The 56325-nt window shown below is 34.5% G+C and overlaps 3 protein-coding genes across 4 annotated transcripts; all 3 read right to left on the bottom strand.

The window, feature by feature from the left end:
* Positions 1-9361: 9361 nt before the first annotated feature.
* On the bottom strand, positions 9362-17505 carry LOC150102293 (uncharacterized). 2 transcript variants are annotated; one of them, XM_090399385.1, is made up of 9 exons: positions 17372-17505; positions 17076-17217; positions 16626-16829; positions 15428-15647; positions 15014-15248; positions 14738-14864; positions 10771-10956; positions 10087-10102; positions 9362-9984 (listed from the first exon to the last, which is right to left on the bottom strand). In XM_090399385.1, the coding sequence occupies exons 2-9, from the start codon at positions 17193-17195 to the stop codon at positions 9434-9436; spliced, it is 1659 nt and encodes a 552-aa protein (XP_090255511.1). In that variant the 5' UTR covers positions 17196-17217; positions 17372-17505; the 3' UTR covers positions 9362-9433. The 2 variants fall into 2 exon arrangements, with proteins under 2 accessions (XP_090255511.1, XP_090255512.1); XM_090399386.1 differs by having other exon boundaries at positions 17369-17454.
* A 15442-nt stretch (positions 17506-32947) lies between these two features.
* LOC150102292 (stonustoxin subunit alpha-like) lies at positions 32948-38518 on the bottom strand. Its single transcript, XM_090399421.1, has 9 exons — positions 38439-38518; positions 38112-38301; positions 37029-37232; positions 36719-36941; positions 36399-36633; positions 36188-36311; positions 35411-35596; positions 33699-33714; positions 32948-33571 (listed from the first exon to the last, which is right to left on the bottom strand). The coding sequence occupies exons 2-9, from the start codon at positions 38223-38225 to the stop codon at positions 32991-32993; spliced, it is 1683 nt and encodes a 560-aa protein (XP_090255547.1). The 5' UTR covers positions 38226-38301; positions 38439-38518; the 3' UTR covers positions 32948-32990.
* A 5751-nt stretch (positions 38519-44269) lies between these two features.
* Positions 44270-48957, bottom strand: LOC150102291 (uncharacterized). Its single transcript, XM_090399551.1, has 9 exons — positions 48913-48957; positions 48111-48243; positions 47817-48020; positions 47227-47443; positions 46869-47103; positions 46476-46599; positions 46144-46326; positions 45360-45369; positions 44270-44835 (listed from the first exon to the last, which is right to left on the bottom strand). Exons 2-9 carry the CDS (start codon positions 48225-48227, stop codon positions 44270-44272), a joined length of 1656 nt encoding a protein of 551 aa, XP_090255677.1. The 5' UTR covers positions 48228-48243; positions 48913-48957.
* Between the last annotated feature and the right edge of the window lie 7368 nt (positions 48958-56325).

Here is a 56325-nt window from a genome sequence, read left to right as displayed (position 1 = left end):
TTAGAGCCTGTCTTCTAAAGCTCTTGATGTGAGCGAATTCAGGCTTAGTTGTAGAGGCGCGTAGCGTTCGGATTTTACCTGTCACTGCGCCGTATTTTGATAGTAATCGGCGAAGCATTTGATGGCTTATTTCCGGTGGGACATTTGACACTGTTACTTTTGTGGGAGCAAGTGCGATTGGTGAGACATTCACGTGGCATGCTCCGATGTCTATTCCCTTTTCAATTAATGTCTCAGACCAAGATGCGTTGTTAAAGTACATTTGTATGGTTCCGGCAACTCTTGAAATGGGAGTTATATTTTTGGGGGGAACATGTTGAACTACTGCGCGGAGGTATTAGCTACAATGTTGGCATAAGAGACAGAGAGTACTGACCTTTGTCCGGGGGGGGGGGACTGAGACTGATGTCTTTTCCTTCTCTGGAGCTGTGGCTGGCGTCTTTTCCTTGATCGGAATCCTGCGACCTTGGACCGATTCCTGCTGAGCTCGAGCGTGGACCGGCTGTTGGTAGTGATAGGATGCGGTTTTTACTGGCCATTGCTTCGGGCGAATAAGGGGAAACGCAAGCTATCACAATTTCCCGGCACTCGAAGGCATGCCGTTGTATCAATAAGCACACGAACAATGAAGATTTTAAATTTTAAACTAACTTTTCCTGGCTTCGCAAATTTAGAAAACTAATTTTATAACGCGATAGATTAGGTGCTTACGATTATGTAGGTATATATCTTGAAGTTGATTGACTTATTCGACCGCACAACTTTATATACATACAGTATAGAAAGTGGACTATATATATATATATATATATACAGGGTGTTCGGGATAAATTTGACATATTTATAATTAATTATATTTTTCCGTAAGTTACATGTATTAACACACACTTCTCTTCATTTAAAAGTTTGGACCCTTCTTCATTCATATACAAGATGTCAGAAAGGATGGATAGCTGGAACCCACCTGAATCATGGAAGAGAATAACTTGTATCATGATGATTCGTGCCCGCCATCAAAATAAGGATATTACGACTGCTGCCCAATGCTCCCTGAATACAGTAAAAACAATCAGGCATGAACTAGAGACTTGCAATGGTGACTACGAGGATGTAGCAAGAAGAAAGATCCCTAGCAGACGATCTGATTGCGTTCGTACAGCAGAATTCCTCGCAAATCTGCAGGAACAGGTGTTGAAGAACCCTGGCATTGGAATTCGGGCTTTGTTCGTGGAGTTGCTAACTGTAGTCAAGCCCTGTAGTCAAGGGTAGCCAATGGTAGGCCGTATGTATGGCAGCAGGATTCGGCCCCTTGCCACACCTCTGGGAAAAGTCAAAAATGGTTGTCTGAAAATTTCTACGACTTCACCAGTCCAAATGTTTGGCCTCCAAACTCCCCAGACCTTAACCCCATGGATTATTTTGTATGGGGCGCAGTTGAAAAAGACACCAATCGCACTTCCAGTAATACAAAAGCCCAGTTAATGGATAAAATTAAAACAGTTTTTGCGGCCCTTCCCAGGGAGACTGTAGCATCAGCTTGTTCGAGGTTCCGAAGCAGAATTGAAGCTGTGATCGATGCTAATGGTGGTTATTTTGAGTAAATCTTGTTGATAGTATTGTAATTAACTCTGCCTGTAATGTTTTTTTGTCAATTCATTAAATTTAATAGATACAAAGAAGATTTTCTTTTTCCTTACGAAACTGTCAAATTTATCCCGAACACCCTGTATATATATATATATATATATATATATATATATATATATATATATATATATATATATATATATATATATATATATATATATATATAAAGACAGGCAGAATTATCGGCAAAAGGTGCCCTACTTAGATCGCGGCATACACAAATAAATCTTTCAGACGCCCCCACAAAATATTTTTTCTCTTTGGAAAAAAAATGCCAGGCTGTAAATTCCATCTCTCCTATCAGACTTCAAGATGACAGCATCACAGAAGATCCTAGCAAAATCACCTCTGAAATCCTACAATACTAGAAGAATGCATACAGCTCTGCAGGAACATCCCATCATGCCATCCACGAAATACTGAAAGAAACAAAAAAAAATCTCTGCAACAGATCGGGACCACTTAGAAAACAAAATCACGCTAGATGAACTGAAAACCGCATGCACATCTTTGCCAAAGAACAAATCTCCTGGCCTTGATGGTCTCACTTCAGATTTTTTCCAAGTCTTCTGGAATCAACTCGGACCACTTCTCCTCAAAACACTTCAAGAAGCCTACATCAATGGCCTCCCACAATCCGTCATGACCTCAGTAGCACGATTGATACCAAAGAAGGGAGATCACACGGATATCCGAAATTGGCGTCCAATCTCCCTAATTAATACCGATTGCAAAATCATTTCCAAAGTTATAGCAAACCGAATAAAGCCAACATTGCCTGAAGTTATTGGCCAACATCAAACATACTCTGTCCCAGAGAGATCAATACATGATAACCTCCATTTAATAAGAGATCTCATATACATCGCAAACAACCAACATGAAGACCTCGCACTCGTCAGCCTTGATCAGGAAAAGGCTTTCGACAGGGTTGAGCACGAGTACCATTATGAAGTTCTAAAGGTATTTGGCTATGGTCCTCTCATCATTGAAACAGTGCAATTGTTTGACAGAGATGCACACTTCTGTTTAAAAATCAACAACAGGCTCACTCGCACTTTGTCATACTCTCGAGGGATCAAGCAAGGATGTCCCCTCTCTGGTCAATTATACACACTGGCCATAGAACCCTTCTTAAAAAGAGTACACGACACCATCATTTCTAAACGAACCAGCATAATAGAGCCACATCAAAAAATACCCTATCAGCATATGCCGATGACTTCACTGTAATAGTCAGAAATGAAGAGGAAATGACAGTAACCAAGGAAGCACACAGACTATATGCACAAGCCTCAGGGGCCAAATTAAATTCTGCAAATGCCACGGGCTTGTGGTCAGGCAGATGGAAGTCTAGAAATGATTCTCAGATCGAATGTACCTTGTCAAGCGAAGGACAAAGATACTTAGGTGTGCACCTTGGCAACACCAAAATATATAACACACTGAACTGGACACAGCTGCACAACCGTTTTAAACAGGTGCTAGGTAAATGGAACAGCGTTCGTTCCATGTCTTCACTTAGAGGAAGAGTACTAATAGTCAACCAGATGGCTGCGAATGTCTTATGGCATACCCTCAAAGTACTCACATCTCCTGAAGAATTTCTCTACTACATTCAAAAGGAGATCAAACGTTTCCTCTGAAACAAAATTCACTGGACAACATACACTCAACTCTGTAAGCCACTCAGCAAGGGAGGTCAAGGCCTGATTTCCCTTGAAAACAAGATTAGATCCTTCAGGATAATCCTACTCCTAAAGACACTTCCATGCAATCACACTTATGTAACCACCTTCGATTACATCACGAAATCATCCACCAGAGGACTTATACTTTCCACAATCCTCCGAATGGCCAGTCCTGCACCATCAACTCCTGAACTACCTCATTTTTACAAAGATGCTCTACAGCGGTGGAAAAACACAGGACTTCATCACACACTTACAGGATCAACAGAGTCAGCAGTACTTACAGAACCACTATTTTCGAACAGAAACATAACAAGTCCCACAACTGGGCAGCCTTTTCTTTTCCCTACATGGAACTGGGCAGGAATAAGAGTCATAGGGGACCTCCTAACCCAGACCCTAAAGTGGAAAGCATTCACAAGCCTACCAATGAAGAACCCAAAAACTGAAAAGCAATATAAACGGCTGCAAGCCTCCATTATAAAAGCCTATCCAGATATCGCTACACCTCAGGATATCCGTATTCCTTCTAGAAACTGCTCGCGGCCGAAATTACATCTTGTACAATCTGAAGCCTCACTTCCCATTCTTCCCTCCAACTACAAGAAAATATACCACTTCCTCATGCCAGGGCCTCCATCCTCGCCCTTCTTATATTCAGCCTTAACCCTCTCATCTACAAGGCTGCATATGCCATTCAGTTTCAGTGGGATCTGCCATATAAATCGAAGTGTGCCAAACCAGATTCCGACATACAGTGGAGACTATGGCATAACATCTTGCCAACTCCTTCTAAGCTCTACAAATTTCAGCAAAGAGAAACGGATCTGTGTCTATTCTGTGACGTTTCAGGTACCTTGGAACACGCATATCTGAACCTGTCCCGCAAACAAAGCAATGATCACCTACGTCCAGAATACTGCCTCCAACACCTGTAACTACGCACACAGCCAAGAAGACTACTGGAATTTAGTCCACATAGAAGAAAACAGACACAGAACATGCAATTTCCTCTTCATCTGCGCTAAGGCCGTCATCTACAGCTTCTACCTAAAACAGACAAGAAATAACCAGCACCCATTCATCACTGAAACTGCGCAAACTCTCATGTATATCCTCCGCCGGAAACTAAAAAGCAGGCTTTTATTGGAACTTGAATACTTCAAAGAAACAAGAACTGTCGCGAAATTCATAGAGGAGTGGAATCCGACTGGTACCCTCTTCTGGATTGACGACGACAATACTTTTCATCTGAAAGATAACTCAGACTGAAACTGAACTGTTAACTTTGAATTCATTTATTGCATTCTCTATTGTATACCCTAAAGGAAATTATTTTCTTTCTCTGTAATGTAATATAATATATAATATAATAATATAATATAATATATATACTTATAATATGTAAATAGTCCTTGTTACCTATCGTCTAATGTATATTTTAACAAGTTGAATAAAAAGAATAAAAAATAAAAAATAAAAATATCGTCTAATGTATGTTTTAACAAGTTGAATAAAAAATAAAAAATTAAAATATCCAAAGATACGTTATGCTAATTTATCAGAAATGCCGATTCTCACTATCCTCGTCTAAATGCGAAGGGTACCTCGTATTATTTAAATAAAAAATATATTATAAATTTTGTGGTGTGTGAATTTCCTCAAAGGATGAATATCATAATCTGATAAATTATGATTTGCATAGAATACTTAACCTATATAATAATATAGCATTTTTATATAAATTTTGTTTGTGTTGTGTTGTTTGACAAATTATTTATTATAACAGTATAATACAATAGTATTATATAGTAAGTGGATTATATATCCGGATGCACAGCTTTAGTGACAAAACGTGAAACTTGTACAGAGTTTCATATTTAATCATACAATGATTACAATCCTCCAACAACAGAGGACGGTTTCACACTAATCGTTTACGCTTAAAGATTAAAGAGTGAATATATCTACTATACATTATAATATACGTTCCTTTTTTTATTTAATGTGGTCATATTCTTGCGTCCAGGAATTTGAAAACGGCCATGGATCATTTATTTTGAATTATAGATGGCGCTATATAACATAAGCATCATTTTAATCATAAAATATATCTTCGTAATTATTAGATATTGTAAAATATGTGTTACAAATCGTCATATATAGTTTTAGAATTATCAATTTAAATTAATAAATGATTAAATTGTATTTTCGAGCAACTTAACAGAGTTTACGTTCTGTTCATAACATAACTTACGCTCAAAATTGCATTACGCATCCATATAATTTTCTTACAGAAAATTAAATTTCTTATTATACCATGTTACCTGATAATTACTCATCATTAAATACCTAAAGGTGTGTACAGGATAAAGTGATGGTACTACACTAGATGAAAAGATTACATCATTACTATCTACAATTTTCCTTCAAATTAGTCTGTTATCTGCCAGCACTCCCATATTGTCATATCTCATATTTCTGTCTTCTAAGGCATTTTACTGTATCAATCCACTTAGATCTCAGTCTTGCTCTGGGTCTTTTTATTGACCTTCTATCAAAGAACACTTGTTTGCTAACCTTCCCTCTCCGATTCCATTTAAGTGACCATACCACCTGAAAGTAGATCTGCTAACACATCGATGAATGCTAAACATAAACTTCTTTCCTAATATCCTCGTTTTTAATATGATATTGCCATTGATGCCATCTGTTCACGCCTCTAATCTTTCTCAGGACTGTCATATCTGTGGTTTCTAGCCTTTGGTCAAGTGTTTTACTTCTGACCCAGCTCTCAGATCCATAAGTTAAAATCGGTTTGAACACTGTCTTGTATGCAACTAATTTAGTGTCCGACTAATTCCTCTCTTATTCCATATGAATTTATTCAATTGATTTCCTACCATACCAGCTTTGTTGATTCTGTTGTTTATTTCCATATTTAATTTACCATCTTCACTAAAAATCGTGCCTGAGTATCTGAAATGTTTTACTTTATTTTACTTTGGGGGGGGGGGAGTTTCGAATCCCTCCGTGGGAATGGATGTTTGTGATTGTGTTTAGGTAGAAGATGGTCATCGCTCGATGTGAGCCCACTACCACCCTGCTTACTGGAGTCCTGATAGACGTTTCTTTAAAAGTAAGTCTTCTGAGCTTCACCATCGTGATTCTTAAACTGCAATTTAATATCGAAATCATTGCATTCAGTCAACTTCTCATTTCAGTGAAGATCCATTCGACATTATGCTCAGGGAATATTATCTTTCGAGATGTATATTCTTGCATTTCTTTGAGTTAAGTTCGATTTCCAACTTTCCAGTTTATTTTCCAATGGTTTAGAGCAGCGATTTTCAACCTTTTTCATAGCACGGCACACCTAGACTAATTATTAAAATTCTGCGGCACACTAAAAATGTATTGTTTAATTTTTTTGATGATCTGGCAAAAAATAGGCATAATTTTGATTGATTGATTTACACACACAAGAAGATGAAAGACCAGATAGTTATAAATAAATGCGCAAATTACTACATTATTTCTATTATTATTATTATTATTATTATGTAATAATAATAATAATAATAATAATAATAATAATAATAATAATAATAATAATAATAATAATAACTGGCCTCCCTTAGTTGCTTCTGCTTAAAGCCACCAAATGGCAGAACCTATGCATAATTTATACATTGCACAAAGCAGAAATATTGACAAGTTTACCAATGAAAATAAACGTACATTTGTACATTACAATTTAGAATAAATTAAATGAAGTTTTAATAGCTTGCTAAATTCAGCCCAGTGAATAATAACTGAGAGAAGAGGGCAAGACATTTACGGTGCATTTAGGGGAAATTCTTTTAATTTTCTCTGAATTACATTCTGAACAACAACAAATTATTATTTTATTACATGACACCTCCAAAGAGTCCAAAGAGGGGAAGGTTCACACTCTACAACTCTCTCTCTCTCTCTCTCTCTCCACCAACTGCAACTACCATCATTACACCAACACCATCTACCGCCCACCACCAACACTAGTATTTTCACAGACTGTCACAAACATCCAATATACAGGATAAGCAAACAGGAAAAAATATAGTAAAAATATAAGGATATTTATAGGAAAAATCTTAAGTATTTTCCTATAAATATAAATAAATATCTAACACCTCATTCTCTAAAGGGCATGCTTTTAATCCTATTTCTCTTTTTTATTGTATTATTTAGTTTTGAACATTGTTAGCAGGTAGTCCCAACATTCCACCATCGCTCAGGCGTGTGTAATCCGCGGCGTGCTATATAAGAGGCGATGTTCCTAATTCGAATTAATATTTATTACAAGTACGTGTGTGTGTGTTTGTTCTAATTGGTTTAAAATATCTATCTTTTATATTTCCCTAAACATTCTCTTCTACAGTAGCTCTCTGATATCAAAATAATGATTTCAACAGTTATTACACTTTATGTTTTAATTACAAGAAGTAAAATGCTTTGTATAGTGACATTATACAGAAAATCATCTTTTATTATTATTATTATTTCAAAAGTCTTGCCAATAAGAAAGATATTATAACTAGGAGAAAAATCTTCCTAGAATTAGTTTCTGAGAAATGATTACTTTAACAAAGAAATCCACTCTAAATACCATCTCATACTGTCCCATCAACTACATCGAGGTTAGGGATTAACATCTCTTTTAGAAGTTATTCATAGAATGCAGTTTCAAACTATTCAGCTCAGGACGTTCCATTGTCGATATTTCCATTTTCTTTGCGAGAACTATCACGATGTATGCCACAAATTTAAGTTATTCAAAAACACTCTCCCCTTTTTAAAAGTATCACATTCTCTCAAGTGGTGATACTTTTAAAATTCCAATTAGTGCTTGTCAAAAGTTTTAAATTTATTGGCAGATCAATCCTTTTTTGATGTATCGTAAACATGTAACTTTGTTTTGTCTAAGTTGGCCATTACAAATGTATCGATTAAAACGAAATCATTTGAAAAATTTTAATAAAGATGCTTTATACCAAGTTTCACTAAATTCAGTCTAGCAGTAAAATAATAATAAAAATAATAATAATCGACGTCATCATCATCATCATACGTTTCATGAATTTAGGCCTACAATGGCCTAATCCGTCCTCAGAATCGTTTGAATCTCTTTAGAGGAAAATTAATATTCCGATCAAACTGTTCAAATTATTTTGCTTACAAAAAAGGCCTCCTAATCAAAATCAAAATATAATCAAAAGCTTAATCACGTGATATATTAGAACGAAGATCCGTCACGACTTTTTTAAGTCGTACGAGTTTTCTTTGGGCTCAACCTCATTTTCGTATTCCAGAAACATCGATGCTCCCTCTAGTGAAAATTTAATATATTTCTGGAAATAATAATTTCAACCGATTTGTAAAAATTAAGGAAAATAAATGATTATTACTTCTCAATACGAGAAATGCTACAGAATATACATTACCTTTTTTTGGCTATGAAATAAAGATGGATCTTTAATATCCTCTATTGCTGTTTAATTTAACAATGCTAAAAGGAAGTCTTCAGATGTTTATTTTTATACATATTATCTTTTTTTAAGATTTTCATCTACAAAAGATTATTGAAATGAAGCATATTAGCATCATAGGCAGGCTGCTTTTTGTATCATAGCCCCGAAAACTCTCCTCTAGAAGATAAACGTTTTTTTTTCTTTCAGACCACCTCGTAAGCGAGGTGATCAAGTCCATCTATCCCCTAAACATATCCAGAAATGCCCATGCCCAAGGCGAAATTGGAACCAGCAGATTGTTCGTTGGATAGGTACGCTGTCCAATCATTAAATTGTAAAATCTAAAATACTAATAAATATATGCGATTTCAGACATAATAACTCAGCTAAAAATTTCTCGTAGCTATGTTTAGAATGCTCGTAAAATATCACAGGCATCTGATTGTTGTAACATGGTATTGATGTAATGTGGTATGAAATGTAAAGTTACTGTATATTTAATGAGGATGCTATCAGATAAAGAACTCTTTTATTTTACATTAACCGCTTGCAGTGTATCAACCTATCATTCAGTCGAACCTCTTATCTTGAACAAACCACACATGCAACCACCTGTTCTCCTGTTTCACAAGTGTCACAAGGCATCCAGACTGCTGAAAACTTAGCAGACCTCGACAAATCAACATTAGATTCCACTCCCGTTCCAGTTGCTGCGGATTTTTCCAAACACACAAAGTTCTGTCCAGAAAGCGAATTATATTCAGCCATGAGGTATCCATCGTATTCCTTTCTCCATTTCGCAGGACATTCCGTAAAAGAAGGGAAGGTGTGCACAGTTGTGATCCCTATTGCTAGACACTCAGCACAGAACAAAGGTTGGGCCATTGCATTCTCACCCGCATCCACTTTAAAATACCCAAGATTGAGGAAGGTCGAGAATGATGACTTCGAATCTTGGACGGTGGTCAGAGCGGGGTTCTCCTGATTCATGCAGTGAGGATTGATTCCGTTGCCAAACGTGGAACTTGGTGCTCCGATTCCGTAACCAGCATGCAGAAGAGTAGAGTTAGCATTGCAGATTGTGCTCCCCCAGTGGGTGTAGGAGTTTCCATTTCCCAAATTCTTCCTATAAACTGCAAAATAGTTTGTGGTTTTATTAATTAGAAATGTAGATTTATTTTAAAAAGTAAGTTATATATATACAAAACATGGAAGATAAAACTATCACAACTTACCAAGTTCTTCATGGCCCTAGAGAAAGAGAAATACAACAAAACAGTTATTAAGAATTAAATAAAACAAACATGGGTCAAAAAATAAATATTTAATTTATTTTGAACATAGACATCTTTATAGTTATTACTCATATTCAATTAATTTATACATCTATATGTATGCTTATATATAAATAAAGAATGAAGAAACTAAGCTTAAATTAAACATTTTTAAAATAGTAATTAAAAGTTGCATGTTTTTATTTGTTTTTTGAACTTTTGATGTTTAAAATAATAATATCCAAATATTTAAATTATACTTGTACAAAATATTTACTTTTGCTTAAAATATTTTAAATAAGTGAATTTTAAAATTTAATTTGAGATAAATTTACTTTTGCTTCAATTTTCTTAGTAATTTATTTCAATTTCATTGTTTTTATTTGTGATTTTTAAAAGTTTTGTTTCTTTCATGTTTCGTCATAATTTTTTCGTAATTAGCTTTAAGTTATGTGTTATATTTTATTATTATTTTTTATTAAATATTATTATTTACGTATTGTTTAAAGTATTCTGTTTATATATTATCATTATTATTATTATTACATGCATCATTTTTCACATTCAGTTCATAGGTAGATTTTATTTTAATTTCTCTTATTAAATATACTTTAAGGTGTATTTTTGAAGTAAAAAGCTACTTGCAATTTCATGCCTAAGACGCCAAAACCAACGCTGAAAACGATTTGGAATATTTTCTTCTCCACTTCCGTATGCTTTTAAAGCAGGTCCAAACTGGTCCAATGACCCACTTAAAGATGTATCCATATTGCTAATAATTTCACTGAATTCATCATCTGCTTCTTCAAGTGCTCGAATGAATTTTTGAAGCTACAAAGTAAACATCTCACTTATTTTCATTAGTTTAATTCGAAGTTTTCACTTAAATCCTAATTATTAAATTATATATCATAATCATGTTTAACTTTATACATACATATATATATATTCGTAATTAGCTTTACGAAAAAAAAAAAAAAAATTCCCCTATCGGCGACTTTTGGTACTAAAGATTTTTTTCGCGGAATTCATCTCCCCATGCCTTCGAAAGTCGCAATATAAAATGTGGTCTCATTCCGTGTATTAGTTTTAGTACAGATACCTCCAAAGAGGGATATATATATATACTGTATATATATTTCCCATAATAATAGGTGCTTTTAGGCGCCATTCCTAAAACATTGAAAAAACATCTAGAAACACTCAAGTTAGATGGATTAAAAATAAGGCAGCTGTAAAAGGCAACTTTATTCAGCACAGCTTTCATTTTCAGAAAGTATTTCCACAACTAATAAGCACTTGGGTAGGGCTCGAATTAGTGGAATATAACCAGCTTTTTCTTAAGACTGAGGAAGCAAATCAAGCTTTGATAAATAAATATATATATATTTATCAAATATTTTTCATCTTCCCCGTTATCTGTAGAGGACTGTAGGAATAAGGTGTTATTGAGCTATTAAAACTCTGATCATGGCAGGAGGGTAACATCAATAGCCGAGCCTCAGTTAGAACTTCATCGGCTACAGCATTGCATCTCACGGTTCAGCATCTCGTTCCTCATTATATATATATATATATATATATATATATATATATATATATATATATAATGAGGAACGGTGATTAATACCCTTGGAGGGTAATGGACGGCAATGCTGTAGCCGATGAAGTTCTAACTGAGGCTCGGCTATTGATGTATGTTACCCTCCTGCCATGATCAGAGTTTTAATAGCTCAATAACACCTTATTCCTACAGTCCTCTACAGATAACGGGGAAGATGAAAAGCATTCTTGCTTCGCCCCTTTAAGCCAGTCCTTATAAGGACTATAAGGATTGTAAATAATGAATGAATTATCATCAGACCACAATCCTATTCTGCTCCAACTGGGTTATTAGAGGGGGACTTCCCCCTTCGCCTCACACCTTCAATCCCTGTAAATTTTGGAAGTAGTTTGTAGTTTGGAATTTCAATTTTCAATGTAGTTTGGAAGCATTTTGGGTAAAAACTACCCAAAATGCTTCCAAACTACATTGATCCCGTCTCTCATATTAATCCCAAGGAAGAAATTGATTCTGCAGTCAATAAACATACTCAAATCAACACAGCCATAGCATCTATCACCTCAAATTCAATTGCTTTCAAGCCTAAACGCCTACCAGATGACATAATGAACTTAATCAGGGAAAAAAATAATGCAAGAAAAATATACCACAACAACAGAGCACCACAAGACAAAAAATATCTCAACAAAATGAACAATGCAGTGAGAGATGCACTTAAAGCCCACAGAAACAAACTATGGGAAGATAAATTAGCCTCCTGGTGATCAAGCCGTCTGGAAGTTCCTGAGAAACATCAAAAACAAATCACTTCCTCCTCTCAAATCTGACTTGAACATTGTTTACACAGATGCAGAAAAAATCGAAACTATAGCTAAAAATTTAGAAAAACAGTGTAGCCCTTCATACAATAATCTAAATTTCAATCATATTTATAAAATTCACCGCCACGTCAGACACATGTTAAAACGGCCTGATACCTGTACCAGCCAACTCACACCTACTTCCTCAGCTGAACTTTATGACATTATAAAGTTCAAGAATAAAATCAACTTAAAGAATAAAAAAGCTCCACTGCCTGACGGCATATCCAACAAAGTTATTAAACTGCTACCCCGAAAGGCCATCGTACATCTTACAACAATAATAAATGATATGTTCAGGTTTAAGTACTTTCCCTCTGCATGGAAGTTGGCAGACGTAGTTCCTATATACAAGCCTGGCAAGGATCCTCAGCAGCCTCAAAGTTATCGTCCCATAAGTTTGATTTCTAATTTGGGCAAAATAGCAGAAAAAGCTATCCTTTCCAGAATTCAACTTTCAGTAAAAAAATTAAACATTCTTCCTTCAGAACAGTTTGGTTTTCGCCAGTTTCACAGTACCACCCAACAAATCCATAGACTAATCGAATTCATTACCACAACTTACTATTGGTAACAATACACCGGAGCAGTTTTTCTTGACTTAGAAAAGGCGATCGACAAATTATGGCACTTTGGACTATTATACAAGTTGATTTTAGCTGGCATTCCATTAGATCTAGTCCAAATTATAAAGTCATTTCTTAGTGGCAGACGAATGGAAGTCAAACTAAATGATATATTATCTACCCAGCGACGAATCTTGGCAGGAGTACCTCAAGGGTCCTTACCGGCACCGATACTTTTAACGATTTACATAGCGGACATTCTGCACTATCCAATGTCATCTATCATTTGCCCTATACGCAGACGACACAGCTCTGCTAACCTGATCTATGAAACCGCACCTTGTCACCAAGAAACTGCACGAAAACCTGCAGAGATTAGAGCACTGGTTCTCGGAATGGAGATTGCAAGTAAACCCTCAGAAGAGTATCGCCATGCTCTTCACTAAAACCTCAATATCTCCAAAAGATGACATCTTCCTGTTTAATATCAAGATTCCCTGGAAAGCAGAAGCCAAATATTTGGGTGTACTGCTGGACAGAAAACTAACCTTCAGTCCACATAAAAAAAAGCCTCATGTACAAAAGCATCAAAAATCATTGCACAGCTTTACCCTCTTATCAATAGGAATAGCAAGCTGGATACCAAAATAAAACTGCTCCTTTATCAGTTGATGATTCGACCCATTATTATTTATGCGTCCCCATCCCGGAGCCACACCTCAAGTACAAATATCCTCAAACTACAGAAAGTGCAAAACAAATGTCTCCGCATGATCTTAAACGCACAATCAGAAATGTCCAACTCCACCGGGATTCAAATATCCCCTACATCTACTCTTTTCTGCAGTCTTCAGCAGTAAAGTTCTTCTCAGCATCCTCTTCACATCCAAATGAATTAGTGCAACAAGCAGCAAATTATGATGAAACAGACATCTCCAAATATAAGAGACCCAAGGCCATCCTACTTCCAAATGAAGATCTTTAAATCGCACCCACTCAGGCAGAGCACTTAGTTCATAAACGTTTCCCTACAGCAACCTTATAGATTATAAAAGCATTTTGCTTCACCCTTATAGTCAGCAACGTCTTGCTCTTGCTTGTAAATAATAACGCTTGTGTATTACACCGTGCGGTGGCCGGAATAAGATAATACCCCTTGTGTATTACACTGCGGTGGCCGGGATAAGAATAGCCTCACTGTAGCCCATGCATGTCGTATGAGGCGAATAAACTGGGTACCCAAGGAGGGTAATGGATGACAATGCTGTAGCCAATGAAGTTTTGCTGTTATCCTCCTGCAATGATCAGGGCTCATAGCTCTATAATACCCCCCATACATTTTCGTCGACATTTAACGAATTTAACCCATCTAGCCAAAAAAAAAACTGTAAATATTATTATCATGTAGTGTAAACACTCAAGAAATGGTCGAATATGTTTCTAATACAAATATTGTGAATATTTGATGTTAGATGTATAAAGTCAGGTCTCATTCTTACACTTACGTCTGTTAATAATTTTGCCAGTGAAAAAATATTTTCACATATACGTATGTGAAAACATTCTGTTTAATATGACTTACAAGTACGTTTCGCACATTGCTATCGTAACCAGGTGCTTACCTCCTGAATCTGTTCCCTGGTGAGTGTCCTCGTGTTCAACGTCCTTCGCCATTCTCTGAATGGAGGGCCAGTAACCCTGATATCATCATACTTGGCCACTAGATCATCCACAGCTCCAGTAAGAGCTCTGGGGGAAAAAATGTTGTTATAAAGGGCTAAAATGATTCTTTGTGAAAGACATATGATACAAAACTGACTTCATAAAAAAACTCATTAAGCATAATTCACAATGTGCTTTATTATATAGAATTAATTCTAACTAATGTGTATAGTTACCTATTTTTCAAGTATGACGCATAGTCTCCTTTTAAAGATGATAATGGATAGATTTCTGCTGTCAGAGCTCGCCCTTTACCGTTGTTAAGTTTGGTGACCTCACTGGGATATTTGTCAACTGTCTCCATCAATTCCTTTATATTCGTAGGAGGTCGATCAGGGTCTACCGTGGCCATATGTCGCACAGTAATACTAGCTATTCCTTCTAGATCGCTTTGTAATTTTTCAAATTGTCCTAGTCAATAAATGAAATTAAACATAATTTTTTTAAACAAAGATTCGGTACTCGCTCGTGGCGACATCTAGCGAATATAGCATGAAACTTGGTACATTTATTTATATAATGCTCTTTACGCTACTTTTATTTTATTTAACTGCTATATGCTATATTTTGAATTACAATATATATATTACCTTGAGCACTTAAGTCTAACGTTCCGGAGAATTGCAGATTGGCATTGACAGCAGCCTTAATTAGCTCTTTTGACGCTCTGTTCTTTCCAGAAAATGTCACAGATGCAATCAGGTCACCGCCATAAGTTATACTACGAACGAAATGGGTTCCTACACTTTCAGGGTTCATTGAAGTCCATCCCGTGTTAGCAGGGATGTAAGAAGGAATTGTTTCGGTCACCTAAAAATAATAATAATAATATACAAATAAATATATAAATATAAATAAATATTGTTAATTTTTCTTGAATAGTTGAAGTCAAAAGTAATTAACAGATCACATGCTTCCTTATAGTTATTATAAGGACTGGCTTAAAGGGGCGAAGCAAGAATGCTTTTCAACTTCCCCGTTACCTGTAGAGGACAGTGTAGAGATAAGGTGTTACTGAGCAATTAAAACTCTAATCATGGCAGGAGTGTAACAGCAATAGCCGAGCCTCAGTTAGAACTTCATTGGCTACAAGCATTGCCATCCATTACCCTCCAAGGGTATTGGATTGAATGAATCAATCACCGCATCTCACGGTCGATTGATTCATCCAATCATTTCCCATCCAGATCACATACTCCTTATAAGTAAGGACTGGCTTTAAAGGGGCGAAGCAAGAATGCTTTTCATCTTCCCCGTTATCTGTAGAGGACAGTGTATGGTAAGGTGTTATTGAGCAATGGAAGCTCTGATCATGGCAGGAGGGTAACAGCAATAGTCGTGCCTCAGTTAGAACTTCACTGGCTACAGCATTGCCATCCATTACCCTCCAATGGTATTGGATTGAGTGAATCAATCACCGCATCTCACGGTCGATTGAATCAATTCTCTCACACACAGATCACATATTAATGTTATTGTTTCCTAAAATAATAAATTTATTCATTATTTTAATAAGCGTATGATTAAAATTAAAAACTAATTAGTAATGTTAATCTTTTCTAAAGAAAAATTTTTATTTTAATAAAAAAATTATAGTTTAAATTTAATTTTATATACTAATTTAAATTATGTTTGACTTATTTTGAATTTAAATAGGCATATACTGTACAGTACAACACAATCCATCCTTCCTAATTTACGCTTACGCGTAAAGCGTACCAGACAATAAAATTAAGTATCATTTAATGTCTTTTAGTAGCAATTTCCATTATTAAACAACTGTTTTACCGTTTCATGATGAACTTTGATAAGTAATTCTACTATATTCTCTCTGTTTGTTGTCTCCTTCAAATAGGCTCCTGAACCTTGAAAGCTAACGTCTCCACTCATGACTTTCAACGCTAGTTCTCCGCTGACACCCAAGAAATCTCTTGCGTCTGTAGTAGTTTCCACTAATTGATACTGGGACTTGGTAAATGTTCGATCAATACTCTGGAATTGCAAATGAATTGCTAATTTATTTCCATAATATCAATTATTAAAGATTTTATGTTATATTATATTATATTATATTATATTATATTATATTATATTATATTATATTATATTATATTATATTATATATAATAATTCTTTACAGTTTACATTTAGTTTTATATAACTTAATTTGTATATAAGAAGTGTTGATTTTATCCTATAATAACTTGGAATACTCTCTCTAAATAACTATTCGCTTACCTCAATCTTACCCTGGATAGCATTTTGGTCGTAAACGGCTGTGGAACCTCTCTGATATGTTTTCATGTTGAACGTGGTGCCAAGATACATGGCAGTAAGAATGGGAATAATGGTCGTCATCCTCTACAGTGATTGGCAGTTTCTAAATAAAAGAAATTATAAAATTTTAGAAACTTCTTTTAGCGACAATAATACTATAATACAAATGCAGATCTATTTTCAGTGAAGAAACGAATAAAATTGACTCCAATTATTTAAAAATTTGACAAAGAACGTTACGAGATTGTACTCACTACCTTGACTTATGCTTGGTATGTGCACCCAGTGACAGAAACCGACATTCGACTCACACAAATGTTTCTTTGCTCATCAGATGCTGGATAATCGACTTGGTTAGAGCCTTCACTCTTATCATCTCACCAGAGCGAAATATCACACGCCTATACATGGAATATTTATCTCCGCTACTGTGATGCGTTAAATGTGCTAGAAGATTCCAAATTTTTTGCAGATGAGTTCCCCCTAAAGAAATAAAATCATTACATGTTGTAAACAGTAGTTTGTCATATAAAGCTATTTTATTTCTTCGATAATATTAACTAAAATCAAAATGTAAAAAAAAAAAAAAAAAAAAAAAATCAACATACAGATATAATATATAATATGAACGGTTTTTTTTTCTTTTTTTTCTTTCAGCTAACAACATAGTATTTTTAAAATGGTGTAGTTGTTTGTTCTCACTTTCGTATTTTTAAGTTCAGAGTATTAGTTTTTTTTTCTAAGTATAATTTGTTTTAATTTCTTTTCTTTTCATATTTTAAATTCTCTGACTATTCTTCCATAACATAAACTCAAAAATCAAAGATAATTTTTTTAAATAAAAAATTTTAAAAAAATCAACATACAGATATGCAAATGGCATCACTCATTTATGTATTTGTATGTTGATTTATATAATGTTATTTATAATATAGTATTTATAAAATGGTGTAGTTTGTTTATTCTTACTTTCTTATTTATAAAATTAGATTATTTGTTTTTTCTAGGTAATTCTTATTAATTTCAATTCTTTGCATATTTTAGTTTAATAAATATTTATTCTTTTTTAGTTGTAATATTATGGAATAATATATGTCTGGATGTCAGTTCAGTGTCGAAAAGTGTAAAGTTGTGCATTTTGGGATAAATTTATTAGAAGCTGTATTGCAAGCAGACCAATCAGGTCTGCTTGCTGGTATACCACATTGAAGGAACTGTACTCCAAGAAACTGATGAAGCTATGGAATTCGGCATTTTGGTAGATAGAAACCTGAAATTCAGAGGGAATATTGCTAAGTAGTCCAAGGTAGCTCATGTGATTATTTCATTATTGAAGAACACACACGCAAAGATAAACAAGTTGAATTTTCCTGTTTAATAGATCTTGATACGTCCACATCAGGATTATCGTGCTCAAGTCTGCTCGCTTGTATTTCTTGGAAGATGGAAAGTGGTGGAGAAAATTTAGAGAAGAGTGACCAAGTTTGTGTGGTCTGTATGTTCTGCCAGAATGAGTTGCGAGTGCTTGGTCTGGCAATGAGTTCAAGGAGAGATATAGATATTGCATAGATAGGTTAGGTCTTCGGCGATGAATCTTCGGACTCAATGGAAGTGCCCATATAATTATTATTATTAACTTGCCTCACTCATTTACATCCTTATAAGCAAATACAGAAATTTGTATGTATAATCACTCTTTCTCAAACTTTAAAAAATTATTACGTAATACCTCCAGGGAATCCCTTGACCCATCGAGGGAGGGCACTCTACAACTCTGTCTCCGCTGTTCAATCCACCAACTACCATCATCATCTACACCAGCGCCATCCACCGCCCATCATTATCACTAGTATTTTCACAGACACTCATAAACATCCATGCCCACGTCGGAATTCGAACCAGCATCCTTTTCGCTGGAGAGCGGATATGTTGACCACTCAGCCAACCAGGCCGGCGTAATAATAATAATTATTGTATATGATTACTATGGTTACTTATTAACCGGTATGCATGTATTATTGTTAATAACTATAATACATGCATATACATACATTGTATATTTCAATTGCATCAGTTATCCAAATGGTAATATTAATAAATTATAATCTACGAGAGTGGTCTGAAAAGTTCTCGGCCTTGACCATAGATGGCCACACTACCGGCAAGATATCGCACGATTTTTTGTTTTCTAAGTTGGTACATCTGTCATAAGCATCCGTGTGAATTTGCAAGTCTAAACTGTCTTAAACTGTCTATTTTTAGATAATAACAAAAATAATAAGAATGCAAATTTAATATTCTAATAGGTTTTTATAGAATACTAGTATTTTAAGCAACATTTAATATTTAATGTTCAATTTATTTAAATGCCATTAAATATTAATAATATTTGTATTATATAAAATTACTTTTGATTTTTCTTTATTTTGAGGAAGTGATTGTTCAATCGACCGTGAGATGCCGTGATTAATTCATTCAATCCAATACCCTTGGAGGGTAATGGATGGCAATGCTGTAGCCAATGAAGTTCTAACTGAGGCTCGGCTATTGCTGTTACCCTCCTGCCATGATCAGAGCTTTAATAGCACAATAACACCTTATCCATACACTGTCCTCTACAGATAACGGGAAAGATGAAAAGCATTCTTGCTTCGCCCTTTTAAGCCAGTCCTTATCCTTATAAGGATATAAGGATTCTTTATTTTGAGAAGAAGTAAAAAGTTTTAACTGAGGCTCGGCTATTGCCGTTACCCAGCCATGACTAGAGCTTTTTAGCTCAATAACACCCCATCCACACAGATTTTCTTCATTCAGATGACGGGATAAAGAGTCAAGTACCCAGTCCATCGCCCAGTTCTTTTAAGAACTATTTATTTTGATCTACCCGTGTGGTGGCCAGGATAAGAATAGCCCAATGTAGCTCATGCATTTCCTACGAGGCGACTAAAATGGGTACCCTAGGAGAGGGTAATGGATGGCAATGCAGTAGCCAGTGAAGTTCTAACTGAGGTTCGGCTATTGCTGTTACCCCTGCCATGATCAGAGCTTTATATAGCTCAATAACACCTTATCCTTACACTGTCCTCTACAGATAACGGGGAAGATGAAAGCATTCTTGCTTCGCCCCTTTAAGCCAGTCCTTATAAGGATTATATATTTTGGAATTTATGCTTTATTGGTTTAAACACCATTAAATTAGAATTTTCCAATCGGTCTTCGTAATTTTGTAATGATAGCTAACGGTAACGATGAACTTTCTCGAAAATTAAATTACACAATGTGAATTTAAAAAGTAAAATATACATATAAATAAGTAACCGCGAATAAAGAGAAATTCCGTCAGCAATTTTATTAGTTTTTGTAATATTTATAGGTGTTATCTGATAGTTTTGCGCGTTTTCTGATATATTTTATTTTATTTAGGCTACCTCTACATTTTTTTAGTTTTATTCTACATAATCGTCATCAGTTTTCGGACATGTACCATCAAGAGATGTACAGATTATACGACAGTACTAGTTGATTAAGTTCATTATTGCTAATCACCTAAAAAGATTACAATTTTTAATAAAAATTTAGCTATTTAAAAATCATCCATATTAGTGTGTGTAAAACTATAAGTATAAAAAAGCATATAAGAGAAAAGGGAAAAGCGAAAGCAAACATGGTTGAATATAGACAAACTAATGTACATCTGAGACTAATGTATACTTCAAAATTCATCTTATTGATGAATTTTGAGGTATACGTATTCGTTAGGACACAATGTTGATTAGTTCACCTTTTTTTTTTCGGTATTGAATTTGGTAGGTAACGGTTAGTTTTCCTCAGGGTGCTCCGGTTTTTCTATAAGCATAAAGTTTATATCCGAATACCCGAATATATTTCGTAGTAATTACATGAACAGATCAAGCATGAATTTGAGTACTTTCGTATAATTCATGTCCTTACCACTCCAGATAGACTAAAGTCATCTGATGGCAAGCGAATAATAATAATAATAATAACAGGAGGAAGATTCGTGTTTCCAAAATAAGTAAACATATTGGATTTGCTAATAAATCATTAAAGTATCGAAAAATGGATTTTTCGAATTATGAAAGAACTTAATCCAAATTTGATTTCAATTTCAATTCTTGGACAGCTGTGGCATTTCAGGTTTAGCTATGGGGATATTCATTAGCAAATATACAGCTAAATTTCGCTGATTTTAACGTGATACAGAATCGGGTTATTTCTTCGGAAACTCAACCGGTTTGGGTGCTTCCATAACTTAGTTTGAGGTTATGTTTGTGTCCACATGATGGTACTGCATATTTCTGTAGCAATAAGTGAGTCGTAGAAATGACTTGACAAAACTGAAGGGTAGATTATGGCCTCGTGTACAACATGATGGTGAAAATTTTGTTTGTTAGGAGTTCAATGCAACATTGCTCTGGCCATTCTACACTTTTCTTCCAGTGAGGATTACTCGCACTTTATATAAGGTATACAAGCCTCTCTCTCTCTCTCTCTCTCTCTCTCTCTCTCTCTCATTCGCTAAATGCCAATTTTATTGCGCTAAGCTATCAGCTGAATACACATGGTTTAATTCACTTTGCTGGCTTTAGTATGCCTTCGGAATTCAAGCTTTAGAAGCAATACTTTTCTCCAGATATTTTCCATGCATAGATATAATGAAAAACAAAATAAAGCAAATATGATGATGCAATATCATAATGATTAAACACGGGAATTAAAGATGAAGGGAACAAAACATCTACTCCAGCACAAGGACATCATGAGTATATCAGAGCAGCTGTGGTGCCCGGATATGTTCAAAATGAAAAAGTGCAAAATGGGTTGTGAAAACTAAAATAGATTCTTCATCGAACAGATAAAAACTAAGAGAATTATAGTGTTTAGGTCACAATATGATTATCTATGAGATAAAACAAAAATTTAGAATGGCTTATAAGAAATGTCTCAAAGGAAACAGATGGAAGACGTTGGGAAGAGACTAAAGGTATCCTTATGTTATTCGATACCTTCCTAAACATATGTTCTGGTTGCAAGATTTACCAGATAGTTTATCATTCTATTATCATAAAAAAGATAAAGAAAATATATTCGAAAACATGTGCTGATAAGTAATAACAAAACAAGTACTCAATCTATGTCAAAGTTTTTCATTACATGTATTTTTTCTTTCGTTTCTTTTTCTGTTGCTAACAGTCGTTTTCTCATATTACTTTGCGATGCATAAACACACTTTACGTTTTTTTTTCGTGTATTTTTATGACGTCAATCTTTACAGACTACTGTAAAGATTGACGTTCCATCAGAGGTTCTTACAAATTCAATCTCTCCATGATGGTGTTGCTCCGAACTCTGAAAGCGAAATACATACATACGTACTTCGTTGTAGGTCATCCATAACTCCTTAGCTCTTATACGACTCTTCTGCCTTGTATTCAAAATCCATCCTTCTTCCCCATACACCTCTAGTGTCATTTGGACTATCTTCTTGGTTTCTTGTCGAATGTCTTGACTCCATAGTACACCATCCTATTGTTTGATAGCATTACACACTTGATTTATACGGTCATTTTCATCTTTCTTACAAGTTTCTGACTTATAAATAATATATCCCCAACTTTACCGATCAGGAAATCAAAGTCTTCGGCTTCTCTGCCAACTACCAAATATTTTGTGTCGGTAAAAATTAACACTTTCATCTCTCATGCTATATTAATTAACATGTAGATCTCCAATGCAACAAACTATAGTGAATGAATGACACTGTCTCCAATCCCAATTCTCATTGCTCTACATGAAGCATTCTTATGTGTGAGTACTGTAGAACGAGTTAGATCTTAAATAGGATCGGTGACATCCCACATCTTGTTTTAGACCTTTAGATGTTACAAACACAGCTGACCCCCAGCTTCCAACACTTGGCAGCTGCTATGCTATGTTGTTTATATATTCACTTAATATTATCCTACCACCAACATTTTAAAAATTTAAATTTAAAAATATTTTCCAAATTTCATGCAGTCCCCTCAATCAAAACTGCAAGTTCAAACAAACATACATCGTAATAATTTTTTTTTTTTTTTTTTGGCTAGATTGGTTAAGCAGGAATGGTTTTCGTATTCCCCGTTATCTGTAGAAGAAAATGTATGGATGGGGTAACAGCAATAGCCGAGCCTCAGTTAGGCCTTCATTGGCTACAGCATTGCCATCCATTACCCTTCCTGGGTACCCATTTTAGTCACCTCGTACGAGGTGACTAAAATGAGTCAGTGGGATTTTTAAGTAGGATTTTTACGAGTAATAACAGCCGTTATTATATAATAACGTCCCTTAGGGCAAACCCCTAGAAATCTAAATTCCCCTCACCGGGAGCAAAATTCCGGAAGAAACCTAAGAGAACGAAACTCTCGAAACTCAGCGTCCCATTTTAGTCGCCTCTTACGACATGCATGGGGTGCAGAGGAGATATTTTTAGCCCGGCCATCACACGAGGTATCATCGTATCGTACCAAAATACTCTCTAAATAACTGAATATAAGAAATGTAAATTAAAATTTAAATGGTTTCTAAATGTATTCTTCAATAATTTAAATATTTTTAAAAAATAACTTAAAAAAGAAAAATAATATAATTTTTAAAATGTTATTTTATTTCATATAAATTTGTGAAAAATTTAAATAACTTTGTCATAAATATCTAAAATCATGTGTATTTTTGTAACGTAATGTTTGTGTTATATCATACATTTTGCAACCTCAACCTCTAAAGGACATTTTTATGCCTTCCTATGTGGCATCTAAGTTCGGAGGAGATGAAATATTTCTTATGCTCATTGTCTGCTACACATTTCGTGTATAAATTCCACCCCTTTTCTGTAACAAAGTTAAAAAAAGATACGAATCAGTGACATACCTGCTGTGTGGAGATCAAATAATTTAGCAAATAAAAAAAAAAGTATGCATGATCATAAATATATATTTAGGTATTACTATATATATATATATATATATATATATATATATATATATATATAGTAATACCTAAATACATAAGGAAACTGTATTTTATAAATTATATCTTGTATTGCATTTACGTTTCATATATGAATATCATCACAATATCATTTCAATTTACTAGCGAATAACATTTTCGGCCATTTTTACCACAATGAATATTTGCCCGCGATGAATTGTGTAGACACCATTTTGAATTAATGTAAGGCATGTAAAAGAAGATGGGCTAGCCATTTTAGCAAATTCACAGGTGAGAGATGGACACAATTAAACACCAAGTGGATACTAAGAGAAGGATAAATGTCTCCGGAGAACAAGATGGTGGGATAATCTATAAAAGAGTGACATGGGAAGGTGGGCATTGGCTGAAAATAAAACTGAAAAGTTAAAGAGGAGGCATATATTTAGAGTGTCCGAAAAAGAACTCTGGGGTTGAAGTAGAAATGTACATAGCCTATATTATCAAAGTACAATGTCACAAGTTTGATCACTTGTTAGTGTAACCCAATGTGTGCACCATTTAAGCTCTGCAGATATCAAAACGGAATTCCACCTCAGACCACACTTTGGTAAGCATATCCATAGGAATTGCTTCTATGGTTGCTGTTATTCCATGACGCAGGTGGACAAGGAACTGGATATTTATTTGATACGCAATGTCTTTTTCGTAACCCCAAAGGAAGAAATCCATTAGAGTCAAATTGGGACTGCGCAGTGGCCAAGCAATGGGACTTTCTCTGCCTATCCATTTTCCGGAATCGGTTATTGAGCACAGTCAGCACAATTGCTTCATAATATAGCTGGGGCCCCATCCTGTTGGAAAATGAGGCCCTCACATTCTCGATCTGTGGAAATACAAAGTTCTCTAGCATATCCAGGTATGCCACACTCGTAATCGTCTCCTCATGCTCAAAAATGCGATAATGCATAATTCGCACCAGACATTGCCTTTCGGACTGTTACGCACGAACTCCAGTACTTTTCTGTCACCTACACCCGACAATTATGGCGATTCACAACTCCATGCACATGGAACTTTATGTCTCATTGCAACATAAAACGCTGTGGAGGTAGTTGAGATGTTCAGCAAGGATTTCTAACATGGTTACAAATTGAACTCTTTATGGTCTTTCCGTAGGCTGGATGTAATGAACGAGCTGCAGTTTATAAACGGGAAGTTTCAATTTCTTGTGAACAACGTCATGCACTTTGCTTTTAGGAATGTGGAATTGACGACTCACACTACGAACTGAAAGTTTCGGGCTACACTGGAAAGACAGTCGAGTGCGTTCCACGTTTTCGTACTTGTTGTAGGCCTATCTGGTGAGTGTCCTTTTAAAACATTTCCTGTTTCCCAGAACTGTTAATGCCAATTACAGATGCTATTGTCGCTCGGAGCATTCCTACCATACTCTCGAATGAAATTCCTTTGGACAGTTTTAATTAAGTACGAGTGATAGCATATATATCCAGAAGTAGATGGAAAGATGCTGAAGAAGAAGGTGTCTTAACTTCGGTGTAGTAACGAAAATAACAATGCACAACCTTCATACAGATTAGACATGAGTTCTATCGTTTTCAATCAAATCACAAAATTTACACCTTTTTTTGTTTTGTTTCTACTTCTTGGTGTGTAATTCCTTTCGCCTATTATCAATTCGACTTTTAAAAACGTAAGTAGAACTTAAGTAGATTGCACCATGTATTTTTCCCAACTGATTTCTTCATTAAAACGAACTTAGATTATATCCATCGTATCTCTCTGAGAATTTTATTTGCTAGTAGAAAATTTTCTACTCCGCATGAGACCGGTTAACATACCTGAAATTCTTAAAATTCCTCGCCTTCATGAAATTCTAATCCAGATCTTTCCAACCAACGCCTATGTCGACTGATCAAGCTACTAGGCGAGGCTCACACTGTATTTTGACATATTTATTGCAAAAATACCGACTTGGAAGAACCAAAAAAAAAAAAAAAATTATTATTATTTTTTTTTTAATTCTATGTCTGCAATAGAATTTATCCATCTATTATGATTTTAATTACTAGCGAATCTTTCTTGGTCGGTGTAAATCGTTATCAGGAACAAACAACAAACAAAACAGTACACTTTCAGACTATTCTAATTGTATGGTCTGATTGTTCTTAAAACTCGTGTCTTTGTACAGCCTGTATTTTTATTTTGGTCTTTTTAACATATTTCTGAAACATATGACTGAGGGAAATGGCATTTCTTGTCTTGTTTATTTTTATTCCGTGTATTTTAATGATTCCAGACATTTTCTGAAATTTATTTATTTTTTTATCAATATCTTTGTCATTTAGATTGTTATTATGCAACCTAAATAATTAATCTGTCTCTTCCATGACTGTTTTTGATTTAACGTGATTTCTGTATTTAAATGCCGTGAATTTTGTTTACTTTTGTGAAATCTTTAGATTATACTGTTAGACTCACGTTTAATTTAGCTAAGAATGAACCAAACATTGAGTAACTTGATAATTATATCATACTGCAGAAGTTGCATTAAGTGAAATAAATCAAATAATTATAAATAAATATTCAAATTAATAAATATAATCATTAAATATTGTAATTCGTGAAGTATTTTGATTTTTTGAATGAAAAAAAGTGGCTTTTCAGGACTCAATTTCGTCGCTGAAATATCAGTACGTGGAAGACACGTGACTCTGGAAACTGAAATGACATGCGCTAAATTTAATGGTGAATTACCATAGAATACAAAAGCAACAAACGATTTGTCTGTAGAAAAAAACTAGCTTCTGTTTCTTTATAATTGACATTAAAAATTATGTCAGAGGTATAAATTTTGTATTTGATTTTTAAATTAATATTTTTGTAGGATATAATTTCTGAAAATTAAAATAATTTAAGGAATTTTTAATTATTTTAATTTTATTTAATAATTTGTTTAAATATAAATTTGTAAGCCTGGATGGACGATCAGTCATTTCCTGACCTGTTGGTTAGAAGCCTCTCGTAAATTGTTCGTTTGTTTTAAAAAAGTATAAACACCATAGCATACTTGTACACGTGTACAAAAACTTATTAAATATTCGGATACTTCTTGAAAACTTTCTAGCTTTCCTGTAATAGTGAAAGCAGTGAAAATATGTAAGAAAGAAGTATATTTAATTTATTGTGGACGGAGTGTTATTTAGCTATAAGCTCTGGTCATGGCTGGGTAAAGGCTTATACCGAGCCTCAGTTAAAACTTCATTGGCTACAGCATTGCCATCTGTTCGCCTAGGTCTTTTTTTCCTCCTGCCAAAGTAAAATAAGTTTCCTAATTTATGCAGAACGTAGAACGTTACTGGTTTGATGGGTGAAGCATATGTGCTTTTCATATTCCCCTTTATCTGAAAGGGAGGTTCTTTGAGTGGAGAGTTATTGAGCTTTAATCTGGCTCTGGAAGGGCAGTGAGATTAGTTGTGTTCAGCTGAGCATAGAATTGACATGGGTCTGTTTGTAGAATTCTGCTTCATTGTAATCTGAAGCTTGTTTGATCAGCAGGTTTGGATGATTACTTGTCTTGGTGAAGAACTTTTCTGCTATATCATGAAATTTATGTATGGAATGGTGACTTCTCTGTGAATCTGGGAGTTTCTAATGAACCATGGGGCGTCCAGAATCATTCTCAGGCATTTATTCTGTATCCTCTGTATTTTTGAATGTTTGTATCCGAGGTATGGCTCCATGTCGGAGATGCGTAAGTGATGACTGGGCGTATTACCATCCTGTATATAAGGTTTTTGTTCCGAGTATTCAGTTTGCTTCTTCTGTTGAGCATGGGGTAGAGTTGCGCCGTTACTTTGGATGTCTTCGAGCTTATGTGTGTTTATATGACTGGTGAATTGGAGTTTTTTGTCAAGCATCACGCCGAGATATTTGACTTCGCTCTCTCATGGAATCTTGACTCCTAGCAGGTGTATGTCTTGGTCTGGACCTTCTTTTTTGGAGAACACTATGACTGAACTCTTCTGGGGTTTGCTTGGATCCTCCAGTCCATCAGCCACTTCTCCAGTGTATGCATACTGCTTTGAAGTCTTCTGATTGCCAGTTTGGGGATGAGAGATCTTGCTAATAAAGCAGTATCATCTGCATAATAATGCTGTAATTGTTGAACGTTTGAGGGATATCAGCTGTATAGATTGAAAATAGCATGGAGTGCCAGAAGTGAGCCCTGCGGCACACCTGCTAGGATCTTACGTCTGGTTGATACAGTTTCATTTATTTTGACCCACAGGTATGTGTTAATTATGTTTATTAAATTGGTATATTGAATTTGATGAGTTTGTAGAGAAGATCCTGATGCCACACCTTATTAAAAACCTTCGCAGCATCTATAAAGACTGTGTGGAGATTCCAGTTGAAACCTTTTGTGATATATTCAACTTTTTTTTTTGAATGTTTGTATCCAAGGTATGGCTCCATGCAGGAGATGCGCAAGTGATGACTGGGTGTATTACCATCCTGTATATGAGTTCTTTGTTCCAAGTATCCAGTTTGCTTCTGTTGATCATGAGGTAGAGTTGCCCGGTTACTTTGGATGTCTTCGAGCTTATGTGTTTTATATGACTGGTGAATTGGAGTTTTTTGTCAACCATCACGCCGAGATATTTCGATGGAGTCGGTGTATTGTTGTACGGTGTCATGGTTTTTTCTGAATCCGAACTGCTCATTTGGAATAATACCTAATTTATCCGTTGCTGATTGAAGCTTTGTAAGGATGACTTTTTTCCGCAATCTATCTAAGGCTGGATTAGAAGACTGATAGGTCTGTAGCTTTCGGGGAGTTGAGAGTTATTTCCAATCTTTTTGATTGGCGTGATATCGGCCTTCTTCCAAGTTATGGGAAAATGCTTGAATCTGAGGATGTCATTGATTATGTTAACTAGATGCGCAATGGCTTTTCTGAGGAGTAGTTTGATTATTCTGTTTGTGATTCCATCTGGACATGAAGCCTTTGTTGTTGTTCACATGGGTTATGATATTTGTAACTTCTGCTGGAGAAAGGGGCGTGATAGGTTCTGAGTTATCCTTTTGTTTTCTTTAGACCTGCTTGACTCGGCGGTGAATCTTGTAGATAAGACTGATGTTCAGATTTTCATAAGAGGGGTTACACTGAGTTTCCAAGCTGTCAATTAGAGCTTCGGCTTTATCTGTGTGAGCAATTTCTTTCGTAGTTTGTACTGGGGGTATAGGTTGGCATTTAGTGCGGAGGGTTCTCAAGAATTTCCAGATGGAGTTGTCCTCTGGATTTAGATTAGTCAGTTTAGTTTCCCAATCTTGGTTTCGATGTTTTTGCAGAGCTTCACGGACTTGTCTATTTAAATTATTCTGAGTTGTTTTATCTTGTGGGGCTCTTGTATTATGATACTTCTTTCTGTCTTTGTTTTTTAATCTGATTAGGTTCATCTGCTTTTTTGATTTGGCTGGTAAGGTTGCTTACGGTTATGTCTATTTCCAATACAGACCAAGAAAGGAATTGCTCACACGGATAAAGCCGAAGCTCTAATTGACAGCTTGGAAACTGTAATGAAAATCTTATGAAAATCTGACCATCAATCTTATCTACAAGACTCACCATCGAGTCAAGCAGATCTTAAGACAACAAAAGGATAACTCAGAACCTATCACACCCACTTCTCCAGCAGAAGTTACAAATATCATAACCCATCTGAACAACAACAAGGCTGCAGGTCCAGATGGAATCACAAACAGAATAATCAAACTACTGGGCCTTAATGGGTACTGGGCCGATGTGATCAGAGAGAATTCTGGAGAGCTTGTCCCAAGATATAAAAGAGTGCGGAGGAGAGAATTGCTCTTGTGTACCGAGCTTAAGCAGAATGGGGTTGTGATCAGAAGATAACTTGTTTAACGTTTCCGGTCGATATTGATATCCGAGGTCGAGTACATCTGAGCTTCCGGGAGGGCTGTTATGGGTGAACTCTGTGGGTCCGACTATAACAATAGCGTTTCACGTTGAGTAATGGTTCAGAATACGACCTTTATCATTGATTATGGAGCTGTACCAAGCTGTATGCTTGGCATTAAAGTCTCCAGCCATGATGATGGAGTCTGTGGAACCGAGAATGGAGTCCAAGTCAGATACCAATAATGAAATACTGGGTGGATTGTATACAGCATAGATTTTGATACTGCTAGCATTGTTTGTATGAACTTCAATACTTGTTATCTCTAGGTTCTTGGTTTGCAGATTGGTCAGGACGTTGTGGCTTAGATAGTTTTTAATGTACAGTATATGGCTATACCTCCTCCACTGGTGGTGAGTCTGTCTGTTTTGTACAATATGTAGCTCCGTAATTTAGGATTATTCATTAGTTGGAGCGTGTGAGTTCGTTGGAGGAAGTATTCTTGGCTCGTGCAGCCTTGGCGCATGTTTTGGTCCTGGTTTCAGGTTGTTTTCCTTCCTGAGTTGTCAAAGTGGAGGTTGTTTGGACTGAATGGCGATCTGCACGGTTGCCCAGAGTGTGCTTGGCAGTGGATGGGCGGCTTTTGCTGACCTCCGGTTCTTTGGGCTTGCTACACATCCTTTATAGTTGGGGGGGGGGGGGGGTGAGGACCTCCGCAGTTTGCGCACTTAGCCGGCATAGATCTTGGCTTGGTGCATGTGATGGTCTGTGACCTTCGCCGCATTTTAAACACCTAAAGTTGGCCCGGCATAGTTTTTGGGCGTGCCCAAACCGCCGACATCTGTGGCACTGTCCTACTGACGCTCTCTTTCTTAGAGGTTCCGTGGTAATTCTGAGGACACAAATAGCAGTCAGTTCACATATCTTCTTCAGAGTGTTATCAATCTCTACAAGTACTGACGGCATTGGACTTTTGTCATACCTGAGCATCTCGCTCACTTTGATTGGGGTCAGGTTCTGGTTGCTTAGATCAGCGGAGATTTCTTTGGGGATGATTCCTTCTGTGACACCGCGCAATTGTATACCTTTAGGGTATACAATTGGTAAATCAAATGTATGGTAGGGACGATTGTTGTTGTCCATTAGCCTTGTCATCTTCCTGTAGTCAATGACAGTAGCTGGCTGGATTTTGACTCCCTCATCTGAGTTTTTTGCCAGGAGTATGTGATATTGTGCTCCCTGAGGGCTTATTTGACAGAAGTTCATTTCTCCTTATCCCGTAATATGACTGAGAGTACCTTCTCCGAATTTTTCGGAACGTCCTGTGTGGGTGAGTCCTCCTCCATAAGATCTTCTGTTGTTCTTCCCCGTTTCTTTGAATGCTCCCCTTGTAAGTTGTTATGGCGGGGGTTTTAGGTGGCTGAACAATAATGAATTTCCCATTGAGATTCCTCATCCTCTCCTTCTGGATCGTTTGTTTGGGCGCACAGGTTTAAATAACCCCGCCAGTTAGTCTCAAACTTTATCATGATGAAGTTTAGCACATTTGGTGTCTCCAACTTGTTTAGAGTCCAGATCTGTTCCTTGATGCCCTCCATGCCAATGGGGGCGTCTCCTGAAATTATTTGAGGGCTGTAAAAGACTTGGTAATAAAGTAGGATGGTGAGCCTCCAATTATATTCCCGCAGGCCGGACCTGCCAGCACAATCCTGTTGATTGGAACAGTCAAGTAGCTAAGATCGAGAGAAGCGGTGTTGTGGGAAGGGACCGCGAAACTGCTTGACTCAGCTGGGATTTCCTACCTCCCTAAAACCATACATCCACCACTGGTCATCAATTATCCTCACGATATAGTCCCTCCTTTTAATTAATTTATTTTTATTTATTTTTGTTTTTTAATTAATTTATTTTATTTTGTTTTGTGGCTAGATGGACGAAGCAAGAATGCTTTTCATATTCCCCGTTATCTGTAGAAGAAAATGTATGCATGGAGTGTTATTGAACTACTTTTTTTTTATCTGAGACATTTTTAGAATGCATGAAAAGTATATTAGAAATGCACGAACAAAAACATTTTACATGTGTGTGTGTGTGTGTGTGTGTGTGTGTGTGTGTGTGTGTGTGTGTGTGTGTGTGTGTGTGTGTGTGTGTGCGCGCGCGCTCGCTCGCGCGTGCATTATAATTTCGATTCAAGTCAACGACCGAAGGAACTTTTTAGAATCCTCATGCAACCCGATTTTTGGATTTTCCAGAATTAGAGTTTTGACGATCAGTGAAGCAAAATCGATCATAGAACACACGCATAGGACACAATTAGAATCGGGACTATTTCTTTTCATCTAACACGCCGCAGCCATGCATTTAACTACGGTGATGGTGAAATGTGTGAAAAAAGAAAAAAAAAAACATTGCAGGATATTTTTAATTTAGTTTTGGTCAATGAATATTATTTTGCTTTGTGGTTCGTCTGCTCTTTACTATTCGTTACTTCTGTAATAATTATCACCTGAGAATGATAACGCATTCTTTCAAACAGACTGAAAGACCATCTTCTCAACAGTGCTACAGAGGCAAGCAGATAAATGAAAGACTACTGCTTTTCACAAAAGTCATTAATACATAACCAAGGCTGGGAAATATCACTGTTGATAGATGAATGCGTTCATACCAGACTAGTCTGTAAGTTCTGTGAAAAAAAAAAATAGAATTTCGTTGAGGAGGCGTCTTTACGCTCTCTCTGTGTGTGTGTGTGTGTGTGTGTGTGTGTGTGTGTGTGTGTGTGTGTGTGTGTGTGTGTGTGTGTGTGTGTGTGTGTGTGTGTGTGTGTGTGTGTGTGTGTGTGTGTGTGTGTGTGTGTGTGTGTGTGATTTATTGAATACTGATGAAATAATCTGGCACTTATTCAATTCAAATATTCTTTTTTAATTTTTACGTGAATTTTTCAAAAGGTACACACAACACAAGGCACCAGCCTCTCTGAAGGATGAGAACTGCATGGAAGAGTACCACAGTGGGTGGTAACAGGCGTTATATGTACGCGATGAAGAGCATTTGCCTTGGATTCCTTTTCAAGTTTCACACTGTCATCCATGCAGACATATTCTTCTCTTCTTGACACCATGCTGGACGAAACTAGATGGCCACTGTATTCCACGGACCAATTTTGAGGACATGACTTTCGACCTGGGAACATGGTTGGAGCGGATCTTGTATTCAGATGGCACAACGCGCAACTCACATTGGATCCCGAAAAGGTATCTAGAGGGTTAATGTCATCAACGATCTGTTGGTTCCAGTTGTAGAATGGAAGTTCTAGAGATACAGAAATTGCGGGATTTCTGGTGAGCTTTTCCCCGTCATACGACTGAGGAGTGGTCTGTTGACATATAAACTCGGCCGATCCACCTTTAATTGCATCAGTTGTTGCCATGACTCCATTGTAGACTAATTGGGCTTCTCTTGAGCTGCATTCTTTCTTGCCCCAGTGAGTATATACGATAGAACCCACGTTTGGATTAAGTTCTGAAATGGAACATCATAAAATGAATGTTTGCCGTGAATAAATGCGTTTAGAAATGAATGAATAAATGTGGTCAGTTAATAAATATATCGATTAATTTCGACTTTTATGTACGAAAATGATGCTCACCAGGAATAGCCATCTCCTGAAATAAAAAAAAATAAAAATATTAATTTCATAATTCTATTCAATGCACTTTGAGTAGAACTTTAATATTCTGCTTATTTAAGGTGGTAATTGGTTTAAGAACATTCCATGTTGTCGCTGGAATAATACCACGTCTCCAACCTTCTGTGGGTATGATTTTTATTTAAAAAAAAAATTAAAACACCGATATCTCTGATCACGTTGAAGTTCTTAGGAGCTTTTGATTGTTTTGTTGGATAAAAACCAATAATTTTAAGAAGCGAAATTCCACCATATCTGTATAAGACATAGTAACTCATTTTCTGTTGATAAAGCGTTTTCTTATAAATATTCTTCAAGGTAATGAAGAAATTTGAATTTTTTAATTTGAATTTGAAAATTTGAAAATTTGAAATTGAAATTTGAAAATTTGAATTTTGAAATTAAAACACCGATATCTCTGATCACGTTGAAGTTCTTAGGAGCTTTTGATTGTTTTGTTGGATAAAAACCAATAATTTTAAGAAGCGAAATTCCACCATATCTGTATAAGACATAGTAACTCATTTTCTGTTGATAAAGCGTTTTCTTATAAATATTCTTCAAGGTAATGAAGAAATTTGAATTTTTTTAATAGAAGTCGGGGTAAATGGAATAATTGAAGCAATTTTTATAACAATAATGTATCTGAATCATTTGCCAAAGATAAGTATTCATTTTTAGTGTCACTCAAGTAACAACACTACATTTTTCTAGTTAAAATCATACACAAGGCGATTAATTACATGTAAAATTTATAATAAAATATTATTATTATTTATCGCTTATTATGCGGTCGACGATGTTATTGCAAAACAGTGGTGAAAATAACTTAGTAAGATATGATAAAATAATAGTTAAAATAAGAATGGGCACAAGATTATTAATATTACATAACTTAGTAAGATATGATATGATAAAATAATAGTTAAAATAAGAATGGACACAAGATTATTAGTATTACAGAGAGTCATTCAGAACTATTTATTTGCAAATTTTCTCGTAACCCGTTGAAGAATAATATTTATTCTCGTATAGAAGAAATCATATGACCTCTAAAAGAACTCTTTGCAGTAGATAGGTAAGCCGAGTTAGGTTTTCGTTATCTACATTTTTTGAGAAATCCATTTGGAGAATGGAAGTTCTAGAGATAGAACTTCCGCTCTAGTTCCATCTCGTTATGCCATTTTTGGCTCTATTACATGATTGAAATTTTTGGTTTTTACCCAACAATACAATCAAAATCTCCTATTATATAAAATAATTTATATAAAATCATATAGCAACTTAAATAAATAAATTTTTAATTCTTTAAATAATTATGAAATTACTTAAAAACTTGAATTATTTACTTGTTCTAAAATAACAAGAATTACATTTTATTTATACTTAAAATTAAAATAAAATGACAGATAAAAATACACTTTATGCACACCCCATATACTGGTCGCTTAACACTTGAGTAATTCTAGATATTCATTGTATTATAGTGGAAAATTCTGAATGAAAAACTCTTTGGGTAGAGTTACAAAAGCACCTACATCTTCCCAATATTTTCTCTTTTCTTTTTTCTTTTTTTTTTGCTCAAATCAAAACCTGAATAGCAATGATTGTATTGAAATCGGAGATGGGATAGATAGTCTTGCTTTTGTATCTGCATGAATCAATTAACTTACCATTTCAAGTTGCAACTGAAGAAATTTCCGCTCGTATTTACTGGGCATAAGTCCTGTGCCATCGGAATAAGCTTTGAATGCAGGATCAAATTGTTTTTCTGTACCGTCTTGGGATACATCTAGGTTGCCAATAACTTCATTGAAGACGTTAGAAAGATTTTCTAGTTTTGTATTGAATAAGCCGATCTAAGGATAAAAGTGGATTACTGTATGTTTATGGAAACGAATTTTATCATTAATTAAGTTACACAGGTTATAATCACTTCATTCTGCCACAAAAGTTGCATTTTAATAAAATATACATTATTGTCCATCTATTGATTTCTCCTTTATGCATTTATCTATGCTTATTATTCACGATGTGAGAAAAATATAAACTTTAGTATATTTTTATTTAATAAAAATATTTTATATAAAATCATATGTCAACTTAAATAAATTTTTAAATACTTTAAGTAAATATGAAATTTCTTAATATCTTGAATTATTTACTTGTTCTAAAATAGCAAGAATTACATTTTATTTATACTTAAAATTAAAATAAAATGGCTTAGATAAAAATATACACTTTTATATATACACTTTTATACACTTTAGGGATGGAAGCATGCATCCATTTTCATGCTGTGTTTTATTGTTTGGTTTTTTTTTTGAAATAAATACCTCAATTTAAATTACGATTATGATTATTTAGGCACTGTAGCATGCTTCCATTTCATCTTTCAATTATTTTATAGTGTGAGCTGAATAATTAAAATTATAATCATGTACACTTACACTGTTTATCTGGTCCAGAGTCAACAGAGGAGGAACATCAGTCATCCAGTTAGCTATAAGCCGTTGGGTAGTTCTCAAATCGTCATACATATCTTCCAGTAAGTTAATTTGATCGTTGAAAGCCCTATTAAAACGATTAAAAGTAATTAAATTATTTATTAAAAGAATCCACAGTCGAAAAACACCGATGAAGAAAGTTTTGATAACTCACCTATTTTCCATATAACGAGCAACATTGGGATCCAATACAGTCAGTGAAAAGAGTTCCATCTGCAATGGTACACCAAGTCCTTTGTTGACTTTGGCAGTTTGTTCAGGAAATGCATCCACCAACTCCATGAGACCCTCCATCGTACTTGGAACACCTTTAATAGGGACTGTACCGTAGTAATGGATCTCTAGACTGGCTGTATCCTTCAAATCCTTCATCAACTTGGTAAAGTTTCCTGCCAATGTCAAAACGGGGAATGATCACAAAGAGCTCAATTTCTGTTCCATCAAATATCCAACACTATTAGACATTAGACTTACCTTTTAAATTGAGTCCAAAGGATCCAGAACCAGATTGAAGATTTCCTTGCACTGCTGCCCTAATACTTTCCACGTCTGAACTGGTTTTGGCTATGAAACGTAAGGAGGCTACAAGACTTCCACCATAAGTAATACTTCTCACAAAGTGCGTTCCTATATTTTTCTGGTCCAATTGCTGCCAATTGGGAATAGGTTTGGCACTTGAAGGCAAGGTGAAAGTTTCCTATGAATAACAAAACAAGAACTTAAGTAGTATTCAAACATTGGATTATTAATTGCATTCATTTAAGTTATTAAATGTTTAGCTTACCGTCTCATATTGAACTTTCACCAAAATTTCCACCGTATTGGATTGGCCGCTTGTCTCTTTAAGATAACTTCCCGTGCCAGCGATATCCAACACACCAGACTTGATTTTCAACGAAAGTTGTCCTGTGACGTCCAAAAAATCTTTTATGTCTTCGCTATCTGATACCATTTTGTACTGGGAGTCTGTTATGTAACGTTGAATCCTCTGAAAACATCAAAATCAAATGATTATTGATAATAGGGAAAAAAAACATTGAATAGTTGAAAACTGTAAATTATACATACATTTTTTGTATGTCGTCCAGACAATATTCCACACAATCATCCTAACAGTAGAGCAAATACTTCTCCACACAATCATCCTAACAATAGAGCAAATGGTTCTCCACACAGTCATCCCAACAATACAACATACTATATTTTTGCACATAATCATTCTAAACATAACACGTTGCACTTCCCTACACAATCAAACCTCTTCTATTGTTTGATTAGTCCAATAGATCCAATCAATAGTCGCTTACACACAGTTCATCTAACAATAAAACACCCATCAATCGAACAATAGAATTCTGGTTCATTTTATCCATATTTCGTCTAACCAAAGAAGCTATTTATAAGCAATCATTCTCAAAACAACGTTACTTAATTCAAATGATACAATCGGCCTAATAATAAATTGCTTGGATCTCTCTGAATAGCTAACAACAGAAAGCTCTTTTGGGAGCGATTCCAACAATTAATATTTAATAGAAGTTGATTCCACTTAGTGAATTAAATAACAGAATACCACTTAGCTTCATTGGTGCAATCCACGCAATAAATAGAACGCGATTAGCTCGTGTTCAAACTGAAAATTTCTTTTGTTGAAGTTTGGGAATGGAGACCGCTTGCATACAGTTCGAAAACGGAATGCTAATTGGGTCGAGATTAATAATATTTCTAACCATGTTAGGTTACGTTTCTAAATTTCTAGTGATGATGAGAGAAAAACATACTAGTACCATTATCCACCCCCCCCCACACACACACACACACGCTTATTTCGAATTCCTATTACAACAATTGCCTTTGATATTCTTACCTGGGCATTTTTGATTTCATCTTGAGGAAAGATATCAACTCCTGGTGTCTCCCTGCCCAAATCATACGTACGCCCTAATAACATAGGTAAAACGTAATACGTCAATACCGTCATGTTTAAACCGAGATCAGGACTGAGGTCGTTTCCAATATATGCCAAGTGTCAATAGAAATTCAGAATCAACAGGAACCTAACAATGAGAGCAAAAAGAAAGGAATTAGTTAGATGGTGTTTTAGTTAACATCCTCAGAACCACCATTATAGTATCATGATAACTGAACTCTCTGCGAATAATTCTAACTTCTTACCTAGTATCGGAATGCTTACCTCAATCACCAAGAGCTTCAGTTCACCATACCAATTACTCCCTTCTTGATTCTGATGCCACAGTGCGAAATGGCTTCTGGGTAATCTTATTTTCCAATCTCTTATCCTTTAGAATGTTCGTCGTGAAAAGTCAACAGGTGACTATAATAAAATAAAAAATAAACTTGAGAGCTGATTAAAGTTATCTGAACACCCTCTTCTTTCCTTAGGAAGGGGACTGTTGTGAGAGGTTATCTCATCCGGGAGCCGATAAAGATGTCATTATCATCCAGCCTTCATCTGCAATCTCACTAAACAGATGGCAAGCACAAATATTATTTCAGTCAATCTTAACAGTCGCAAGTTGTACTAACATTAAGACTTCTTTGTGAGCTTCCTTCATATTTTTTGTTGAATTTTTATTTTTTACTTTACAGCTCAACAAATGATTATTATTATTGTTGTTGTTATTAGTTCTGTTTGGGTAGATGATGTTTCTTCAATTCCCATATTAGATGTATGATAGACTGACTTTAAATTTAAAAAATGTTGCGAGAAAAAAAAAATACAAACCACATTTTAGAACAGTTCATCATTCATTTCGTATGGTGAATCAACGGCCGTGAGCCCCTTTTACGGGGAGGTACGGCACCACCTCAGTCCCCCGTATTTTTATCCGGGCTCGGGACCAGCATAGCTGACAATTTAGGATCGTCTTAGGTATTCCTGACTGTGTGTGTGTGTGTTCACGGGGCCGGTTTGCCTGCTTGCGGGATGAAAAACCTCAGGATAAACTGGAAAAAACCCTGCTGTCCACGCCCAAGACCGGCTAACTTGGCTATGGCTGAGGAGGATCTTTAAGCTCCTCAGGTCGTCGACTGGAATCGAACGTAGGACACTCCTTCCTCAGACATATGGTTATGAAGCACATAGCCACTAGGCTAACCGCGTGGACTTAGAACAGTTATAATTTCCTGATAAATCTTGAAGCAATTCTTTACAGATTAATATCTCTACAAAACAATCACTCACAGTTCTGAATACTAACTGACAGTATCAACAACGAAACTCTTTAACCAGTGATCCTGATTTAAAACACCTAAGAAACAAATTAGAAACTTATTAAATTTGCAGGTAAAAATTTAACATCAGATTTCTAAAATTTATTAACCAAATATACAAAGAGGGAAATCCCCAAACAGCTGGGGTAGAGCTCTAGTGATACCAATTTATAAAAAAAAAGATCTAAAAACAGATTGCAATAATTATCGTGGCATCAGCCTACTCAATACAGGATACAAAATTTATGCAAAAATATTAACAAACAAATTATTATCCCATATCACAGCTGGGAAAAAAACAGAAAAGGGAAGATCATGTATAGTCTCAGCTTTTATCTTAAAAATATTTATAGAGAATACAATATTGAAACACATAACTTTCATTTATATTTACATATATATTCAACATCTATATGTAAAATATTATCACAAAATGGAGAGAAGTAAATACATGTGGCTTCCAAAACAATCGACGTACCAAAATAGACACACTACTCTTTGCTGATGAACAGATCATTTTTGGAAAGACTAAAGATGAACTGCAGAAAGTAATCTATAACTTAAATAATATTATACAACAATATGGCTTCGAAATGTCAACGGAGAAAACTAAAGTCATGGAGTTTGAATGAAATAACTCTGTGAGAAGTAAAATAGTAATATATAATAACATAATTGAACAAGTTAATAATTTAAATATCTAGGCTGTAAACTATCTTACATAAATGAAATAGATATTGATTTTAAGATGGCAAACCTTATAAAAATCACACGAGTAATTAACAGAACCTTTAAACCTAACTACTTACAGAAACACACAAGACTTAAAGTCTACAAAACAATAACCAACCCTACACTATTATATGGAAGTGAAATATGGATCTTTGGAGAAGAGATATACAGGGAATTCAGGCAACAGAAATGAAATTCCTTAGTAAAACAGACAAACTCACTCTATTAGATTTAAAAAAGACAGAAAGAAAGAAATAGTGAAATAATTAAAAATCTCAAACTCAATCCCATGACAGACTCAATGATTAAATATACGAAAAACTAGTAGACCATAATAGCGAGAATGCAGAGAGAAAGATTACCAAAAAAAAAAAAAAGATCTTAACATATAAGCCTATAGGAACAAGGAATAGGGGACGACCATGAAGAAGAAGATGGACTGAGTCCGGAACAGGCCACGTGGCCTAGAACCTGGATAGGAAGATGACGACAACGAATAAACAGATATCTATAAAGAATTAAAAATATTATCAAATAGTGAAACCAATGGATCTCCTCATATGCTGGATTTGAAGGAAATTAAACAAATGGTAAAAGAGCCAAAATGAATCGGAAAATAAATGCTCTTTGTTTACAAAATAGTTGGTGGATTAGCAATGCTACATTACCAGCGAATTATTACAGAAAAAAGTGGTCTCCTTTGTTTTCTTTGTCTAATAGTATTCTAGGTCTGTATACATGTGTGTTTGTTAGTTTTTCTGTTTAAAGAGACGACAACTCCTAGTTTCCCAGAGGCAAAACCTTTTCTCCCTCCGTATTAGACCAGTTAACTCACCCTTGATTCAAAACCAGTGATAAAAGTTTTTTACGTCATACACAGGACACGAATCCAAGTCTTTCCGACCAATGGCCTTCGTCGAAACCAATATATATATATATATATATATATAATATTGGTTTCAATATTATATATATACAAATCTTTTCAGTGGACAATCTAATATTCTTTTTTTCGGATGGTTTATAATGAAGTGCTTCCAACCAACATGGCATTCTGTTATGCGTATTGCGACCATTCGCGTCCAACTGTGATATGCTATTTGTCTTCTCTGTTGCTAGTTTTAGCCAGCCTAGTTGGCCGACTGGTAAGCGTACATCCACTGTCCATCCAGCAGGCTGCGAGGTTAGAAAACCCCATAAGCATGGGGTTTTCTAACTTCGTTAATCATGTTTGTGATTGTCTTTAAGTGGGAAATGAATTTCTTCTGCCTTCCCCCCCCCCCCGCTTATTGGAGGTCTAAAGTGGCTTGAAAAATTTCCATGTTTGGTCTCTACATCAGAGACCAAACATGGAAATTATGGCCTTCGTGTGCTTAAAACCAGGTTAGGTTTTAAGCACAGAATTCACTATTCCTATTTTTAGGTATTTTGTAATTTTCATGTTTTATGTCATTTTCATCTTCATGGTAAATCTTGCATACTAAATATGAAAAAAAAATTAACTTCTTCCAAACTTTTGTAACATATTATAATTGTAATTTCAGGTGCATATTGACCTTGCAAAGTTATTGTTTATTTTATTATTATTACTATTTTGTCTACGACTATTTCTTGTTTAGAATCACTAGTTATGACCTGATCATCGACAAAAGGAACTGTGTTTGAATTCGCGAAATCTATTACACGATACTTTACTAGATCGATGGGTTTATTCTACTGCATTTTATTATTATTTCATTTAAGTATATATTAAATAGTGATACCGAATGGGGAACATCCTCGTTAATAACAAATAAACGAGTTTGTTTATTTCTTTCCAATACATAATTCATAGCTGAGTTTAATTATCATCATGTAGATGTTAAAGGAAATTTATCTCACGAAACAGACAAAGCGGCTAAAAGAACACACGCAACTGACCCACCACAATACATTATGCAAATAGAATTAACCGTTCCTTTAGAGAAATAATTAGGTTACCACTTTGTTTCATCTTTAGTTGTTGTTGCTGGGTCAAACAAAAATGATGTTTTTATGTTTTTTTGCTTCTTCATTAACTGAAGCCCTCTAGACGGTAATCTCAATCTTAAATTAGTAAAGAAAAGTGAGTTCCTAATTCAGAGCTTCTGTATAATCTAACAGAACAGTGAGTTATCTGTTAGCAAAGAAAAGTCTGATGTGTTTCGTGTAAAATAATCTATAATTGATTACCATCATTTTGCTGTCCAGGTAAATGTATGGTTCTTTGTTGTTTTTTTTCTTTAAATTAATTTATTACTTTATTACATAATACATATTCTATTACTTTTTATCATTTTGTTTCGGGTATGCTCACCATGAGCCTCCGTAGTTCCGTCAGCATTGACGAAGCCCTTGTCGGAAAGACCTGGGTTCGATTCCTATCAGTGACGGAACCTTAATCTGGTCTGTTCGACGAAAGGTGAGTAAGCGGATCATATCCATGTAGTAGGGATTTTTTTTTCACCCGGAAAGTCGGGTTTTCGTCCCCCAGAACAGCAAACCATCCCCGCGAACTGCCCTATGTCTGTAGACATAGGGCAGTTCGCGGAATAAGGAGTAACCATAGGATAGGATAGGATGCTCACCACATATTCAACATCATTATTAATTTTTCCTTTTCTAATTCTTGCAACTTGTATAATTGCAAGTGCAGCAGCCAGTTAATTTTTTTTTTTTTTTTTTCCCCTACAGGATATGAAACGAACACTAGATGGCGATCTTAACTGCCAAGTGGAAAACAACATTCATCGGACACTCAATTTAGTTGTGATGAGGAGATCAAATGGGTTTGAAGAGGATTGTTTGGTATTTATCAGTAGGGGTTGGGGAATAAGATTGCAGTTGTCTGCCTGTACTCGTATCCAGAAGTCTTCAAAATGACGAGCCAAGTGTCTGTGATGACTAAAGGTGGAAAGCTGCTTCATGCAGGTTTTCGAAAGTAACTTAAGACCTAAAACAATTTGTTTTCATTTATACTTTCTTCCGGAACTGAAACAATTTGGTCCATTAATGGACTTTTAATATGATATCTTCTCTGGGCATAAGTTCAATCCCTTTCTTCCCGTGGTATGGAGCGTTTCCACAAACGATACTTTGACGAAACAAGTCTTTCTCCCTTATAAGCATATCATTTCCTTAGTGGAAATGCTAAAAGGATTCTAGGTAATTGACTTACATCGTGTCAATAAAAATAAGCTTCCACAAAAATCACAAAGATATTAAAAGATGCAAAAAAGCAACAAAATACTTTCCAGAAACCTTTTAAAAACCGTTCGAAAGATTAAAAACCAAAATGTCCACTTCACTAGCCCGACATAAACATCAGTGGGAATTAACATCATTTCCTGCAACAAAACCTGATTTATTTTTTCTTGTTCAAGCCATCTTCTTACTCCATAAGAAAATGACCTGACTTGCGAACCCCCCCCCCCCAATTGCCATAGGCTTTGGCTGAAGATTTTTCTTGTCTCAATTTGCATTTATCTGCTGTCTTTATCACTCGCCTAATTCGGATGATCATGCCGATTTTGCTGAGTATTTATTATCCCAATCACTTTTTATTATCCTAATGGCTAAACACCTCCCAGCATGCATCAGTGTCATGTTATGGGTTTTACGACCTCAAAAAAACACCACAAATATTTTTCTATCAGCTCCATTTTGTGGGGATGATAATTTGAAAAAAAAAAAAAAAGTTGAGTTAACTTCAACAATCTATTTAAGATATCAACATATAAGAAGTGTGACTTGCGAATAAGGCAAGAACTCTCATTTTATAATCAGCCTTCATTCCAGGCAAGTAGCAATCATGCTTTTCTTAATGTATAATGATTATGATCAAAATTTGAAAAGAAAAATTTTGAATTATTTTATTTATTTTCTAGATGTTTTAATGTATATTTAAAGCATGTTCTATTTGTATTTGTTTGCTTCCACAGTTAATTTTGTTTGTATGTTGTTTAATCTGTTTATTTTTTACATAAAACTTCGAATTTGATTACAATTTCCATTTCTTTATTTCATCTTGTATACAACCATTTACAAAGAACAAACAACGCATCTTGAAGCAGCAATCGACTTGGGTGAATTAGTACTAACGTCTTTTTCCAATACGGCTGGATAAATGGTTTGATCTTCTCTCTTCATCCTTCCATCTTGATGTCCAATAGGTTTCTTGTCTACGCAGATGTACTCGCTCCTGTATCCGGCTGCGTTGTTAGCCATCATAAAACCACTGTATTCCAGGGACCATCCTTCTGGACAAGAATCTTTTTCTGGAAATGTGTTAATCTCTGTTTGACCTATGACGTGACACCGGGCACATGTAACCCCTAGGGTAAATACGTCGACAGGGGGTTCAAAGGGAGTTTTATTCAAATCACTGTATCGGACTCCTCCAAGGTTGCTGGTTGCTTGTGGCGCCCTCTGGAGAGTTTCTCCGTGTTCGGCATCTCTAGGAATGCACAGGTAGTTGCTTCCTCCTCCAATTCCTAACTCGCTAGAAGATGCTGCATAGCCATCGTATAGAAGGGTAGCATTTTCATTAGTACAGCTCTTCTGTCCCCAGATAACGTAGGTGACGCTTCCTTCAAATGAATCCATTGCTAAAAAACAAAACAAATAGAGAATTTACCCATAAGCTTAGTCAAGGGTATGTTTGATATTTCACTCAATGTCAGCAGTTATTATATTTAAATCTTAATCACTCCGACTTTTGACACCAAATCTAAGATTATTAATATAAATTATATATTATTATATAAATTATTATATTGAAATATAAAATAGCATTATAATATAAAATTATAAATTATATTAAATATAATAACAATAACAGTAAATTTTCTCGTTATTCACAATAAATAAATAAATAAATGACATAAACATAACTTATCTTCTTAACTCGGAATATTCACAATAAATAAATAAATGGCATATTCACAATAAATATCATCTTCTTAACTCGGAATATTCACAATAAATAAATAAATGACATAAAACATATTCACAATAAATATCTTCTTAACTCGGAATATTCACAATAAATAAATAAATTACATATTCACAATAAATATCATCTTCTTAACTCGGAATAGAATATTTTATGAGCAGAAGGAAACCAACTTACGTGTTACGTTCTGTAAAGAAAAAAAAAAGAAATATATATTTGATTATCATTAAAAATATTTACTGGTGTTATCAAAAAATATGCAGAATATTTAAATAGAAATTAAAAATATATTTTTATTTTATTTGTTTTATTTTATTAATTGAAAGATATAAATATTTTTTTGATTTTATACCTTTTATATATTTATTTATTTATTTATTTTATTCATAATTCGTTTTATAACACAGTATTGGATACATTAATATTTATCTCCATGTTCAATTTCTTTAATTAGAAAATAAGTTTAAATTCAATTTTTTTTATCGTTATAAATGTACACAATTTTTTTATTATACTCAGGGTTTAGACTTTTTGGTTGTTTAATTTTTTTAAACTTAATATAACAACAAATATAGCAAATGCACGTTTAAAGTTGCATTGAATTGTAAACCTGGAAGCACCTAGCGGTATTCTATCAAAACAAATTTCGCCTTTTTTTTTTTTTTTCATTACAATTTCAAGCTTTCATTCTCAAAAATGTAATCTTCAGATCTGTATATTGTTCAACGAAGTTTATTAGCAAGAAATTATTAAAATCACATATTAATGCTAATCTTAAAATTAAATTGATTACAAAATAAATGTTTGTTTTAATAATTTTTATGATATTTTAAATGTAATAATAGTGTAATGTTTTGTTTATTATAATATATATAATAATTAGTTTTATAATTTGTAAAGAAACCGAATCTTACATTTTATTAATAAAAAGAGTGGTGTAGTGCAAAACTTCATAGCTTACTATGGTATTAATGAGTTCAAGCACTTCATCCATATAATATCCCGGTAAACCAAGCTCATTGAATTGGTTATAAATTGAAGTTGCTGCCCTCAGCTGAGCAGGACCTTTCTCTGTATCCAAATTAGCAATCGTATTATAAAAAACGCGCAGAACTTCGTTGAGTTTTTCTACCATATCTGTAACCTAGAAAATAAATAATGGGAAAAAAAACTAAATAATTTATTTCATGCTGACGAATGGATTACTAAATAGAATTAAATTATTTACATAATACCATTGATCCAATCAATCACATGTCAACGAAACAAGAATATTTCAAAATCTTGCATTACCCGTTTTTCCTGTTCCTTGGTTATGGTTGGTGGGAGACTTTTAGCCCATTCTTGAAGTCTAGCCTTAGCAATTCGTAATTCGTCAAATTTTTCTTCGAATTGAGACAGTTTGGATTGAAGAGCTCTAACAAAGAAAAGTAAGAAATATATGAAAATTAAAAAAACAAAAAAAAAACACCATTTACATGACGTTCCTATGATATTACAAAACTCAGACTTATCTGTGATTTCTTTGCAATATTAAGGTGCCGAATCAAAAACAGATATTATATTATATTATATTACAGAATTTCCCTCCATTTTCAAATATGACTGCCCTAGTATTTGAAAGCATTATAAATAGATTAGAATAATGTGGCTTTTATATATATATATATATAAATGTGGACTTACGAATGTTTCTGGAAATTCATGTAATTGTTATCTAACGTGCTCAACTCCATGAGTTCCACTCGAATTGGTACTCCTCTTCCATTATTCACCTCTTTCACGTGATCTTTAAATTCAGTCGTTAGTTTCTTGAGACCTTCAATAGTATTTGCAACCCCCTTCAATGGAACCGTAGCATAATAAGATATTTCTATTTGAGCCTTGTCTTTTACGTTCCTTTCTAACTTCTCTAGTGCACCTGGAAAATGTCAATTAAGGCAAATAGATGGGTCATTGAAATAACCAATGAAATGTAATTTGGGGGATTTTTTTTTTTTAAAGTTAAGTTGAATACTATTGTATGTGAAATATAGGACCTTACCTGTTGCCACCAGATCAACCAGCTGACCTTGAAGATTAGCTGTGACTTCGCCTTTTATATATTCCTTAAATTCGGCTTTGTTTGCTTTAAATCTCAATGACGCCAACAATTCTCCTCCATAAGTGATACTCTGCACATAATGAGTTCCTAAGTCTTCAGTACGATATAATGACCAGTCAGGTACAGGCTTTCCACTAGCCGGAATAGACAGCGTCACCTAGTGTAGAAACATTCTGCTTATGAATGACATTTAGTATAAATAAAAATGACTGAATTATATTTCATTTTAATATCACCTATCAAATTTTAATATTTTTATTCGTTTTATTTGATTGGTTTATAACTAAAATTCTTTAAAATTGATAATACAATTTTCAAATAAAAAATTTTACAGTGATTTAATTTATTTTTTATCCTTTAATGGAACAAAATAAATAAAATAAATTCATTTGTCTGTTATATTTAATTGTAATTGTTTAGCTTATTTATATTTAATTGTAATTGTTTTATATTTAATTGTAATTGTTTAGTTTATTTTAAGTTGCTTATTTTGCAGGTTCGACTGATATTAATCGTTTGTAATCTATTACCGTTTTAAATCGGAGTCGTGTTAGGACTTCAACAGTGTTTTCCGTATTAGAGGTGTCTCTCAAGTACGTTCCAGTACCCTTCAAATCCAACAAACCAGCTTTCACTTTCAAAGAGATATCTCCACTTACATCCACCATATCTCGAACATCTTTAGAAGTTTCAGCTACCTTATGATATGATTTCGTTTCTTGTTCATTAGTTACCTAGGAAACCGAAACGTTGAAATTAACAATCATATGGACCCACATTAATATATCAAGTTCAGGATATGTTCGATAGATGTCGCTACTTACAACTGCTGTCTCCAGGACTTCATTTGGAAAAATATCAATTCCTACTCTATCATTTCGAACGTCATAAGTCCTACCCAGAAGCAAGGGTAAAACATAAAGCATCTCAACCACAACCATTATGTATCTCTATCACCTGAAATGTTTAATATAAAATATATTTTAGTTAGCTCGTTAATGATTCAATGTATCGTTTATTTATACGATTCCACAAAATTATTTTTTCAATTAAACATAAATATCTATGATAGTGACCCAACAATAGACAGATAGATATTAAAATGGCTAAACCCGAAATGAATTATCAGAAAGAACTTATATGTTTATAAAGAATATAAAGTGCAAAAAATTAAGAAATATTTTTGTTGTTTATATAATTATATAAATTATATAAAAATATTATTTTAAAAATTACAATTTTTTAAAATAAAAAAGGAAATTTTTTAATTTTCAAGGTATTATTTTATATACCAAATAAATTTTTATATAAAATTCCTTAATTTAATTAGCTTTAAGAAATGCTACGTGATAATTATTTAAAAACAGTGCAAAAAATGACAACCTATAAAATGAATACGGCCTGGATAATAAAATAATTGTTAAGGTAAAAAGAAGGCTATTGTTTGAATAGGGGTCACTAGTTTTGATATCAGGTGTCATATCATATATGTCATATATATATATATGTGTTCAGTCACAAAAATAAAGGAATAAACACAGCTCCAAAATTGTGCAAATCTCTTTTCGCAAATGAAATATAACTAAAAAAATCATAAAGTTCAACATGACTTGAAAACACCCTTACCTTTCGCTTACAGGTAGTACTTGATGGAACTCAACTACGAACTCATCTAATAGAACACACCATCTACAAAAAAGATGAGAATTCAACCTCTACGTTCGTTTGTAATCTATTATCAGAAAAGTCAACCACACGATGAAGTTCCCACCAATTTTCTCTTTATTTGTTATCTTTTTTCCTATCAACTAATTCATAACACCAACATATGTTATTTTTCTCTTAGCTGTTTCTATCCCAGTTTTCTTTATTGAAATTTTCACAGGAAAAAAATATGCCAGCATGACTGTACTTTTTTACAAAGAATAAATCCATCATTGTTGTTTTGCTTTCTCGCAATAAATTTAAACTTAGAAAATAGTTGATAATGGAACAAACTTAGTAATTAATTCAGATGAGAGAATTTTGACGAATAGATGAATTCCAGCCCAGGTTTTATCAAACAGCTAGTGAGGCACTATCTCTATTAATTTATAATTAAAATGATATCATTTTGCATAATTCACACATATAAGGAAAAAAGTTAAATTAATTAAAATAATACTTAGTTTGTTTTATTTATCCACGTTTTGAATAAAATTTATAACATTTTTTTTTTCACATCGACAAGTAACTGCGATCTCTCGTGTTTCTAATCCTGACTCTCAATTTGTCAATGTGTAAATGCAGTGTGAGTTCTATGATCACTTTTTCTGTAATTTCGGTGTTGAAGGGTTAATAATTTTACTTGCTTCTCAGCAAAAGATTGACTAACTCTAGAATCGGACCTCTAACAAATTTTCTTCTGCATATATCCATTCAGAGATATTATCAAGATGAGACGTAGACACCTGAAATAAATTTATTTGTCCTTTATGTTCTTTCTATCTATCCTGCCTATAAAAAAAAATCGCCATAGATTATGATTATTATTTTATATTTATGATATGCTTTTAACTCACGCACAATAACCAAACGAGATACAGCCCTATTTCTGAAGAAGATTTAAACATGTTAGAAACAAATCTTAAATCGTTCCTTTAAATATTTTACGCCACATGTAAAACGAAAGTTCATGTTTCAGACCATTAAACAAAGTAGGGATTCCGTGGAGAAATTTGACATTGAAAACGTAGTAACATTTATGATACACAAAGATGACATTGAGATTTCTCGGGCGCAAAATGAAAAGGCCATAATTTCCAAAAAAAAGGTAATGCACAATTTAAATATTTTGATTTAAAAAGTACCCGAAAAAATATAAATATCTTTTCAAGTATTTTTTTCCGGCTATTTATTTGAAATAAATATTTACTTTTTATTAAACGCCTTTGCACTATGATACTAGACTACCAAAAGAAAGACTGTTACAAGCTCGGCTCCAAGCCCGGACTAGTGGAACTGTTTGAGGCCTTTTTTCAGGAGTTTCAGCGTTAGTCGATCTTTACCACAGACAGGTAAAGATTTTAATAGCTTGCGGACCTCTTTCTATGATTCTCCTACAAGATAAGTTGATCAGCTTAGTACTCTGGATGAGAAGAAACGTTTTAGCATTTGATTTGAAGACTTCTAAATTGTATTCTTTGGGGACGCATTACACGGAACTAGGCATTAGAAGAAGTTAAGAATAGAAGGAATGATTGGATACAAAAAAAAGCATTTGTTCTGTGAGTTCGGTATTGGAGTGTGAAAGGATGTAGTTACTGCACCAGCTTCAACCAATTCACGAAAGCATTTGCAGAAGATGCAAGTAGTGGATCCTAACATTTGTGTTAAGTTTCAATAATGGCAAACCGTGAGCAGACATATAAACACAAAATTAATAACGAAAAAACTCACGTAAAAAGATTATTTAATGGTATAGTTTTCGCCTATGTGTCACAGGCATCTTCAGTACATTTTAAACTCAAATTAAACAATAACTGACAATTGAATCTCTGTAATAAAAAATTACAGATTTAAAATTGTAATAACAGAACAAGTATAAAAAGACAGTAGCGTGTTTGAAAAACAAATGCGAGTATGAGTTCCAAACAAACGTATACTACGCGCTGTCGCGAGTGCGCCAGTACTGAACAGAAGCAGCGTGTGCGTCAGAGAGATTGTAACTCAGGTTGTTGTTGATATGAGAGGAATCTAGAGAAATTTCTCTAGATCTTTCTTTCGAGTTCGTCATAGCACACATGGATGTTAGAAGTTTGAGTCCAGTTTACAATGTGTTGGCGGCCTTCGTCTGAGTTAGCTGAAAAGAGAAAGTGGCTAGAGAGAGCTCTAGCTCTAGTCCTGTTATAGGAGATATCTCTACGGTGTTCATCCAAACGTAGAAGGATGGATTTAGCGGTCTGTCCATAGTATGGCTTTCCACAATCACACAAAATCTTGTACACTCCTGGAAACTGAGTAGGAAGATGTTTCTGTTTATGTTTGCTAAGTAATAAACGAAGTTTTGGAAGCGTAGTGAAGCAAGTTTTGAAGTTAAATTTCTTGAGAATCTTGGCCAGTTTTGGTGAAAGAGAGCTGATGTAAGGCAAGGAGATGAAGACTCTTGGGGGAGAGGGATCTTTAGAAGTAGTTCAGTGCCTGGGGGAAAGAAATTTGTCAATTTTCTTTGGAGAGAAACCATTATTAATAAAAGTTTTTTTAAGAAAACAGACTTCATTTTCAATTTCTGTTTCTTCTGTAAGTAATGATTTGGCTCGGTGAGCTAAGGTGGAAATAATACCACATTTTTGTGGGGGATAGTGATGGGAGGAAGCATGAAGGTATCTGTCAGTATGAGTAGGCTTTCTAAAAATTGAGAATTTAATGCTCTCAGCACATCTGGTAAGTTTGAGGTCTAAAAAGGGAAGGCAGTCATCTGATTCCAGTTCGAAGGTGAAAGAGATTTTTTCGTGGCACTTGTTTAGGTGGTCTAAAAATAAATAGAGGTTATTGACACCGTCTTCCCAGATGAGGAAAATATCATCAATATAGCGGTACCAGACTTTTGGTTTAAAGTGAAAGGAGTTAATAGCTTTTCCTTCAAATTCGTTGAGAAATATATCCGCAAGAATCGGAGAGAGTGGGCTGCCCATAGCCAGACCTGAGTTTTGTAAGTAGATCTTGTTATCATATTTGAAGTATCCTGACTTTATGAAATGGGAGAGAAGAGCAAAGAGTTTTTTTGATAATTTGTTCTTGAGAAGATCGAGGACTTCTTGAGCAGGTACATTTGTAAAGAGAGAAACAATATCAAAACTAGCCATTCAATCTGTTTTTTTTTAAGTTTAATGTCCTTGATTTTTGAAACAAAATCTGCAGAGTTTTTAATATGTAAAGAGGAAATTCCAGAAAGATTTCTTAGAAAACTCGCGAGATATTTGGAGAGATTATAAGTAGGAGAGTGTATGCCCTCAACTTATAATCCAAAAGATATGCAAAAATGTCATCTTTAAGGCAAAAAAGGCTCAATGAGTGTAATTGGAATTTATTCTAATATCTACAACTCTGAAGCGTTTCTGGTGATATTTGCATGAATGATATCCAACTATGCAAGAAATATGCTAAGTAAAAAGTTGTATTCGATAGACTGTACCAAAAATCTTAACTTTTGCATTACGTTTATCGTATACACTGCTTGAAAAGAAGTCAACGGATACACCCATAGGCAAGGTGCATCGTGCCATGTAACGAGTCGAGTGTTTGTAGTCGGTATAAATTGAAGGAATATAAACGGGTGTGGCGGATGCCTGGCAAACGTCTCTTACCAGAGTGCGTAACCCCAACTATGAAATTCGGGGGTGGCGATGTGATGGTATGGTTCTGTTCTTCCTGGTTTGGCTTCGGATCTCTCTCTGTGTGTGTGTGTGTGTGTGTGTGTGTGTGTGTGTGTGTGTGTGTGTGTGTGTGTGTGTGTGTGTGTGTGTGTGTGTGTGTGTGTGTGTGTGTGTGTGTGTGTGTGTGTGTGTGTGTGCTGCCAAAAACATTGAACTCTGGGGGATATGAACATTCTAGATAATGCAATGCCCCCCTCCCCATTTTGTGGCGTTTCTACGGAACTGACCATTGTCTCTTTCAGCAAGACAATGCACCGCGTCATAAAGCTGCTGCTCTAAGTGTATAGTTTGTGGAAGTGTATATCACCACACTTGACTAGCTTGCACAGATCTCTGATCTCAAGCAAATGAACACCTGTGGGATGAACTGGAGCGTCAAATGACGTCCGCCCAACAACAGTCCAGGAATCTGAAGACTTGCTCGAGTACTTATTAATTACAGAAAAGTTTCCATGCACTTCAACTTATTATAATTAAATCTACTTATTCATTTTATATTGTCGTTAATGTGCTGGCTGAGTCCATTTCCGTATTTTTCCTGCACTCTTAAAAAATACTAATAAATAAATTCTTTCTCCAATGTTTACATTAGTTTACAATGCACATGTTATATAAATATGCACACTATGTTAAATAAATATCGGACAACCACTATGTTTTAGAAATATTTCAGTTACACACGCAAACACATCTTGATGTCATGTGGCCATTCTACCATTAACTTTGATTAAACTTTTTATCCTGCTAGACTTACTCTCCTCCAGTTTGTGGTAACTTATATTACCACATACTGGAGGAGAGTAAGTCTAGCAGGATATTCTTCGTACAATATGATTTTTCTAACTATGTGTCACTAGTGAATAACTGCTGAATAATGTAGCCTATAGTTGATTTTCTGTGATACTTATTAATGTTGCAAATTGATATTAGCATCTCATGAAAACTTCTTTCTCTCTGTCTTTCTAAGTCTTTAGTTCTTCTCTGCATACTATTAACAAGATAAAGATGTACAGCTTTTTTGTTTATATTATTTAGCATTAGAACCAACATTATTTAGCATTAGAACCAACAAGCATAAGCATAACAATTCCTATTTCGTTCATATTTATTTCAACGTGGTGATGACTTTTAAATGGTGTATTTTAAACCTTGTTGATTTTTAAAATCATTTATCAAGGTTAATAATTTTACTACTACAAGATTGTTAATAATAAAACCGAAATCAAGTTCAGCCTAAAGATCTACTAGTATATGAACTCGACACCTGGTTTTGCCATTTGCAAAAGATATGCATAACGGGATCTGGAAATCCAAACTGTGTTAACTGTGGATTATATATGAAAGATTTTCTTTTCAAAATGTAAGTTATTACGTCGTTTAGCTAAACTGTTTTGTGATGTCATTCAAAATTAATTTAGCAAGTATATTTGCATGTGTAGTGTATTTTTATGCGGAAATGTCAATTAACCAAGTTTCATAACATTTCGGCATAAAAATACACTGCATTTGCTGACATACTTGTTAAATTAATTAATTTTAAACGTAAACAGAAGATAAACATGATTAAATATGTAAAAAAAAGCTGTTGATCGAATTCTTTTCTTTTCTTTTCTTTTCTTACTTTTTTTTTTGAAAGATCACATGGAAAATACAACACTGAATTCTATTCGTTTATTATTATGATGATGATGATGATGATGATGATGAATAAGCTAACTTTCCAAATACAGAGTTGATTCTAAGGGGGAAATGTGAAAAGGCGATAGAGACGTTGATTCTGGGAATGCCATCAGTCAGAAAAAAAATCTCAAAAACCCCTTAAAAGCTCCCAGTAAAAATATGTTAACATTGACAAAATTTAATATAAACGTGATATATTGATTTAACATTTTCTGTCAGTAACTCAGACCCAAGCACTAGCTTCAGTTTTTTTCTATTTCGGTCTGATATGTTTCATAAGTGTCCAATAAGATCATGTCTTTTATTATGTGAGAAAGTGTTTTCACAAACAATGTGATGGATTCGCTGTAAATAAGAACTCATTTTCCCACTGTTCATTGAATTCACGCTTATTATCACCTTCTGTTTTTCTTTTGCACTGTGATGCACTCTAACTGAATGTAAAAACAAGGCTTAATTTTCGAAAAAGTACGAAACTGCAAATGTTCACAAACGACGAACAAAGCACAACTCCTTAAAGCACGAGTATCAACTGTAATCCGAATGACAAAAAAAAAAAAAAAAACTGCTGTTGTTAACGATTGGAGCCTCAGGATAAAACAAGTGAATGCACAAAAAAAGATGTGCACGAAACAATAAAATCGCTAGAAATAATTCCTAAGTTTTAACTTTTTTTTTCCCCTACAAATCAGCTTTTGATTAATACCTTTTGTATGAAAAGGTGGTTACTCTTTTTTTATTATTATCATTGGAATAATCCTTATAAGGACTGGCTTAAAGGGGCGAAGCAAGAATCCTTTGCATACTCTACTGCTATGATCAGGGCTATTAAAGCTCTGATCATGGCAGGAGAGTAACAGCAATACCGAGCCTCAGTTAGAACTTCATTGGCTACAGCATTGCCATCCATTACCCTCCAAAGGTATCGATCACCACATCTCAGGGTCGATCATCCATCATTGGAATCCATTGCGTTACTGAAATTAAAATGTTTTTATTTTTGAAATAATAAGGTGTTAATATATCAACAATTTTAATTTTAAAATTTTCAGATTTTCAGTAAATTAAATGTTATTTTAAAAATAAAATTAATAATAAAAACATTTTATATAAAAATATAATTTAATTATTACACAACAATACCTTTAAAAGAATGCAACTCTAATCGAAGAATATCACAGACATTTCGGATCAATTGTCAGCAATTTTTAACAGCAATAATCGTAGTAATTAACTTTATAATCACAAACCAAAGTTTATACGAATTAAATAACTTTATTTTTGTGATTAATCATGACTGAGGTATAGTTGTCAATATCTTACAATTAGTGAAAACCGTTAACCTTGGAATTACGATACTAACCTTGTATATTTTGCTGGTTTTGTAATTTATGATTTTTAAACATAAAATAAAACTGGTCTCAAACACATTTAGTAATGCTTACATATACGAGAAACGTACAAATTGGGAATTTGGTTAACTTGTAAAGTTAACCAAATTCCCAATTTGTACGTTATTATTATAAGCTATTATTATAAGTTTACTGACTTTGTCTCTGAAACTTTCGGCTGGTGGAAACAAGGCTGGATCAATCGACCGTGAGATGCGGTGATTGATTCATTCAATCCAATACCCTTGGAGGGTAATGGATGACAATGCTGTAGCCAATGAGGTTCTAACTGAGGCTCGGCTATTGCTGTTACCCTCCTGCCATGATCAGAGCTTTAATTGCTGAATAACACCTCATCCATACACTGTCCTCTACAGATAACGGGAGATGAAAAGCATTCTTGCTTCGCCCCTTTAAGCCAGTCCTTATAAGGACTCTGAAAATTTCAAATTTGAGGTTCGGAAGTGAATGTAGCCGTTGGAGGGTAATGGATGGCAATGCTGTAGCTAATGAAGTTCTAACTGAGGCTTGGCTATTGCTGTTACTCTCCTGTC

Source organism: Typopeltis vanoorti, chromosome 10 (assembly GCF_054136105.1).
Source record: "Typopeltis vanoorti isolate ZY-2024b chromosome 10, IOZ_Tvanoo_1.0, whole genome shotgun sequence".
Lineage (NCBI taxonomy): Eukaryota > Metazoa > Arthropoda > Arachnida > Uropygi > Thelyphonidae > Typopeltis > Typopeltis vanoorti.
The sequence above is the reverse complement of the archived record's forward strand: the minus strand, read 5'-3'. Positions and strand labels throughout refer to the sequence as shown.

Bases quoted from the DNA above. Each gene is read 5' to 3' on its own strand.
- LOC150102293 (XM_090399385.1), bottom strand. From the start codon at position 17,195: ATGACGACCATTATTCCCATTCTTACTGCCATGTATCTTGGCACCACG. The intron at 16,830-17,075 runs GTAAGCGAATAG...TTGCAATTCCAG, and splicing joins CTATCCAGGGTAAGATTGAG to AGTATTGATCGAACATTTAC. The intron at 15,249-15,427 runs GTAATATATATA...TTTATTGACTAG, and splicing joins GTTAGACTTAAGTGCTCAAG to GACAATTTGAAAAATTACAA.
- LOC150102292 (XM_090399421.1), bottom strand. From the start codon at position 38,225: ATGACGGTATTGACGTATTACGTTTTACCTATGTTATTAGGGCGTACG. The intron at 37,233-38,111 runs GTAAGAATATCA...TGATGTTTTCAG, and splicing joins ATGAAATCAAAAATGCCCAG to AGGATTCAACGTTACATAAC. The intron at 35,597-36,187 runs GTAAGTGTACAT...TTTTATCCTTAG, and splicing joins CTCTGGACCAGATAAACAGT to ATCGGCTTATTCAATACAAA.
- LOC150102291 (XM_090399551.1), bottom strand. From the start codon at position 48,227: ATGGTTGTGGTTGAGATGCTTTATGTTTTACCCTTGCTTCTGGGTAGG. The intron at 47,444-47,816 runs GTAATAGATTAC...TTTCTACACTAG, and splicing joins CACGACTCCGATTTAAAACG to GTGACGCTGTCTATTCCGGC. The intron at 47,104-47,226 runs GTAAGGTCCTAT...GACATTTTCCAG, and splicing joins GGTTGATCTGGTGGCAACAG to GTGCACTAGAGAAGTTAGAA.